This window comes from Eretmochelys imbricata, chromosome 11 (assembly GCF_965152235.1).
Source record: "Eretmochelys imbricata isolate rEreImb1 chromosome 11, rEreImb1.hap1, whole genome shotgun sequence".
In the NCBI taxonomy this organism is placed as follows: domain Eukaryota; kingdom Metazoa; phylum Chordata; order Testudines; family Cheloniidae; genus Eretmochelys; species Eretmochelys imbricata.
In genome coordinates this window covers 80,014,863-80,085,715 of record NC_135582.1, presented here as the reverse complement: position 1 = coordinate 80,085,715, position 70,853 = coordinate 80,014,863, and the positions used below count along the sequence as shown (strand labels likewise).

At 50.4% G+C, this 70,853-nt stretch overlaps 1 protein-coding gene, 1 long non-coding RNA gene and 2 other non-coding genes across 4 annotated transcripts; 1 reads left to right on the top strand and 3 right to left on the bottom strand.

Annotated features, from left to right (window-relative positions):
* Positions 1-3,821: 3,821 nt before the first annotated feature.
* Positions 3,822-3,903, bottom strand: TRNAS-CGA (transfer RNA serine (anticodon CGA)). Its single transcript has one exon. It is a non-coding gene; the product is annotated as a tRNA-Ser (tRNA).
* An 8,556-nt stretch (positions 3,904-12,459) lies between these two features.
* On the top strand, positions 12,460-22,885 carry LOC144271884 (zinc finger protein RFP-like). Its single transcript, XM_077829488.1, is given in 7 exon segments — positions 12,460-12,879; positions 15,679-15,909; positions 17,515-17,610; positions 20,424-20,654; positions 20,964-20,986; positions 21,896-21,980; positions 21,982-22,885. Coding segments are annotated over 7 exon segments (1,197 nt in total). The 3' UTR covers positions 22,093-22,885.
* A 3,474-nt stretch (positions 22,886-26,359) lies between these two features.
* Positions 26,360-31,867, bottom strand: LOC144272254 (uncharacterized). The gene is made up of 2 exons (XR_013347522.1): positions 31,666-31,867; positions 26,360-26,767 (listed from the first exon to the last, which is right to left on the bottom strand). It is a non-coding gene; the product is annotated as an uncharacterized LOC144272254 (long non-coding RNA).
* An 18,427-nt stretch (positions 31,868-50,294) lies between these two features.
* Positions 50,295-50,376, bottom strand: TRNAS-CGA (transfer RNA serine (anticodon CGA)). The gene has a single exon. It is a non-coding gene; the product is annotated as a tRNA-Ser (tRNA).
* Between the last annotated feature and the right edge of the window lie 20,477 nt (positions 50,377-70,853).

Genomic DNA, 70,853 nt, shown 5'->3' with positions numbered 1-70,853 from the left:
AGAGGGGTTTATTGAGCATCTGAACACAGCACAGGAAACTCTCAGGGCCTCAGGCCTAACCTCCCTCTGCACAGTCCATCTAGGTCTCTCCTGCACCCGTGTGGGCTCTGGCTGTTTTCTCTCCCCAGTCCAGAAGCCCGCTCCTTCCAGCTAAGCGTCCGATATCACCTTCCCACAAGCCTGTGTCCTTTGTCTTCTGTCCCAGGTGAACAGGCTGCCTGGGTCTCCTCTATCTCAGCCTCTCCTCTCCTCCCTCTTTTCTTTCCCCCTGGCTGAAAGCAGTCACCGGGTCTTCTCTCCTCAGCCCATTGTCCTACTACTGGCCCGACCTGGCTGTGACTTCAAAGCTGGGCCTCCCGCTCACCAGTCGCTGGGGTATCCATTCTCCAGGCCTTTGCCTGAGGGCCCAACTGACAGGAGAGATCACCGCTGGTCCTCTGTAACAATAAAACTACCTCTCCCACCTCGTTAAACAAACAGCACCCAGGGAAACTGAGGCATGCAAACCATTGAAAAACCAAGAAAATCCCCCCGTCATCACCGATGGCTTTGGCCCTGTTCCCCACAGCATCGCAAGGGGAGCGGATGTTGAGCGGCTTGCCCGGTATGACACCTAAATCCTTGACAGAGTCACGGCTTCCCGGAGTACAGTTCCCCCTCGGTGGCCTGCCTGCTCTGTCCTGCTGCCCCCTCCCACTGCGCCAAGAGGGGACCTGGTGACTGGAGCTGCTGTGGTTGTGTGAGAGCGCCGGGCTGAGAGACCAAAGGGCACCTCCGTTCTGGAACAGAGGGGTCTGGCCGGTAGGCGCAGTCGCCCCCGGTTTGGGGCACAGAAGGGGCTGTGGCTGGCAGCAGCTTGAAGCCCGTCATAGAATCATAGAATCATAAAATATCAGGGTTGGAAGGGACCCCAGAAGGTCATCTAGTCCAACCCCCTGCTCGAAGCAGGACCAATTCCCAGTTAAATCATCCCAGCCAGGGCTTTGTCAAGCCTGACCTTAAAAACCTCTAAGGAAGGAGATTCTACCACCTCCCTAGGTAACGCATTCCAGTGTTTCACCACCCTCTTAGTGAAAAAGTTTTTCCTAATATCCAATCTAAACCTCCCCCACTGCAACTTGAGACCATTACTCCTCGTTCTGTCATCTGCTACCATTGAGAACAGTCTAGAGCCATCCTCTTTGGAACCCCCTTTCAGGTAGTTGAAAGCAGCTATCAAATCCCCCCTCATTCTTCTCTTCTGCAGGCTAAACAATCCCAGCTCCCTCAGCCTCTCCTCATAAGTCATGTGTTCTAGACCCCTAATCATTTTTGTTGCCCTTCGCTGGACTCTCTCCAATTTATCCACATCCTTCTTGTAGTGTGGGGCCCAAAACTGGACACAGTACTCCAGATGAGGCCTCACCAATGTCGAATTGAGGGGAACGATCACGTCCCTCGATCTGCTGGCTATGCCCCTACTTATACATCCCAAAATGCCATTGGCCTTCTTGGCAACAAGGGCACACTGCTGACTCATATCCAGCTTCTCGTCCACTGTCACCCCTAGGTCCTTTTCCGCAGAACTGCTGCCTAGCCATTCGGTCCCTAGTCTGTAGCGGTGCATTGGATTCTTCCATCCTAAGTGCAGGACCCTGCACTTATCCTTATTGAACCTCATCAGATTTCTTTTGGCCCAATCCTCCAATTTGTCTAGGTCCTTCTAGTCCTAGCTGCGCTAGGCACTGTTTGAATGAGTGCAACGTCCGTGTTACATACGGGCTCCTGGGGCTCGGTCGGAAGCACTGAACTGCCTCAGAGTTCTCTGTTTGCAAGGTCGGTGCCAGGAGATTAGAGAGACAAGGCAGGGAGGGGATCTCTTTCATTCTCCAACTTCTGCTGGGGAGAGTCAAGCCTTCGAGCTCCACAGAGCTCGTCCTCAGGCTCTGGTCTCTCTCCCCAACAAAAGCGGGTCCAATAAACCATATGACTTCCCCGGCCTGGTCTCTCGGTGTTTTCTACTCCCACGGGCGTGGCTGGGAAGGGCCACAGGGCTCAGCAGGCTCAGGGAGAAACCTCAGCCCCACTGGAGACAGGAGGGGAGCAAACCTCACAATCCGTGTGGTCCCTGCAGGTCTGTGCAACTGCCCCCCACTCACTCAGTGGCAGTCTGTGGGGGAGGTCTAGGGTGGCCAGGTGTCCCGATTTTAGAGAGACAGTCCCGATTTTTGGGTCTTTTTCTTATATAGGCTCTGATTACCTCCCACCCCCGTCCCGATTTTTCACACTTGCTGTCTGGTCACCCGAGGGAGGTCTGGCAGCCCCCTCCCCAGCCACAGTCCGTGCGTGCCCAGCAGTCTGTGTGTGTCTCAGCAGCCCCCTGCTCACTCCCACGTGGAGCCCAGATCGGGGTGGGCTGGGCCTTGGTTTGTTTGATCCCTGAAGGGTTTTCTGGACACTAACTGGCACCCCAAGTTTGTCCTAATTTGAGGAAATCGCTGTGAAAACTCACCTTTTCCGGGTGTCTGTTTCACACCCTCTGCCAGAGACGTTCCCCATTCTTTCTCCAGTTCAGCTGGCAGCAGGTCTCGTGCGAGGGGCGGGGGAGAGCTGAGATTTCAGGCTGCCGTCTTATGGCGGGTTTGCTGCGATTAACTGGCTGAACGTGCTAATTCTGAGGACGAAACGGGGAAAGGGGCAGAGATCGAGAGTCAGGGAGTGAAATGGAGAAAATAGAGGAAGCATTTCGAGCAAGGGCGAAGTGCAATGACCTGAATCCAGAATATTCTCTGCACCCCTTGTCTAACTCTGGGCCTGATTCTCTTCCGCATTGACTGCCCTGTCCCTGTCTCCGGCCGTGTCTGGAGGGCTTTATGCCCCTGTGCAGCCCCTTCACACTGCCAGGAAGGGAGAGCTGTTATGGAATCTTAGCCCAAAGAGGAACCAGGCCCTGTGTCACCTTCATCCTGGGTTTCAGATGACCCCGAGAAGTGGGGGGCCACCGGGGCCTAGAGCATGGCCCTGCCACAGAGGCCCCGCCCCCGGTCATCCTCTTCCCCCGAGGCCCCGCCCACCCACTGTTCACTCCTCTGGCCCCCGAGGTCCCCCTACCTGCCCCTCGCTCCTCTCCGCCTCTTCCCCCAAGACTCCACTACCCCCTGCTTGCTCCTCTCTGCCCCTTTCCCCGAAGGGGGGCTACCGGGGGGCCATGGGGCCAGGCACCCGTCCCTTTTCTCTGTCTTCGGTGAGCGGGGGGCAGTGGGGTCCTTGGGGAAGGAGGTGGAGCAGGACAGGAAGAGGCACGAGAAGACGGGGCCGCGGGGGAAAAGGCCGAGGGGGGGTGGGGAGCAGGTTTTGGGGGAAGAGGCGGAGGGGGGATGGGAAGAGGCAGAGCAAGAGCAGGGCATCGGGCTAAGAGGCAGAGGGGAGCGGGGTGTAGGTGGGGCCCCCACTTCTCTGGAGCTTCGCTTCCAGCGCTTGAAAGATGACCACGGGCCCACGGGCCTCCGGAGGGGAGACCCGCCCCACATCCCCAGCGTTTCCCCCCCGCATGGGGGAGGCTCAGGCTCCCCTGGCCTCTTGTACGGGCTGCCCGTGCTCAGCTCCTTCCACGCTCTGGAGAGGAGCAGCACCCAGGGGTGGGGCTGAGCCGGGGGGCGCTGGGTGAGGGGCAGAGGCCTCGGGAGCTGAGACCGCAGGGACACAGCGTGAGGCACCATCCCAGGCATCCCCATGAAAGGAGCAGAACAGGGTTTACCTGGGGTGGGGAGTGTATGGAGAGCGTCTCAGGGTCGGTGGAGATGTATTGCCCTGGTGAGCAAGTATGGCTAAAACACAGGCCTTGCTGTGAGCAGGATTTGAACCTGCGCAGGGAAACCCGAATGGATTTCGAGTCCAGCGCCTTAACCGCTCGGCCATCACAGCTGTGAGTGAGGTGACCCCCTAAGGCCTGAGAAACTGGTAAATAATCACAGTGCCCAGGCCTGAAGTCCTCTGAAACACAGAATTCAAACAGGAGACCTGGCTCCCAAAGCACAGGGGGATTTGGGGTTCTCATTGCTTAGCCATGTGGTTAAACATCAAACCAACCCCCTCCTGTGGGGCCTGTAATTGTTGCTATCCCCACTGTAAAGGGAGACAGGGAGAGGTTCACTGACCTGGCCAAGGCCACGCAGGGAGTTAGAGCCCAGCTCTGCCCCTCCCTGCTTTATCCTCCCCTGTCCTGACTGTCTCGCTCGATTCACCTGTTTTTATTGTCTCTTGTCTCTCTTTATAAACAGGACTAAGCCATGACTGGACTGTCAGCCGGGAGAATGGGACACGGCTCCCTTCACCTGGACCCTGGATTTCTCATTACTTCAGAGAAACTTCTCAGTGGAAAAATGAATCACATTCAAATGACTACAGATTATGAATCGTTTGCTATTTTTGTTGCCTTGGAACACTGCTCCCCCCGCCCCGCCCCCCAGTCCTCCGCCCCAGCCTCTTCCCCTGAGTCAGGAATTATGTTTTATTGGTTCACTCTGATTTGTTTCATTTTTATGTTCGCATCTCTTGCAACTAATTGGTCAGAACCTGTCACTTCCGAAAGTCCCAGACGCGTGTCTCAGTTTCCCCTCCTAGCTCCCTTCTCGGTACCTTTGATTTTCCTCAGAGTCTCCTTCAGATCACTGGTTTGTTGGCACCAATAACCAGGTCTGATTTCCAGGTCAGGAGACGTGTCTTCCAGCTGCTGGAACTTTCCTTTTTCACATCAAGAAAGAAACAGGTTTTTTCCCAATAATCATGTTTTATTTTATTTTTTTATTTTACTGTGAATTTCTTGCCACTGAAAAATGCTGAATTGAGGGGCCTGGAGAATGACTCTCTGTGTAGCCAGCCACAGAATAGCTACAGCCCCAGCAATGGCTGGGCAAGCTTCCCCGAGGTGTCCCATCAATGTGCTTCAGCCCTGATTGACTGAGACCAGCTCTGGGGACAGGACGGGAGTTCAGTCCCCGTGGGCAATTCACTCCTCAGCCTCCATCCTTCAGTGACCAATAGATTCCAATGTTCCTGCTGGTCTTTGTTCTGTGGACGTCTGCCCACCTGCAACTGGACCGAGATGAACTCCCCTCAAACCAGCTCATTCCTCACCGGTTTCTGAATGGTCATCACGTCCTACAGACGTTTGCTCACTCCTGCCCTGGGCAGAAGAGAACCCCAGTGCCCTGGAGGTGACAGGCCCGGACTGTGTCCCCGGAGTCCCGGGGCATCGTCCCTGCCCTACGGCTGTGGCTGCACTGGGGAGTTTACGGTGGCAGTCTCGAGTGGAGCGGCTGGAAGCCGACGGGAGGGAGCTCTCCACCCTCAACGAGCAGCCGTAGCCATGTTGGCAGGAGAAGCTCTCCCAGCACCATAGCACTGTCCACACCGGCGCTTAGGTCCGTGTAACTTGTGTCACTCAGGGGGTGGCTTATTCACACCCCTGAGCCACATACGTTCTTCCGACACAAAGGGGAGTGTAGACGCAGCCTTAGCAGAGACGCGATTAAGAAAACCGCTTTAGTTTTGTAGGAAATGCAGGAACCCCAGGTTTGTAATAAACCAAAGGAGATTCCGACCAAACGAGTCACCTTCCCCACTTTGCAGTTGTGCCCTGGGATAGTTGTTTTGTCTCAGCCTGTGGCCAGAATAATGAGGTGTGAAGGGGAAGGAGCCAGGCACCTGCCTATGGTGCTTCTGACATCCTAGAGGGGAGAAAGGAGAAAAGACACTCAGTCCCCCATGCCACTCACACAGGGGGTGGGAACTTTGGTGGTAATTTAAAGAGAATCAAGGGGCTCAAAGAGAGACAAAGGTGTTAACGTGACCCTGTCACTGTCCAACATTACACAGGTGAAACAAGGCTTGCAGTTTGGGCTGCTGTACAGAACAAGCATTCAGGCTGAAAAGTGACATCGTTTCTTGCAATTTCAGGAAAACCCCAAATCAAACAAACCCCCACAACAACAGGCACCTGAAAAAGTACTGCCCCTGACTTCACCTTTCCAAGGTCTTCTCAGCACTCTCTCCCGCCCCAAGGGAGAATCCTACACCTTGACAAACAAACCAAATTCAGGCCCTAATGCAGCTCTCCCTCTGCAGGATGTTGGAGAAAACACAGGTGAAAAAAACTTCCAAGGTAAGCTGCAAACACACTTGCATCGTAAAGGAGACTCATGCCCGAGTCCAACAAATCCTTTGGGAACTCGAAGGAAGCCGCATTCCAGAGGAGTTTCCAAAGACAAACCACCAGCCACACACCCAGGCAGAAGAAGCTTGGACACGGGAAGGGGCAGCAGCAAACACACCCTGGGGGAGGACTTGTCCGGGAGCTGCAGCCAGGCCTCTTGGCACCCAAAGTGAGAATCAGACCCTTACAACAACAAGCCACATTTGGCCATTGCTGAAATTGTCAGGCCTCAAAATTTTGGGCCAGAAACCAAAAGCCAAATCTAGCTTTAAAACTCAACCACTTGGAAATGGCACTTCTAGCGTGGCACCAGACCGTAGGCGACCGTCTGTGTGCGTGTGGTTGGCTGCCAATAGGTAGAATCCAGGGCCTGCATCTTCGCTTCCCACAGCAGGAGATTTTGAGACCCTGACAATTAGGGGAAGAACAGGCAGGCCGTGGCTACACTTGCAGATGTACGGTGCTGTGAGTCAAACCTGCCTTCCTACAGCCGAGCAGGGGAAGCGCTGCAGCCTGTCCACACTGGCAGCTGCCAGCCATCCCAGCATTCACGTGGCTGCAACGTGCTTTTCCAACGGGGGGTGGGGGTGGAGTGTGACAGGGAGTGTGGGGGGAGAGAGAGTGGGTTTTGGGGGGCTGACAGCGTGCTGTCTTGTAAGTACAGACCTCCCTCCCTCCCTCCCCCGCCTGTCTCTCACTCACTGAAAGCAAACGGCCGTTCTTTCTTTTTTTCTCATAGACGAGATAAGCAGCCGCTCGCTGAAATGGACCCCAACCCCGCCTCGCTCTGCAAGCAAACAGGAGCGGCTGGCGCTCCAAACGGAGCCCCCCGCCTGCCTCTCACTCATTCAAAGCCAACAGGAGCGGTGTGTGTTTGTTTGATAAGCAGCCCTGAAACGGAGCTTTGAAATGGCACGGCCACGTCCGGAGTTCACAACCAAACAAGAGAGGACGTGTCAGTTAAAAGGATTATGGAGAGTTTCCGGAGGTCAATCAGTGCCTAATAACCTTACTCCCCGTTTACACTGGAGCTGGAGCGTCTCAGCCGATGTGCAACAGCTGTTAATCCTCTCGGGGAGGTGGAGTACCAGGAGCGCTCCAGCCAGGGAGTCAGAGCGCTCTGCATGCCTTGCCAGCGTGGACGGGGAGTAAGGCGGAGCGCTCTGGGAGGCTTTATTGCGGTGTAACATGCAAGTGTAGCCAAAGCCGTAGATAAAAACCCAAAGAAAGTATCAAGAGTTCTCCTTCCTGGCTGAGCTGGGTGCGCTGTCCAGGTCACCGATGGTCATTCGGGGAGGGATGTGGGGCTGATTCAGTTTGGGGGGGTTGTTCTGGGGAAGGATGTGGGTCTCAGATATCTGGAGGATTGGCCCAGAGCCCAGTCTTTTGGGGGCACAGCTGGTGGTCCTGATCCTAGTCTGTCTGCCTCTCTTCTGGCAGAGAAGGCCAAGCCAGGCGAGTACGAATAATGATGCTGTAAATAAAATGGAATAAAGTTGTGGATGTTTTTATTTTTAAAATATTTTTCACACTTTTCAATCTGCCCCAATTTCATCAGGCCCTGGTAGTTCCTATGAGAAATGTGAAGGATGAGATATTTGTAACTGTTCCCTCTTAGTGGGAGCAACAGCTGGCTGGGGTTTTGGCGGCTCAGGCTTTTGTTCCCTGGTTTTACCCACTGTGGTTTCTTTTGCATGTTTTCTTTCATAACGTATCAGATGTACCTGTGTGTAACTTTTTGCCCTAGGGCTGCCATTGCTGGGAGCCCCCTCCATTTAAACTTGTAAATATTGTAAATAAAACCGGTACAGCTGTGTGCTGTGTCAAACACAACTCCTGTGTCAATCTGCTGGCCCAAGGGGGCCCACAAATGTGTTGGGAACCAGGTCCACAAAAGGTTAATCTGGCCCTGTGTGGGGGAGCCTGTGTGTGTCAGCACACTGTCTCTTTAAGCCAAGCACTCCTGAGCCTGAAGACTTGCAGCTCCCACTCCTGAGTCAAAGGCCTCAGCGCAGACAGGCTCCTGCCCCGTGCTCCCCAGCTCAGCGGAGACCCACCTGGGCACGGCCACCTCTCGTAGCGGGCGGAATCCCCCAGTGCCCGGCCAGCCGTGCATCAGCTTCCCAGCGAAAGGGAGACTTACGTGTAAACACGGGGCTTGCAGCCTCTGCAGTGCCGGCTGCCGCGGAGCCGGTGTAGAGCTTGGCCCAGGCTAGCATCAGCAGGGGAGCTGACTGTGCAGATCTCTGGGGCCGCAGGCACTGACTTATTTTTCCTGGGGATGCCACCTCCGCCACTTCCCCCAGGTCCCACCCTGGCTCCTTCCCCTCCCCATAGGTCCCTGCCTGCCCGCCCACCACTCCCCCCTCCCCGAAGCCCCTTCCCCAGCTGCCAGACAGCTCAAACAGCTGATCAGCAGGGGCCAGCCCAAGAGCTGTGGCTGGTGGGTGCCGAGCACCCGCTATGTTTTCCTGTGGGGGCTCTGGGTCTGGAGCACCCTCTGCGTCGGCACCTGGGGCTACAAATCGGTCAGGCCCCACCTGAGTGCAAAGGGACTGAATGGAAGAAGGATGCAATTTCCTCCAGTCTAGGCAGGTGTCTAAAGCCTCCTCTCGGCAGATCAGGTGTGTGTGTGGGGGGGGAGCTTGTGTGGGACACTGTCCCAGCCACGTGCCAGTCCGCTTCCCCTAGCTGCTGCTGTTTGTGGCAGGAGTGTGCAGAAGGGGAAGTGAGAGCCCGTGAACCTGGGGAAGGAGAAGTGAGTGTTTCTGCTGGGGGGAGCCTGGCCCGCAGCCGCCGCTCTCTGCTCTGCCTTCAGAAAGGGGCAGCCAGAGAGCAGTGGCTCTCAGCCGAGTGCCCGGATCTGAAGGCAGTGCTACCAGCAGTTGGGAGGGATGGCTACGGGGGAGGGGCTAAGGCAAATTTTGGGATTGCTGTGGACCCTGCAAGCTCCCCCTAGAGCCGCCCCTACCCCTGCCCCACAGGGTCCCTCTGCTCCTCCTGCAGCTGCAGGTCTCCTTCGTCCCTCTCATCCCTGATGCTGCTGAGAAGGGTGCAGAGGAGCTTCCAGGGGCTATACAGGTGATGAGCCATGGTGCTGGATAGATGGGAGTCCTCCAGGATCAGAGAGACTGGGCTAACTGCAGCGAGAGAAGCCTGTATTTTTCATGCTCACCGGACTCCCTGTTGTCTCAGCGACACAATCCGAGCCTGGGCGATCAGAGTCATCCTGGACTAGAGAGGACTGTGACCAAAAAACTGCAAAATTCCTGAAGCAAGGAGATGGGCTTCTCCGCCTTGATCGCTCCCTTGCTTTAACAGAAGAACGGCCAGACGGGGTCAGGCCAAAGGTCCATCTAGCCCAGTGTCCGACAGGGGCCAGTGCCAAGTGCCCCGGCTTTCGATGGTTTTGCAGACCCAACAGAGTAAGGAGCACAAGTCCCATTGACTGGGAGCAAGACCTGTGCACCGAACTCTGTTTGCAGTTTTGAAAATACAACCCTAAGTATTTAACCACAGACCAAACAATGGATAATTTGGCGTGAGGACTGTGGCTATGCTTCTGATTTGCTTATGTTTATTTTATATAGGTGAAGGAAGAAGTGAGAAAGCCAGAACATTCCAATTGACTTGGGTGTCCAAATAGGGTGACCAGATGTCCCGATTTTATAGGGACAGTCCAGATATTCGGGGCTTTTTCTTATATAGGCGCCAGTTACCCCTCACCCCATCCCGATTTTTCACACTTTCTATCTGGTCACCTTGTGTCCAAATATCTTAGGACAGGAGGCTTTGCAAATTTCAGTTTGCCACATAGACCAGAGAAGAGTGACAAACCGTCGGTGGATCACCATTAGAACATGATGGCCCCTTGTGAATTATGAAAGGAGCTGAAAGTGCTTGGCAGGACTAGCTAATCTATGGAAGAGCTCATGGGATGTTCCTATGATTAAGGCTGCTTGAAAATTTTGTTGGTTTTGATGAAAAACTGCGGTTTTGATTTAAAAAAGTTTTCACAAAAAACGTCTGCCATCCGTTAATGGTTTTGATATTTTTCATGCAAAAAAACCAATAAAAATAAAAGCTCCAAAGCTGAACTATTTCACCAAGAAACCAAACAGATCGATTTGGGCATGCCACTACTATGTCCCATGGGAGATGTCGTGGGGTTGCTTGATGTCTCCTTTTTATTGTGCAGGCTAGGTTCCCCAGATGGACTTCATCTCCCATGATGCATCATGGTTATTGGACTCCCCTAATTCAATGACTCATGCAAAGGAGAGACCGTGGTGCATTGTGGGAGAGTCCTATCAGGGAGCCCCGTCGATGGTGGATGGATGCAGGAGGAACGCAAATTACAACTCCCATGCAGTGACATTTCCAAATTGAAATACTTTGGGGTTTGGACAAAATAGTTCGGTATTCAGTTTTTCATTGAAAAGTTGAAACTTTCAGGAGGGAAGGGAAGGAGTGGGTACAGGTTCTTGAAGGAATGTATAGTGAGCTATGTAGTTACTGGCTGTCTCACTGAAGGAAGTGCAAAGGAGTGAGTGATATGGGTGAGAAAGTTCCATCACAGGCCTTTTGATGTTGCTGTCTATGTGGTTAGTGTGCTGGATATGATGTCTGGTAACATAGAATATCAGGGTTGGAAGGGACCTCAGGAGGTCATCTAGTCCAACCCCCTGCTCAAAGCAGGACCAATCCCCAAGTAAATCATCCCAGCCAGGGCTTTGTCAAGCCTGACCTTAAAAACTTCTAAGGAAGGAGATTCTACCACCTCCCTAGAGAACGCATTCCAGTGTTTCACCACCCTCCTAGTGAAAAAGTTTTTCTTAATATCCAACCTAAACCTCCCCCACTGCAACTTGAGACCATTACTCCTTGTCCTGTCCTCTTCTACCACTGAGAATAGTCTAGAACCATCCTCTCTGGAACCACCTCTCAGGTAGTTGAAAGCAGCTATCAAATCCCCCTTCATTCTTCTCTTCTGCAGGCTAAACATTCCCAGCTCCCTCAGCCTCTCCTCATAAGTCATGTGTTCCAGACCCCTAATCATTTTTGTTGCCCTTCGCTGGACTCTCTCCAATTTATCCACATCCTTCTTGTAGTGTGGGGCCCAAAACTGGACACAGTACTCCAGATGAGGCCTCACCAATGTCGAATAGAGGGGGATGATCACGTCCCTCGATCTACTGGCTATGCCCCTACTTATACATCCCAAAATGCCATTGGCCTTCTTGGCAACAAGGGCACACTGCTGACTCTATCCAGCTTCTCGTCCACTGTCACCCCTAGGTCCTTTTCCGCAGAACTGCTGCCGAGCCATTCGGTCCCTAGTCTGTAGCAGTGCATGGGATTCTTCCGTCCTAAGTGCAGGACTCTGTACTTGTCCTTGTTGAACCTCATCAGATTTCTTTTGGCCCAGTCCTCCAATTTGTCTAGGTCCCTCTGTATCCTATCCCTGCCCTCCAGCGTATCTACCACTCCTCCCAGTTTAGTATCATCCGCAAATTTGCAGAGAGTGCAATCTACACCATCCTCCAGATCATTTATGAAGATGTAGAAGGAGTTGGTGCTTTTCATTAGAGCTTTGCAGGAACCAGAAATTCCCTTTGGGAGAAATTCCATTTTTATTCTGAATCCAAAAGAAAAAAGAAGAAGAAAAGAGAAACTTCCTGCAAAACCAAACAAAGGTTAATAATTTGGGATCAATTTAAATATTTATTTTCGATACATTGTAATGTTATATTCTGATTTTGACTATTTCATTTTATAATTGATAATGCAATATACAACAAGCATTTTTATTAAACAAAGTTGCTTCAAACTGAAAAACAAAAAGGGAACAATTTAACTTCACTGAAATGCTTCACAAAAAAAGAAAATCAAAGTTGGCACATTCCCATGCAAAGTTTTGATTTAATCAAAATAACATTTTCCAACAGAAAAATTGTTCCATTAGAATTTTTTTTTTTTGACCAGCTCTAATTTGCATACATGAGTGAGTAAAGGACAAGGGAAATCGCAGGGCAATGGGGTATCTACGCTATGGATTTCTGGGTTAACAAAGGGAGGAGTTAGTCTCAGTTTGGACTCATCACACTTAGTTCAAAGCTACTCTGCAATCCGCAAAAACCAAAGAATACGAGACTGTGCCCAGAAAGGAAATGCCCAATGACTAAGCCAAGTTCAGTCAGCCCATTTCTGAGAACACGGGAAGTGAAACTCAACTCCTCTCATGTCTCTTTCCTGCACTAGAAGTCATGGCTGCTGCAAATCCAGCAAAAACTCTCCAGGATGAACTGACCTGTCCCATCTGTCTGGAGTATTTTCAAGATCCAGTATCTCTAGACTGTGATCACAATTTCTGCAGAGCCTGCATCACCCAGTGCTGGGAGAGCTTGGATACAGATGTCTCCTGCCCTCAGTGCAGAGAGGCCTTTCCCCAGAGGAACCTCAGACTTAACAAGAAGCTCAGGAATGTTGCAGAAGCAGTCAGAGAATTGAGGTTGCAGTCAGTGAAGGAACCAGAAGCAGAGACATTGTGTGAGAAACACAAGGAGCCTCTGAAACTGTTCTACAAGAAGGATAAAATCCTCATCTGCGTCGTGTGTGACAAATCCAAGGAGCACAGAGATCACTCTGTGATTCCTGCAGAGGAGGTTGCTGCTGAAGAATTCGAGGTAGGAATTTACTGACTAACCACCATTTTTATAGCTAGAGCCTTGGGAAACTCACCTGCTCTGCCCCTCCCACCACATCCCAGAGACACAAACTCCCTTTCATTGCTTCTCCCCTCTTGGGGCCAAGGAAGCAGTAGGATGCTGCTGAGGCTGTCCTCTGGGCACACATCCCCATCACGCTTTCCCTGCAGAACTGCTCACGCAGGCAGGAAGGGAGCCCCACCCTCATGAGACTTAGCGGGGGCACTGAAGTGGTGCTCCCATCCTACAGACCCTAGCAAGTCTGTTTGATAAAATCAGGGGTGGGATTGCAGGAAGCAGGGACTGGGTGGGAGGGAGCAGCACAGCAATAGGGCACTGTAGCAGGGTCACCGCCTCCAGCGTGCCCCCTCATGGCCCAGGGTGGCTCTGCAGAGGCCCTGCCTCAGTTTCCCTCTGAGGTTCCCAGAAACAATCCACAAAGGGTTGTGGTCAATAACACCCCTGCTCTCCCAGCAGGGACTCCCAGGACTTTTTGTCTGGAGTTTGGCCTTATCACCCTGAAGAAGGTCCAAGGCCTCCTCTGCCTTTTACACAGACCTCCTCCCTCTGGCCCTCCATAGGCCTCTGTTTTGGCTACCCCAGGCCTGATTGGAGCACATAACCCACCTGTGATGGGTTCAGTCACAGAGACCCCCTCGTGACGATCACTCGATGTGCTGGGGATACCACTGAGAACAACCCCCCTGCCAGAAAAGGTACCCCTTCTCTCCTGTCTTGCTGAGTTAAGACACTCCAGTCAGCTCCAGCACAGACCAAGGGGTTGGGCCACACCCCCCTGCAGTTTACTGAGAGGGAGATTCCCTCAGCCCAGGGGTTTCTCAGTTAACAGGGACTTTCCCAGCACACAATATTTAGTCTTTCTGGGAGACTAAACCCAAAATAAATCTGTTTTACTCTGTATAATGCTTATACAGGGTAAAATCATAAATTGTTCAACCCCTATAACACTGATAGAGAGAGATGCACAGCTGTTTGCTCCCCCCAGGTATTAATCACTTACTCTGGGTTTATTAATAAACAAAAGTGATTTTATTAAGTATAAAAAGTAGGATTTAAATGGTTTCAAGTAATAACAGACAGAGCAAGGAAGGTCACAAAAGTAAAATAAAACAAATTCACAAGTCTAAGCCTAATACATTAAGAAACTGATTACAGGTAATATCTCACCCTCAAAGATGTTCCAATAAGCATACTTCACAGACCGGATTCTTTCCTAGCCTGGGCCCAATCCTTTTCAGACCAAAGCTGTAGTTTATGGCCTGGGTCCAGCAACCTTGAGCCAGCTGAAGACAAAAGGGAGGGGCTGCAGGGCCTTTTATATTCTCTTTCTTGTGGGCGGAAACTCCTTTGTTCCTTTGCAAAATCACAGCAACAGTATGGAGTTTGTAGCCACATGGGCAAGTCACATGTCCATGAAAGAGTCAGCTTTTTGCAGGCGGACACCATTGTTTACATGTTAATTTGAATGTTCCCAGGAAAGCTCAGGTGTGGACTGGCGTCTCCCAACGCCCATTGTTAATTAAATGTTTGCTGATGGGCCACTCATATCTTATTTCCCTAAATTCAGACATAGAAAAGATACATGCAAACAAATAGGATGAATCTATTCAGTAGATCATAACCTTTGCAAAGATATGTTACATGGCATATTTAGCATAAAGCAAATTCCAGTTATGTCATATTTATAGTCATCAGCATATTTTCATAAAAATATGGAGTGCAATGTCACACCACCCACTCCTGGTCACTGGTCCTTCTTCATTGTCCCCACCTGCGTAGGAGAGCTGTCTATGTCACAGGTAGTGCTGAGACCCATCTCCCTTTCAAGGGCCAGCCACCCTGTGACCAGCATTGTCAACTGTCCACATCTCCTAGGGCCACAGGGAGAGAGTCCCCGTCCTGCGGATATCAGTTTGGGAATTTTGGCCATAGATTTCGATGTGCAAGCCTTGTGCCCATACAATTTTCTGTGTTGACATTCATAACAATATTTAATAGAATGCACTGGTTTCCCGTTGCAGTAGCATCTACGAGTCCCAGTGAGGGATTAGGGGCTTCTTGTGCCAGGCACTGTACAGACAAGTTAACCAAAGGGAGCTCACAGTCTAAAACCAGGACCATGTGCAGCAGGTGGATAAAGAAACAGCCTGGAGTGGGAGTGGGGAACTCGTAGGGATAGCTGAGTATATAAGTGATCTCAATAGTCTGTTTGCTGCCCGTTTCCTCGGTGCAGCGTGTAAGTGCCCATACTTTTCAATCTAGACTGTTTTAGGTGCTGGAATGGCAGCAGGCAGGAGGAGGAGTCCATGGCCCAGTCTCCCCTCCCTGCTGGGGGCTTGGCAGGGAGGTCAGAATTGGGCTGAGGGCGCTGATACCCCCTTGGCACTGGATCCCAAATGGTGGGTTGTGAAACTGCCAGAGGGTCATGGGAAGGTGGTAGATGAGTGGTGGGCTTAGTGCACAGGTGAGACCCTGGGGGGAGAGGGATTGCAGAGCTGAGCCCACCCTACACTCAGCCGCAGTGGTGACTCCTGTCCCACGGGGCTGGGTCCAGCTCTCCACAGAGGGAGTTATGGCCAGAAAGAACCCCGTGGGCAGACTCCAGCATGAAGCTTCTTGTCCCGTCTGTCTGGAGTATTTCAGAGAACCTGTCACTCTGGAGCGGGGGCACAATTTCTGCTGAGCCTGCATCATCCAGTGCTGAGAGAAATCAGGTATAGCCATCACCTACCCTCAGTGTAGACAAACTGTGAGCAGAGAAATCCCAGGCCGAAGAGGCAGCTGGCAGCTGTCATAGAAATAACCAAACAACTGAGTTTACAGGTAATAAAGGATGCAGGAGGGGAGAGGGTGTGTGGGGAACACCAGGAGCCTCTCAAGCTGTTCTGCGAAGAGGATCAAACTCCCATTTGCCTAGCGTGTGACAGATCCCGGGCTCACCGAGATCACACAGTCGTTCCCATAGAGGAGGCTGCAGAGGAGTACAAGGTAAGGAATTGCTGTCAAGTTTAATGAGTTATAGCTTTGGGTTTAATTACCAGTTAATTTAATCACATGTTGACAGTCACAGGTATAACGGCATCATTCTGCTTTGTAAAGCCTTCATTGTATGAGAGATGCTGTAAAGGGTAAATGATGGGGCAGTGTGGCAAGCCGGGCAAGAGATGAAGACTTTACATACAGATGTTTGATGTGGGATCTTTCATCTGAAATCCCGAATCCTTTTCGAAACTGCCTCCCACTGGTGAAATAAGGCAATTTTCTGCAGAACTGAAGCTGCTAAATGAGGAGTGAGGTTTAAATCACAAGAGCTGCAGGCCAGTCTGTGTGAGAGTGCTGCCTTCAGACTGGAGAAGGGGGAGTTACAAGCTGTGGTTATTGCTATTTGTATCATAGTATTTATTATTATTTACTTACATACAGACCTCAGACAAGATCCGACCTCTACTGTGCTGGGCCCTGCACAAAACCCAGTGAGGGACAATCCCTGGCCTGTTTATAGTCTAAGTAGATAAGACAGACAGAGGGTGGGAGAGGAATCTGAGGCACAACAAGGGGATGGGACTTGTCCAAGGTTACCGAGCAGCTCAGTGGCAGAGCTGGGAATAGACCCCAGGTCTCCCAGCGCCCAGTCCAGTACCCTAATCTCTAGGTCATGCTGCCTCCACAGCAGTGATGAAGTGTGGCCATTAGGAGGGAACAACACCTTGATAAAGGTCCTAGGCCCAGCAAGGAGATGAAGTTTCTCTTTGGGATTCTGAATTCCCACGTTGCTGGTCTGCACTAGAGGAGCTCGCTGGGCTGAACACGGGGTGGCCCCTGAGCACCTTGAGCTCCTGCACAAGAGGGCTCCAGGCAGTGCCGGTTCCTGTCAGATCTCTTTGGGATTGAACGTGATTGCAGCAAAGCTAACCCCTGGGTGGGGCTGCCCCGCGTCAGTCTGAGGGACCAACCACAGTGGCTCCATTGGTCCTCACGCTGCTCTCCCCCGGTGAGAGCCAGAACCCGCTGCTGCTGGCAGCTTTGCTGGGAGCTGTGGAATAGCTGCCCAGGCGGCATTGCCATGGGAAGGGCTCAGGACAGCTCGGACCAAGCCCAACCGTTCTCAACAAAAGCCAGAACGTCTAATGGGGTTTGCCCTACTACGACCAGTCCCGTCCAGCCAGTCCCATCCACAAGGCTTGAGAGCTTACAGTCAGTGGGAGTTGGGCTCCGCTGAGAATCCCAGCCCAGATTTCTCACCCGGCAGGCTTCTGGGATTGCTGTCACTTTGTCAGTTAAACCTTCTCCAAAACAGGTTGTTTCATACCGTGAAAGAAAATCCAAGGATGTGACCCCAGTTTCATGTTGGTGTAAATCAGGGGAGACATGAGGTCAAATATAAAACATTCCCAGGCTCCATGAATATTAATATGACTTAAAGTCCTTGGTCTCGCTGATGTCATAACCCTGCTTGGTTGTCCTGTCATCAATACAGTCAGTTGTTTGTTTATTTGTTTGTTTTTGATAAGGGTTGAAAAGGTTCCCCCCCCACACACACTCTGATCTATCAAAATAAAAATCAAACCACCCAAAACATTTCCATTTGTTCAGGAAAAGATCCAGGCCCATTTGCAGACTCTGAGGGAGGAGAGAGAAAAGTTTCTGGGATTTAAAGTGACTGGAGAGAAGAGGAGCCAGGAGTATCTGGTAGGTGCCCGTCATTTTTCACCTGCATTTGTAATGAGCTGGATGGAGGCCGTTCAGTCCTGGGTAAAGCAGAATTCAGTTAAGTGGGGAATAATCACAAGTAAATCAAAATGAGTTGTTTTAGCAGGAACTATTACTTAGGCTTACACCTTAAACTATTGTTCTTATCTACTGTGTATTAACGACTGTTAGTTTAATTAAACTCACTTTATAGGGAACAATTTACATTGATGAACTAACAGAATTTTGAATTAGAAAATCCAATGCACTAGAACATAAGCCCCAGGGACACGTGTTCACTTCTCAGTTTTCAGCCTCTCTAAGCCCAGAGTTTGGAGGAAAAGTTCTTTGTTTACTGTTTTGTGTTGCAGCCTAAATAGAAACAGGTATTCCTTGGTGCCGTGTGTTGGTTTCTTAATTGAACAATTATCCCTCTGCTCCTCTCTGGTTTACAGTCCCTTTGTGCTCATTTCCCTATTCCTGTCATTCGCCTTGTACACCTTAGGCCACGGTAAGGATTTCTTGTTTTACAGTCCTAGCTATTTTCTTATTTTCACTACAGCTCACTTCCTCCTTATTTCTTAAGTCTGTTTCTCTTTAATTACACTTTATCCTTTATTACACCATATTTCCTTCATATTTCCTTCTTACGTTACTTTTCTCATAGTTTTTCAAACAATGCTTTTTGAATAATTTCTTATATTGCAAAGGCCTTGTCCACACTACATAGCTTTCAGTGACATGGCCACGTCAACACAGCTGTGTCGCTAAAAGTCGGGGAGCGTAGCCGCTGTTTGTTGGCTCTTTTGCCGACAAAATACTCCCACCCCCAATGAGCGGCGTTCACGTTTTTGACAGGAGAGCGCTCCTGCCGACAACGTGCTGTTCACACTGGCACTTGCTGCAACAAAACGTTTGTCTTTCGGGGGAGAGGGTTTAGCACCTCTGAAAGACAAAAGATTTAGTCATTCAATTGCCAGTGTAGACATAGCCTTAGAAACTCCAGCTATTTTTCCTCTTGTTTAACTGTACTGTTCTTCCTTTTACTTTCCCTCTTTTCCCCACCTGCCATTCTTTCCTCTTACTGTCCCTTTGGTGGCTCCCCTACTGTTCCTATTACCCTCGTCTTTCCTGTTCCTCCTGAACTGGGCTTCAGCTCTGTTCCTGGCACCCCCGCGACGATGCATCTCAGCCACTGTGGTCCCTATCCACGGGCTCCCCACTTACTGCGTCCCTTCTTTTCTGGTGCCAGTCGCTGCCTGGCTCACTGCTGGCCTCTCTCTCTCTCCCAGCACTGGGAAGCCTCCCGCCAGACTCCACCAGCTGTTTCTGCTGCTCACAGCAGCACTCCACGGGGAGTGGCCACCTCCCCCCACCCCCGCTGTTTTTTTCCCTTTTATTTCCCCCCAAAAAACATAGGTGCTGGAACTAGGGGTTCTGGGGGTGCTGCCCCTGGGCTTGAAGGAGTGGTAACAACACAAATACATGGCTTCCGCCTTCAGCACCCCCCTATAAAGAGCATTTCAGCACCACTGCCCAAAAACTGTCCCCAGGCTTGAGCTCACCCCACCTCAGTGGTCCTGGAATACTTGGCGTTCTCGAGACTTCTCCCGGAGCAGCTGGTTTGGGCTCCCCTTAAAAAAAAAAAATTCTAAATCCCATGAGGCTGCCTCTGAGCCACAACCTGGCAGTGCTGCGTCCATTGCCCAGCAGCCTCCGGTACTGGTGGGGCCTTTACACACTGACGTGAGGCGTGAGGTGTGTCTGTAGGTAGAGTCCTTTGTGGCCTTGGGGAAAGTGAGCGTTTGTCAGTTGATCCCTGATCCTGGGACACTGTGTGGGTGTGTGTACGTGTAGATGCCTATGGGGGGGGCCTGTAAAACCCTCTCCCTAGAGAAGGGTAACGTCTTCCTCTTCACAGTCTATCATTTCATTTCAATCAATGAATCGATTTCCAGCTTTTGTGGCTTCGATGAAAATCTTCCCAAGGTGAACTGAACGTATCCAGTGCAGCGCTCGATGCCTGAGTCTGTACGTTTTTATTGAATTGTTTCCTTCTTTTCTTCTCTGTCAAGGTAATTCTGTGGAGATCTGGGAACCTAACAGAACTTTCCATTGTCTGGATTTTTTTAAACGGGGGGCGGGGAATTGGGTAGAACCAAAAATGAACCTTTAAAAAATTTTGAGCAGATAAAAAAAATAATATTTTTTCTTGGACAAATGACATCTTTCACTTTGATAAACTCAAAATGTTTTGTTTCGATCTGGACCATTTTTTAAAATGATATAATTATATTAAATATAAGGAAATTTTAATAAATTTATTTCAAATAAAAAAAATCAAGCTATTTTCTTAAGAAATAGTTGAAATAAATGTCTTGATTTTTTCAAGATTTTTATTTATTTTTTACCAAACAGCAAATTTACATGAACTCATGAAACATTTCAGAGGTGACAAAACTGCATTTTCCCTGAAGAAAAGTTTAGTGCAAAAAAATTTCGCCTAGATCTAGTGCTGAGTCCTGAATCCCACTGCCTTGGGGTCTCTTATCTCTGAGGTCCCTGATAACACACTATCCTGACCAGGTCGCACATGGAAATATCTCCGTAAGAGAGATAGAGGCCAAATGGGAAGGTGTGAGAAAATCCTCTCCCTCGTGGGATACAGGGCATAGTCTCCCACAAGGTATAGTCAAGTGTTTGATGTCTTAGAGTTTGAAAAGAAAGTCTCCCTCCTGCACACTCAGCACTCCATGCAAGGACCCCAGGCTCCGTCCATGTCCCTGACCAGCCCTTTCCCTACTGCTTTACAGAAACAGACCCAGGCCGAGAGGCAGAAGATTGCATGTCAATTTCAGCAACTGCGGCAGTTCCTGGAGGAACAAGAGCGACTCCTGCTGGCCCAGCTGGACCAGTTGGACAAGGAGATTGTGAACATACAGAATGAATATTTCACTAAACTTTCTAAGAAGATTTCCCATCTCAGTGAGCTGATCAGTGAGATGGAGGAGAAGGGTCAGGAGTCAGCGAGTGAATTCCTGCAGGTGAGACCAAGTCAGAGAAACATCCCAGATCCCAAACAAAAGGACAGCTCCTGAATCCTGGACACTGGGGTCAAGCGGTCAGAGAGGACAGCATAACTCAGTGTGTGCATTGCACAAATGTGAGTTACAATTGTTCTTTCAAGAGATAGAGACACTTTTATATTAGAAATGGAAAAGCCTCATTAGCTCAGTGTATCCATGACCCTTGTCCTTTTTACCCTATATCTGCAAAATCCCTTCCCTGAGATCCCAAGTGTGTGACTCAGGTAGGACTGAGATTCTCTCTCTCTCTCTCTCTGTCTTTTCTAGGACATTGGAAGCACCTTGAGCAGGTATGTGGCTCTTTCTCACTCCCACACATACTTCTTATGCTGGAAAAAAGCTTGGAAACCATGTTAACACCACATCTCCTCAGGGTCACACAGCAAAATGGGTGGGGCAGGGTCACATTTTGGATACCAATCTCCGATTAACTTAATCCTGAGAGTCTCACCTTTTTATAGAAGAGTCTGGGATTATCTATTGAATTGGATGCTACATCCCTGGGGGACTTGCTGGCTCAGGATTCTGGGGACGGAATAGGAGTGCTGAGGTACTGGTTACCATAGGCACCCATGGGAAAAAATTAGCAGGTTCTCTGCACCCACTGACAACCAAGGTCCCCATGCCCCCCCTGAGTGTGCCACGTTCATGCTCCTCCCCCTCCCTCTCAGCGCTTCCCTGCCACCGGCCCGCCACCAAACAGCTGTTTGGCGGCACTTAGGATGCTCCAGGAGGGAGGGGGAGGAGCAGGGACACGGTATGCTTGGGGGAGGAGGCGGAGAAGAGGTGGGGCAGGGGCGGGGACTTGGGGGAAGGGGGTGGAATGGGGGCGGGGTGGGAAAAGGCAGGGCAGGGACGGGACATGGCCAGGGTGGGGTGGGGGTCCAGCACCACCAGGCAGAGGGGAAGTCAGCACCTATGCTGGTTACAATTTAACCCAGGTCTGCTGCGATAAAGAGAGATCCCACCTGAGGACTGTTTGGAGACCAGTGTGGAATGAGCTGGGTAGGGGGGAGTTGGTGTATCAGTCTAGTTCCTAATGGACAGATTTCTACAGCACTTAGCACTGGAATCTCCTATCCATCAGAAGCATAGAGGCCAGGGAGTGAATTGGCCATGGAGACTCAATTCCCCTTTTAACAAGAAATTATAATGTATCACTAAATGAAATATAAGAATGTGAATTTTTTTCTTTCCAGGTGTGAGAAGGGGAAGCTCCAGAAGTCAGTGGAGATTTCTCCTGAACTGGAAAAGGGGCTCAGCAATTTCTCCCAGAAATATATTTGCTCTTAGGGAGACTCTGAGGATGTTCAAAGGTACTAAGACAGGACCTAGGAAGGGAAAGTGGAATATGCCTCTGAGACTGGGAGGAGATGGGCTCTGGCCAATTAGATGACATATCTATTTAATAAAATGTGGAAAGTAGAGAAATTGAGCAGATGTAGCAGGGGCCCAGGCATCAGGATGTTTCAAATTAATTCATGATTTACCAAAGGTCACAACATTAAGGTCCAAATTTAGCCAAATGGCCTAAATTGTGCCCCTTGAGTTTATCTCTCCCAGTTACAGAGCTGGCAAAGCCTGTCGGGCCCAATGAATTAGGGGTGATTCTCTAGCTGGATCTCAGGACTTCCCCAGCCTGTGCCTGCACTGCCCTCTGAAGCCACTAAATAGGGGAGTCACAGATTGGCCTTCTCTATCCCTTTGCCAGTTCAGGATGAATTTGGCCCATTGAGTTGACCCTCTTCCATCTCAGATTTCCCCACTTATAAAATAATTTTATCATTATTCATATTTCAGTCTATGGAGGGGAAAGGGCCCCATTGCGCTGAGCTCTGCAGAGTGCTGAGTAAATAGACCCAAAAAGTTTACAATTCAGAGCCCTGACTGCAAATTCTTAACATCCCATGAATGTCAAAGAGACCAAAGTGTGCAAAGCTACTTTCGCCCTAAACTTTTTGCAGGATCTGGGTCTAAGTTATGGCACAATGCAACTGGTGAATGAGACAAACCAGCTGGGGTTGGGGGGTGGATGATGAGGGGAAAGGATATCTCTCCTAGAGATTGCATCTCACAGGTGGTTGTGTGGCTTAATGACAGTTGACTCCATTGCTGTGAGACGTCTGAATAAAAGAGGAAAAAGGAGGTTTCAGACTAGTTTATATTGATATTAAAGCCCTAAGTGTGTGTCTGTGCCTCGGTTTGTTTTTTGGTTGTAATTAAAACACAGTTATATTGGTTTAGAATAAGAATGCGGTTACACATACGACAGCATGAAAGCTCATCTTTCTTATCCTTTGCCCCTCCAGCCACTCTGCCATCTGAACTGGAGACAAAAAGAGAGAAATCCCTAGGGTCACGCAGATTGGGTGAGATTTCAGCTGGAGACTATCTTTAAATTATGAGAAAATTCCCACAAAAATATGTTGATAAAATCAACCAAACTGACAGCGGTCATGCCATACACAGCCCTAAAAATAAAAGCATGTAATGCTAAGGAGATCCCAAGCTGAAGTCAGACAAACAATCCTGAAGCCAATTGCCAACCTTAGTGCTGAGTTCGTGCCCATGCCAATGATCAGAAACACTCGCACTGACCAACATCCAAACACCTGAACACTGATCCTGGCATTTTCATAGGCATTCGTTGACCTTTTTAATGTTATATTCAGAGTGATGAACAGAAAAACCTCTCCCCTGAGGGCTGACACATCCCTCTCCTTTGCCCCTTCTCCAATATCCTCCCTTTCCTGTGGGTTCTTCCGTCCTAAGTGCAGGACCCTGCACTTATCCTTATTGAACCTCATCAGATTTCTTTTGGCCCAATCCTCCAATTTGTCTAGGTCCCTCTGTATCCTATCCCTGCCCTCCAGCATATCTACCACTCCTCCCAGTTTAGTATCATCCGCAAATTTCCTGAGAGTGCAATCCACACCATCCTCCAGATCGTTTATGAAGATATTGAACAAAACCGGCCCCAGGACCGACCCCTGGAGCACTCCACTTGACACCGGCTGCCAACTAGACATGGAGCCATTGATCACTACCTGTTGAGCCCGACAATCTAGCCAACTTTCTTCCCACCTTATAGTGCATTCATCCAGCCCATACTTCTTTAACTTGCTGACAAGAATACTGTGGGAGACCGTGTCAAAAGCTTTGCTAAAGTCAAGAAACAATACATCCACTGCTTTCCCTTCATCCACAGAACCAGTAATCTCATCATAGAAGGCGATGAGATTAGTCAGGCATGACCTTCCCGTGGTGAATCCATGCTGACTGCTCCTGATCACTTTCCTCTCATGTAAGTGCTTCAGGATTGATTCTTTGAGGACCTGCTCCATGATTTTTCGGGGACTGAAGTAAGGCTTACTGGCCTGTAGTTCCCAGGATCCTCCTTCTTCCCTTTTTTAAAGATTGGCACTACATTAGCCTTTTTCCAGTCATCCGGGACTTCCCCCGTTCGCCACGAGTTTTCAAAGATAATGGCCAATGGCTCTGCAATCACAGCCGCCAATTCCTTCAGCACTCTCGGATCCAACACGTCCGGCCCCATGGACTTATGCACGTCCAGCTTTTCTAAATAGTCCCTAACCACCTCTTTCTCCACAGAGGGCTGGCCATCTATTCCCCATGTTGTGATGCCCAGCGCAGCTGTCTGGGAGCTGACCTTGTTCGTGAAGACAGAGGCAAAAAAAGCATTGAGTACATTAGCTTTTTCCACATCCTCCGTCACTAGGTTGCCTCCCTCATTCATTAAGGGGCCCACACTTTCCTTGGCTTTCTTCTTGTTGCCAACATACCTGAAGAAACCCTTCTTGTTACTCTTAACATCTCTCGCTAGCTGCAGCTCCAGGTGCGATTTGGCCCTCCTAATTTCATTCCTACATGCCCGAGCAATATTTTTATACTCTTCCCTGGTCATATGTCCAACCTTCCACTTCTTGTAAGCTTCTTTTTTATGCTTAAGATCTGCTAGGATTTCACCGTTAAGCCAAGCTGGTCGCCTGCCATATTTACTATTCTTTCGACACATCGGGATGGTTTGTCCCTGTAACCTCAACAGGGATTCCTTGAAATACAGCCAGCTCTCCTGGACTCCTTTCCCCTTCATCTTAGTCCCCCAGGGGATCCTACCCATCCCAGTTGTGCACGTCTCTCTTTCAGTGATATAGAGGGCGAACATTTTATGAGTTTACCCTGTATAAGCTTTATACAGAGTAAAACGGATTTATTTGGGGTTCAGGCTCCCAGAAAGGCTGAACACTGGGTGCTGGGAAAGTCCCTGTTAACTGAAAAGCCCCACGGCTGAGTGAATCTCAGTTTCTGTGAACTGCAGAGGGGCGTGGCCCAACCTCTGAGTCTGGGCTGGAGCTGAATTGGAGTGTCTGGCTCAGCAAGACAAGAGTGGAGGGGCACCCGTTCTGGCAGGAGGGTTGTTCTCTGTGGTACCCCAGAGCATCAAGTGACAGTCTCAAGGGGGTCTCTGTGACCGAACCCATCACAGATACTATCTATGGAGAGGGTGCAAAATAGACAGAATATTCATGATGTTAATTTGATAGTCCCCAAATATGGCATGTGGTTGCCATATCTGTCACCCAGAGTTCACAGGTGAATGTTATACACTGTCCCTATCATCGCTGAATAGGGCTGAACACTTCTCACAAGCACCTTGGGTATAATGGGTAATGGGGAGGGGGGGCTGGTTCTCTGACACACCAAGGACTTTTCATGCTGCTCCAGTGCAGTGCCCTCCCTGACTGCTGTAAGGATGGTGTAAGGGCCAGCAGGATATGAAAAGAGATCATTGCCATTGTGCAGGTAAAGTCAGAAGTCAGATAATGAAGAGGGAGAAGGAGGCAGATAGAAAAGTGCAGGGGGCAGAGAACCAGCCATTGTGGAACTGAACAGAAAGGGGGGGTCTCTGGGCAGAGACTCAGCATCCAGAGCAACAAAGAGAGCTGGTTAAATTAGCAGAATGGAAATCACAGCAGGAGGGAATCAAAATGTCTGTGTAGCTGTGGGGACAACCCCGGGGGTGCCATGGGATACGATAAGACTTTCACTGAGGACACAGAATGAAGAAGGTCTCACTTCTCACCCCTAGACGGCTGTGCCTAGTGCAGTGTGAATGACTTGTGGGTTTTAATTTCATAACTGGAGAGTTGGGAAGTCATGATTTGTTTGTGGCTGAAGAGTCTGATCTGTGACTTACATGGTCCAGCGGTGTAGTGTAGCGGAATTGTGTAGTGTCCTTTTAAATAGTTTGTGAGCCCAGTAACGGCGCTCACCATGTTCTATGTCTTAGAAGCCTCCAGTCAGAGCAGCAGCGTGTGTATAGATAAACACCATCACTAGGACCCAGCTGTGCTCTGCGGTTTATGGTCGTTGTGTAAAGAGCAAAAGACCAGGGCTGGATTTAGGGGCAGGCGACCCTGCCAACCACCTGGAGTGCCAGGATTGGTGGGCGCCAGGCTTGGGGGGTGCCAGGCTTGGGGTCCTGTGTCTGTTAGTGACAAAAGGGAAAACAGAATGTTTGAAGTGAAATGTTTCAAGTATAGATGTTAGTACATTCCAGTTATTCCTACAATTAAAAATTTTCTTTGAGGAAACTTTTTTTTTTTTGCTTATATAGGCATGAATAGATACAGATGTACAGATCCTAGCATGCACATTTATTGTCTTATATGACAGGGATAAATCATGCATGCAAATCGTGCATCAAAGCCATGAAATGGGCTACAAATACAATAAAAGAAAAGTATTCAAAAATTTAACAAATGGAAGGGGGGGGCAACAAAGAAACGCTCCTCGCCGAGGGCACCATTTGGTCTAGGGCTGGCGCTGCAAAAAGCAGACGTGGTTTACGAGACAAGGCAGTGAAGCGAGGTGGATGGTGATGACCAGCAACAGAACATCAGCAAACCCAGCGAGGAGCCGAGAGCTCCTACCTGACACCAGACTGTGAACCTGTAGAGCGAGGCAGAGAGCGACGTAGCCGGGCAGAGCGGAGCTCACTGTGGAGCTGGGAGAGAACAAGGGAACCTTCCCCATCATCGTAGCTGGGTCTGGGGAACAGGAGAAATAACAAACCAGATGGTGAGTGAGCGGGACGCGGTGACAGCGACACAGGGCAGTGGGGAGGAGGTAACAAGCACCAGAAGGGAAGGGATTTCCCCCACAGGTCTCGCCTGCCTGGCTCTGAGCAGGGTCAGATGTCACTGGGCCAGCAGCCGGTCCATACCACACTCACACCATGGCTGCACCTGTGGAGATGTCTGGTGTAATTTAGATTGCCATAGGACATCTACACTGAACACATCACCGGCCACCGACAGTGCCAGGAGGCATGAGCTGGAGCGACATGGTGCATCAACGATGAGAGAGGGACCGAGAGACTTTGTCCGTTGGACCATATGAACTGGAGCCATAAACTCACTGAACGTTAAATCTCTCCAAATGAGGGTCAATCCATCCTCATCATCGCATTCACTCACTGTACTCCACACCTGAACATAGCCATTATATGAACAACATACCCTCATACCTCAATGTCTGTCCTTTGACCCGTTAACCTTTTACCCCCAATCGGGGATATTGCAGATTATGTATTCCTTAGCCACCCGATCTTAAACCGAACTTCGCACCCCTTGATAATCTGTACGTTATTCCCTGATAACCTGAAACGTTTGTGCTTAAATTCTGTACCGTTCACTTTTTTAAAAAACATCATCTTAATAAAAATTTTAAATCTGTAAACTCTCCAGGGCAAGGATGGCTCCTCACTAGTGGTGTGTCCAGGGCACAGCACAATGGGGCCCGCATCTTGGTTGGGCCATTTAGGTGTTACTGTAATATAAATAAATAAATAAATAAGAAAGGAGGTATTAAGGAGAGCAAGTGAGTGCAAGCAATGCCTCTGAGCATGGTAGGAATGGCCCCTTATTGCTGTAGGAGAAAGCAGCGCCATCTCCCAGCCACACCTGTCTTGGGTGAGGGCATGGGCAGTAGGTATCACAGGCCAGGGAGGCTCAGCCTCCCCAAACAGCCCAGCCTGCCCAGCCCAGCCCATGCTCTGCCCCCAGCCCCCACCTGCCTGCTTCCAGTTCCCTCTTTTCCGCTGGGACTTGGGCAGGGGCAGCCAGCATGTGGCTGGGACTTGGGGCAGCTGGGGCCGGTACAAGCACCAGCCTATGGCCAGGACTCAGGGTGGTGCTCCGGGGCTGGGGGTGGCTGGGGTGGCCTGGGACTGGGGGGGCAGTGGCTATGGTGGGGGTGCACCGGCAGGGAGGGGGGCGGGGACTTGGGCAGAATGGGAGAGGCCCAGGGCTAGGGTCCTGCAACGGGCAGGTCACGTGCTGCCCATAGGTGAGGGCTCTCTGAGGAGCTCCCTAAGAGCAAATCAGCCCCCGGCCCCAGTGATTTTACATGTCAGTGACCCACCCAACATCTCCAGGGTTGGTGCAATGTCAGGGTTGAATTATGATCAAGGTCACCACATCTCTGTGGCCCCTCAGTGCCGCAACATTTAAACAATTCTAAAGTGAGATTCCCAGAGGCGGTACGGTCTGTGGTCCTGTCTCTGACAGCCGGGAACACGTAGCCTGTAGGGTCCTTAGGCTTCCTAGGTGTGTCTGCAATCTGCGGGTACCGGGTGTAGGAGTGCCCAAGTGACTGCATACGCTGGGCATCACCTCTGGCTGGCTGGGGGCTCACTGGAGGGCTCGTGGGTCTCTTTTTGGAGTCTTTTTCCTACGTTCACCCTCTGGAGGGAGAAGGCTGCGGCGCTGGCATGCATGGCCAAGGAGACTTGGGACCAGGTCAGTCGCCTCTTGGATGGCTTCCTCCGTACGGAGAAGTTTTGATTTTAGTTCCTGGTATTTTTCAGGATCTGTGTGAAGGGGTGTACCGGCCCCTCGTTAGGCCACCAGGGACAGACCAGTCGCTGCAGGCCTCAGAAGGCCACGTCCCCTCAGCCTTGCTGCACCCGCTCCCAGTGGAAGCGACAGATAAAAGGAGGCGGCCCAGCCCAGTCTGGGCCGGCTGAGGAGGAGGAAGGACGTGTGTTGCAAGCTCCTGCAGAGAGGCCGGAGGCTCCCCAAGCAGTGGGAACCTGAGACCCGGACTACACTGTGAGCAGCCAGGCAAGCGCAGAGGTTGACAGGGATGCTGAGCTGCGGCGAGCCGGGAGGTGTATGAGAAGCGCCCTGGGGTAGGAAGTGACCCAGAGAACGTAGTAGGAGCTGATGGTTCATCCCTTAACGTGGAATTCCCTGGCTTCATCGGGCCCTGGGTCGGAACCCGGTGGAGCTGGATGGGCCCGGGTGACCCTGCCGCTCCCCCACTTCCCGCTAGGTTTGGCTACTGTTTGTTCTGCCCGGCCCAGAAGGTCAGGAACCCGAACTGTTACTGTCAGCCACAGGCAAGAGGCTCGGAGGCTACAGACTGCTTGTTCTACCCTGCCTGTGGGTTGATATTTGCTCAGCCCTGCCAGGGATCCTGAGACCCCACTGTTGCAATTATTTGATCCCACAGGGAGTCCAGACACGTGTGTGACGGCATGGGCGGCGGGTGAAACCTGGGCTTGGGGAAGCTAGCCCCTGGCCTGGCCCATCCCTTCTGCCTGAGGCTCTTCCCCTCCCACCAGAGCCCAGAGCCCCACCCTGCACGGCCACCACCGACTCCCCCCACCCCCGGGCTGCCTGAGTGCCCCCAGCCCCAGAGTGCCAGGCGGGTGGCGCAGCCCTGCTCCCGCAGCCCCGGAGCACCAGGCAGTTGGGGTGGGTGGTGTGGCCCCCCTACCCCAGTCCCAGAGCACGGGCAGTTGGGCAGGCAACATGGTCCCCCTCCTCCAGCCCTGGAGCACCAGGTGGGCATCTCCCCTTAGCCCCAGAGCACCCCCTCAGCCCCGGAGTGCCGGGTGGGAGGGCAGGCAGCATGCCCCCCCACCAGAGCACAGGCCGGCCCCCAGTGGCCCCAGCCTGGGGCCCTGGCCATGGGGGGGAAGAGCCCCCCACAGCACAGCACCAGGAAGCAGGAAGAGGCCTGGGGGTGGCGCGTCAGTGGGGCCATGCAAGGCTGTTTGGGGAGGCTCAGCCTTTCCCGGCCTTCGATCCCCACTACCTCTGTGTGAGGAAGTGTACGACCTCCACACTGGATCTATGAGCGTGGCCCCCTTTGACAAACAGCCCCCCACCCCCCATCACAATCTGACGTTCAGTTGGTGAGAGAAACCATTAAAACGTGAGTCTACAATTCCCTGGTCCTCTTTGCTCCTAGACTTAGGGCTAGATTCAGAAAGATTTAGGCGCTTTTCGTCAGTAAAACTTTCGTTGGCCCAGGGTGTGTTTTTTTCAAACTCTTGGCCGACCCAGAAGTTGTACTGATAAAAGTGAAGCGTAAACACAACCCTGGAATGTGACTCACAAAAGCCAGCACACTACGCATGGAACTGCCTACGCTAGACACTGGGAGGTGCCAGCCACAGCCAGGAACCCTCTTTGGAGATACCCGCCTCTGCTGGTTTTGCAAGAAGCCAGGGGAAGCGACACTTCCCTCGCACCTTTTTAGCCCCCTGGTTAGAGCGCTCACCTGGGATGTGAGCGACCCAGGCGACAGCCCCCCTCTGCCTGAGGGTGAGAAGGGATTTGGACAGGGATCCGCTCTTTTTAGGAGCGTGCTCTGAGCACTAAGCTATGGGATACTGTGTTGCGAGGCCCCGTCAGTCTGTCCTATTGAAGCTGTTGCCCTCTGGATAAATAATTAAAGCTGAATTGGAGCAGGGGGACTGGACTCTGGTCTCCCACCTTGTGGGTGGGTACGCTAACCACCCTCCGATAGCGTCAGTCTCATGCGTGTGTTTTCTTGTGCTCTCTCCCTCTCCTTCAAAGAGTGATCTGGGCCAGAGCCTGAGAGAGGGAACATAAACTTGAGTAGGACCCGCTTGCCGGGGGGTTACAGCACTGACCAGCGTCCAGGCCTGTGTCCCCAGTGCAGCTTTAACTGGAGAGACAGGGAACGCCTCACATCAGCATAGCCCCATGGTTCGAGCACCCTCCTGAGTCACCAGCTGCCCGGGGGGCTCTTACCATAACCCAGTTGTGGCTCTGAGGCCCCGTCCCCGTCTGGAACCAGGTCGGGGGAAGAGCCGTGCAGACAGCTGTGGGGAGCTGCAGACCCCCCACCTGCCCTGGCCCGGGCGATGGAGGGTGGGGATATGGGCTGGGGGCTGTTCTCAGGCCCACCCAGTCTGGGCACACGGGGGGGGTCTGTGGCTCCCCAACCCTGCTCTGGCTTCCAGCTTGGCTGTGGGGGGAGGACCTTCAGGGAAAGAGGAGGGGCAGGGGCAGGGCCATGGAGGGAGCAGGAGCTCCTGGCCCCCCATTTTTGGGAAGGCTCCGCTCCCCTGTGCTGAAGGCCTTTTCTTCCCCTGGTTTGTGACTTGCTCTGGGGCTCATGCGGGAGATAGGCACCGGGCGCCTACAATATGGCAGCAGGGCACGTGCCCAGAGACAGAAACATAGTCAAAAGCTTAGGTGCTGAGTGAGTTTAGACCCCTGCATTTTCAGCTGGAATTTTGTGCGCCACTGGGGAGCCTAAAACGGGAACTTGGCCTGGTGCCTAAACCCCAGACTTAGCTGCCTGGCTCCTTTTGTGCCTCGGGACCTTAGTAAGGAAGGGAAGGGAAGAGAAACACACACACGCACACGCCATCATAACCTCACCTAAGGAAAATGACATAGGGTCATTACCTGCCCATCGCATCTAACATTAAAGAAAGCAGATGAGAGGAAGGGAGGCCAGCACTGTGGATCTCTGAATTTGCATGGCCACTTCCACAGCCTTGTTTATTTTCAGAGTAAGGAGGTGCCTGTTGACCCCTATGGCCTTTTGGCAGTAACAGCTCATCTAGATTAAGTACTCTAAGGAAATCTCAGCCAGAGCCATTTACCTGGAGCTCCCCTACCTGCTGAATCCCGGAGAGACCTTTTCCAGCTGTTTCTGCCTCTGCAGGGCGCTCCTACCCACAGCCATTTGAGGAAGAGTTGGTCTCACAATTGTCCATTTCCCTTGCTGAGGCTGTCTCATCCATTCCATTCAGGGAGTCCTGGAGCCCAGGGGCTTGAGGCCGGATTCTTCATGCTTTATTGATTCATTTAAGGTATTTTAAACTGTCCTGCTTCCAGATGCTTCCACCTGCTGCAAAAATGAAAGTAAGAAACTGGCTGGAAAATTAGTCATAGACTGCCTGGCACACGTTGATTGCTGCACAGAGATCAAAGTTCTCTTAAAGAGGCATACACCTGCAGTAAGTACCAAGATGGCAGGTCTGGTGCCAGCAATCTCAGTGATCCATGTGAGCCAACCTGGGGTGTGTCAGCCCTGAAACCTGCTTTTCCTCCTCTCCACTGATCACTATAACAACAATAAATTCTGTTTATACCACACCTTCTGCCTCAGCTTTCTGCTCCCGATCTGAGCAGCTACTCAAAGTTTGGGGCCCTGTGGGTTTTTCCAGGTGGGAGAAGAAATTGAAGGTGGAACATGATATCTTTGGGGCAATCTTGTTTATTTACAAGGAATGGACAAAATTGGGTTTTCCTGAACGTGGAAGGAACCAGCAACAGGTTTCTTGCTCACAACACCCAAACCATTCTTCAGCGAGCACCCCAAAACCGCTCTGCAGGCTTTTCCCATGGCTGTGCTGCCAGCTGTTTGGACACGCTGTGGCCTTGTCTACACGGCCACTTACAGCCCTGAGACTTTCCTCGCTCAAGGGTGTGAAAAAACACCCCCTGAGCGATGCAGGTTTCAGCGCTGGAAAGGGGCCGTGTAGACAGTGCACCAGTCCTGGGAGCTACGCCCTTCGTGGCGATGGCTCTTTACAGCGCTGGGAGAGCTCTTGCTCCATCGCACCACTTTAACGTCAGCTGTGTAGACATACCCTCTGTCTGTCTGTCTGGCTGGCTTGTCCCTCACCCACCCTTACTCTAAGACAATACTTCACTCTGGAGCCCTCTGCTGACAGACTCAGAATGGCTGGTTGGCTCACACACACCTTTGTCGCAGGTGGGGCTGTTCAGCTGGAGCGTCCAGCTAGCTCAGACGAAGGGTGGAGGTTACAGCAGTTTAAATGAGCTCTAATCTGACGCTCAGCGGAAAACTAGCCTGTGACCATGTTATTAAAGACTCTGTTGTAATCCGTACACACAAGGGGGCTGGATGAAGGTTTCACAGTCACCAGCAGTACTGGCATTTCCTCACTTATGACCGAGCGCTTGACTTCACAACCTGAACATTCTTTTAACGTTGTTGTTTTGCATGTAATTTCCCAGGTTTTAAAAAATAATAAATGGGGGAAAAAATAGAAATAGTTTCATCGGCACCAGCCACCAGAGCAGTGTGAGCACGGGAGAGAAAGTGTCGCTGCTCTCAGGGCAAGTGCCTGGCACCCCAGGAATCCGGCATCCAGGAGGTGCAATTGTAGGTTACCTCCTGCTCAGCTCCTTCAGTCTTGGGCTGGGCCATGCTCAGGGTTGCTCTGTGTGGATGGGGCATGTGCAGCCCCATCTCTCATAGGAGTGGTGAGAGGCTGGAACATGTTCCGTGCAGATGGGAGCTTTGGAGAATTTAGGTGCATGTGTGAAATGCAATTTTTCAGAGGCTCATAACTGGGCCAGATTGCAAAAGACACAGCCCTGACTCCAGTCTGATTCCCCTGTCAAATTTTAAATCCCAGCTTGAAAGCCTGGAGGCGCAAGGCCTTCTCAGAGAAACAGGTGCAATATTTTTTCCATCAGAGCAAGAGAAGAGAGAATCATAGAAATGCAGGGATGGAAGGGACGACAGGACGTCACCAAGTCTAGCTCCCTGCGCTAAGGCAGGGCCAAGTAACCCGAGCCCATCTCACACAGGTGGTTGCTCAACCTGCTCTTAAAAACGCCCAGCGACGGAGATTCCACAGCATCTCTTGGAACCCTGTTCCCGTGCGTCACTGCGGCTGTCATGAGACACTTTATCCTAGGGCCTGGCTCCACTGACAAGTTCCTGCGCTGAAAAATCACCCCCGCGCGCAGCAAGTTTCAGCACAGGAACTTGCCGTTAGTTTTGTTCAGCTGCTGGGCGAGCTCCCTCCCCGCGCTGGCGTCGCGACCGGCTGCAGGTGCACGCAAAGCCTTAATAGCGAACCCAAGTCTCCCTTGCTGCACAGTAAGCCCCCACTTCTTGTCTCACCCTCAGCGGACACGGAGAACAACTGAGCACCGTCCTCTTCAGATCAGCCCTTAACATCTTTGAAGACTGTGATCGGGTCCCTCCTCTGTCCTTTTTCTTGAGACTAAACACACCCAGTTATTTTAACCTTTGCTCCTAGGCCAGGTTTTCTAACCCTTTTATCATGTCCCCTGTTCTCATTCTCAGACATGTCGGAGCCATTTTTGCTGAAATTTTCCAAAACTGCTCAGCCTGAGGCAGGCACCCAACATGGAAAATTTGTAGCCCTAACTGTTTAAATTGATTTAGTTGGGGCTTGGTCCTGCTCTGGGCAGGGGTGGGACTAGGTGACCTCCTGGGGTCCCTTCCAACCCAGATCTTCTAGGATTGGGGATCGGTCCTACTTTGAGCAGGGGTGGGACTAGGTGACCTCCTGGGGTCCCTTCCAACCCAGATCTTCTAGGATTGGGGATTGGTCCTGCTCTGGGCAGGGGTGGGACTAGGTGATCTCCTGGGGTCCCTTCCAACCCAGATCTTCTAGGATTGGGGATCGGTCCTGCTTTGAGCAGGGGTGGGACTAGGTGACCTCCTGGGGTCCCTTCCAACCCGGATCTTCTATGATTGGGGATTGGTCCTGCTTTGAGCAGGGGTGGGACTAGGTGACCTCCTGGGGTCCCTTCCAACTCGGATCTTCTATGATTGGGGATTGGTCCTGCTCTGGGCAGGGGTGGGACTAGGTGACCTCCTGGGGTCCCTGCCAACCCTGATCTTCTAGGATTCTACGATAAATTTGTCAAAGTTATCAGAAATTGAAAATAGGGTCTTATGGGAACTGCCAGGCCACCTTAATTACAGGTTTCAGAGCAGCAGCCGTGGTAGTCTGTATTCACAAAAAGAACAGGAGGACTTGTGGCACCTTAGAGACGAACCAATTTATTTGAGCACGAGCTTGCGTGAGCTACAGCTCGCTTCATCGGATGCATCACTAGCAGCTGGGCCTGCAATACTCGTTCGTTAGCGTTGGTATTCAGGCTTTTCAGGTGAAAATTCTAAAGTGCTTTCACAGATGGAGGAACATTATAATCCCCACTTTTCAGATGGGGAAACCGAGGCACAGAGACAGTAATGACCTGCCCAAGCTCTTCAGTGCTCCCTGTCCTGGATTTTAGAGAAGAAAGCCTAGCCTGAATCCATGGCTGTTGAAAGAATCTCCACCCCTTTTCAAGGCTCCAAGCCTGACAGGGCTGCAGGCCGGATGCTGTGTGTTTTATAGTAAATGTGAGAGCTGCCTACCTAAATAAGTGCTATGATCTCCAGGGTACTGAGCAAATACAGAGGTTCTCAAACGGGGAGGATGCACCCCTCGGGGGGGCACAGAGTGTATTCAAGATGGGCCATAAGAAACTTTAGGAGGGCCATACCAACCTACCTTCTGGGCTGCTCCTGGCGGGGGCACTGCTTTCAGACCTGGGTGCCCAGCCAGCAGCTGCCGCTCCTTGCTCTGTCTTCAGCGTTGGATGGTGGCAGATGTACGTGTGTGGTGGGAGTGGTGTGAGGGAAGGGGCGTAAACGACTAAAGATACCAAGGAGAGGGAGCATGATGACATCCGTTTGAGAACCACTCGTATATGTTAAGCCTGAGACCTGCCTACCTAAATACGTGCCCGATTTTCAGGGTACTGAGCAACTACTGATCCAGCTAACTAAAATGGTAGGTACACGCGCTCAGCACCATTGAAAGCCAGACCACTTATTTAGGTACCTAAATAAGAATGTTGGTAACTCAGTTCAGACCCCAGCTTTGAAAACATGGTTTCAAATAATCCTTTGTAAATTATTGTTCCTCAAATCCTGGAACCACAAGTTTGTGTTGAAAGTCTCTGTCCCTCCCATCTCTGGAAGCAGGAGTTGTTCTAAACTTCAGACTTGGTAGCAATACATTAAAACCCCCTCTCCTTAACTAATGTTTTCCCCGCACACGGTCCCTGCAGGTCAGAACAGATGTTGAGAGTCGTGCGGAATTAACATCAACCTCTGTGTAAGGTGGCAGTAAAGAGAAAGTTCCCTGCGGTCCATCTCTAAGCACGAAAACATGCTGCGCAGGTGTCTAAATCTGGCACTGATGCTGCAATCCAGGCAGTCAGAAACCCATTGACCTCAGTGGAAACACACAGGTGAGCGGTAGACAACACTGATCTGATCCATGTAACGTAATCTCTGTACACTCACGCACATCACACATCATTTGAAGGCCTGTTAGGTCTACTTCAAGATGAGCTATGAGATGGAGCTGTCCAACGTCACTGTTACCGTACAAATGGAGATAAACAATGACACCATCAACACTTTAAAATGACCACTTCGAAATATTTGCATTTTTTCTGTTAGTGTAATGACTTCATGTATTAGTTCAAGACATAAGATTGGAGTTCTTTGTGACCTTAAAGCCCCAACAACTAAAGGGTAAAACAAAATTGAATAATAAATTTGCATGGATATCACGGAAATGTAATAGCGCGGGTGACATTTCTATTCACCGTCAACATCATCTTATTCACCATTACAGGCTCTGTGGAGAGTGCGTGGGTAACCCCAGTCTTCACTGCCTTGACACATACGCAGTTCCATGCAGGAAAGAGTTTTCTGACAACAATGCCACTTCTGCCCTTTGAGTCTGTGATGACAGTTTTCTCTGTTCCCATATCGCTCCGAGTTCCATTGACAGAACCAGGAGTCTGACACACAGCAAATTCCCCAGAGTCAAATGTACTGTGTACTTCTTCAGGGAGATTTAACATACCAAGGATGGTAGCCATCTGGCCTAGTTTGGCCTGTCTGCTGTAAAGAAGTATGGAAACATGGCACACTGTCCATGTAAGTGGAGTTTCCAATCGCCCTCTCACTCTGCACAGACATTTAACAGTAGTAGCCCCATAACTTGGAGAAAATGATCCCAAACTTGAAACTAGGAGACGGGGCATTCACCCATGTCTGAAATTCCTCCCATAGTGGTAGCCTGTGCTGAGTTACAGCGTCATCAAACTCTTTAACGACATGTAATAAGGACTCAGTGTCTTCAAACTCCAACACCTTTTGATTGACAAGGTGGGGGAGGTAATATCTTTTATTGGAGCAACTTCTGTTCCTGAGAGAGTCAAGCTTTTGAGCTTACAGTGTCAGCCACCACTCGGGAGACAAAAGCTGGAACTAGATGAGGTGTACCTCCTCCCTGCTCACACCATTTAACAAATGAAGAGAGTTTCAGAGCACTTGGCCTCAAATGCTGGAGTCAAGCCATGCCCAGCATGGTTGAATTGCATACCAGCAGGCATTTGATCTGTGGTACAAGGTGCATACACATCAGAATCAACAAGAAGTCTCGCAATCCTTTGCCTCCCTCACATTTCCTAATACATGCAACACAGGAGCACAGGGTGCGAAAACCACCCAGGTGAATCACACTGGTACCCTATTCATTTGGGAACATTTATTTCACTTGCTGAGCAACAGCATATCGCTGCTGATCCATGGGCTGAACGGCAGGCTGCTGTCCTAGAGCTGCTGCCCTTTCCTTTCATTTCAGGATTGTAGCATAGACTGTGGCCAGGTCAGCTCGTTTGGCATCCACAGGAGGTGCTTATGCAAGTTTTGTGTAGGTGCTCTTCTATGTTGCAAACTTGTGGTTGAAACCCCTCCATAAATGGAGTCATTTGAGTGTGAACAACATCTTCCTTTGGTAGTGGTAAGACATCCGGAGATAGTCGTCTTAATAGACATCAGGAGAAATCTTGGACAGCGTTCATTTGTAGGAGACAGTTTCCTTTTCAGTCCAACCCCGACAAATTTCTTAACAAATATTTAGAATTGCCAGAGGACCAAAACCTCCATTCTCCTCCCAGCTCCAACGCTATGGGGACCCAGCATGTGCAGCTTTCCCTGGGGTGGCAGCATGTTTTCTTGCAGTTCCCACTCCAGCCTCCTTTGCTATTTATTTAGTAGTATTTTATGTGGCTAGGGTGGGTTAATCCCCATTGCTGATTTGGCCCCTTGGGCAGATATTGTTTCTGACTCAGGGACTCAGAACTGTCGGGCCAGAAGCAGGTGTATGTGGCTCAGCAGATGTGCCAAGGGGTTGCAGGTATTTTCCAGGATGTACTGGATCCAATCACATATTCTTTGGGATTGTCCAGCATTCCCAGATACCAAAGCCATCAGCTCTTGCCAGACATGTTCTAAAGGCAGAATCAGAAAGTCCCAGCCCTTGAGCTGAGGATCAGGAGTTCCCTCCCCTGGTCCAGACCCCATTTCCAATGCACAAGTAAAGTGACATGAATCCCTGTTCCTGAGGTGTGTGTTGGGAATGTTGGCCAGTGACGGATCTCTGAGTGGAATTCCAGAGCGGATTTCTGGGTGTAATTTCTGGTGTCGTGTTTGGTTTGGTGTGTATAATCCCTTCTCTAGACAAGCAGGGTGGGTTGTAAGGCCAGATTTTCAGAGGCATTTAGGAGCCTAAAGAGGCAGATAGGTACCTTATGGGAGTTTCAAAAGGGCTTACACTGTTAGGTACCTAACTCCCACTGGTTTCAGTAGCCCTTAGGCAGATAACTTGCCCAGGTGCATTTGTGAACCCCACTAGGCGTCTGTCTGCCTCTGTAGGCACTGACATATCTTTGTCACTCTGGACCATAGTGAAATTCCATGGGCCGTACTGGTCGGGACATCTGCCTCCGTTAGACCTGGACTCCTCAGTGCTTCCTGTGCTCAGATTTGTGAGAGCACAGGCCCTTCCTTCTGGGCAGCCAGGGGCAACCAGGGACCTCACCCCTCTATGAGCACTCTATCTGTGAGCACATCCTGTTGTCAGCTACCCCGGGACCTCCTGTGCCTATGCCCATTCTCTGCTGGCATCACAGATGTAGCCCTAGGAAAAGCCAGACTGGGAAGAAAGCTGGGGCTGGAGTTCATGTTGCATTAGTTTGAGTTACTTTGTGAATAAAGCAAAGTCCCAGGCAGGGGTGAGTTTGACCCCACACAACACGTGCAGACTCTGTTTGGAGCAGGGTGCGAATGTCGCTTGTTTACTGCATCACGTCAGCAGGAGTTTATAGCTCCTTGGCCAGTTTCTAGCCCCCTGTCCAGTGAGAGAAGGAGATTGTCCATCAGTGCCCCTAAAGCAGTTGCAGTTCCATGGCCTGGCCTCAGTTCCAAGCGAGCCGTGTCTAGAGTGTGAGCTTCAGCCAGATGAGCTTGTGGTGGGCCGTTTGCTAGCTCCCCTCCTCTCAGCTCGCTCACGGATAGGAGGTCTGACAGCGGGTGATAGTTGGTTAGACCTGAAGCCTCCAGGGTGGGTTTGCTCAGTGTTGGTCAGACTATTGCATGTTGGGAAGATTCCTTCTCAGACTGAGGCCAGGGCTGTTTAGGTGAGGGGTGGCTCGCCCCATTCCTGTCTCCTGTTAACAGAAGATAAAGCACGGCCGCCTGCCCCAGCAACGCTGTGAATTCTGTGACAGACATGCTGAATTCCGTGGCATCGCGATCCCGCCCAGCTGTGAGGAATGGTGATGTCCCCAGGTCTTAGTGGAATCGTCTCAGGCTGTCACATTCAGGCAGGTGTCACTGTATCAATTACACTCAGTTCATTTTTAAGGTTATCTCTGCAACCACAAGGGCTAGAAACAGGGTGTGAGACTGTGCTGGGCCTCTGGGACTTACTTGCAGCCCAGAACTCACAGCTCTGGGGGACAGATGGCAAAGGTCACTTGACACCACTTCTGCACCCTTGGAATTCCAGGCCGCTCTGGGGGAGGAGGGTAGCAGAACATCCCCCCGTGTAATTTAAAGTAGCCCGGGGAGCTACCCTAAGTCACAGGAGCCCAGTGTGGGCCACCTAGGGGAGACTGGACTGTGACAATTGCCCCAGTGCTAACAATATGGACCCAAACCCTTTGCCCGCAGCACATTCCCTCCCAGCCCCATTAGCACCCAGCTGCACTCCCAGCACATCCCTTATGGTGGGGTTTCCAAGGGGCCCTGTGATGCAGAGCCTGTGGTTGTGTTGCACAGCGTCTGTATGGGCGAAATTCTTCCCCAGCCAGATACAGATTTTAACGGCACCTGTACAGTGCCACAGTGGGCCAGACTAAGAGCTTAGATTCTGGATGCCGGTGGCATTGCCAGGGTGCCTTTCTGCAGAACGCCACTGCGAGTTTGGAATGTGAAACTATTTGATGGGTTACCAAAGAATTGTGGTGTCAGAGGCAGGACACAGAGATGGCGAGTGACCTTTGGAATGGCTTCCCTGAGTGTCGCAAAGAGGACACACCTGTTTCTCTGTTTGTGTTTCGGTCTGTTTATTTTCTGTGCACTTGCAGTCTACAGGGGGGCGTCCATGGGTAGAAAAAGTTTCTAAAAACAGAATTTCCGTGTTGTTAATTAATTGACTGCTCCAGGTATGGTAATAATGCTAAATACTTATGAGTGACGCATTTTGGAGCTGTGGAGTCTTAAAGGAAATATTTATTTTTATGAACTTTTCCTCACCTCTTTATAATTCTTCCGCAAACCACTCAGACCGGTTCTCTGGGCTGTGAGTCAGACATTGACAGTGCCTTGTTGGTTACAGTCAGGAACCTTTAAGTAGATATCTGAAGAGAGCTGCAGCTTTCTGATTTATGGCCTATAGTGTAAATAGCTCCAAGTGACCTGAAATGCTCAGATTTCCCTGCTCTCCTGCACCCCCACTCACTGTAGTCTGGAGTTGGTGGAGTCTAGAGTTCTGGCAGGTTCCTCTCCAGCCCCTAAGGGAAGTGTTGCCTGGTCTGCTCTGGAGGGCTCTACCACCTATCCCAGCACAGTGATTACAGCTTTTATTGATTGCTGGGTTCCATGGAGTTCCCAGAAATTATGCAGCTTCTTTAAAAGTCACCACTGTGTCATTACCCTCCTCTGCACCATCTGCTGCCTCTTGTTTGCAAAAACTGCCCATTCATCACCCTTTTTCAAAGCTCATCAAAAAAAGACTAGGGGCAGATAAAACCCTGAACATTGCATTGCATTGCATTGCATTGCATTGCACACCAAGAATACACTCCCCCAACACTTAAAAACCTCTTCCTGCTCTTCAGATTTGTCCAGGCTGCAATACCCAACCATGCCAGTTTAATGTATTGGTCAGGGTGTCCCTTGCCGTATGAACTGTTGGTGGAGGTCTCTTGTCCTTTCTTTACCCAACAGGGATAACAACATATTATTACCCCCAAAACTAAAATTTTACTGAATGTTTACAGAAATGTCCAAAACTGTCACAGAACTGAAATGCAAATGAGGCCTGACCCAGTCAGTCGTTTTCCAGCTCACCAGCAGATGCCAGCAGAGCGCTCCTTCTCCCATGGAGCCCATCTACCCCTGGAGCTCTGCAGCAGCTCCTGATTGTAGTGGTTCCTTGGTTAAAGAGCCCTTTAGGACCTGCAGTTTTCTCCCTGTAAAGGGACTTGAATACTGATTAAGTCACCTCTCAATCTTCTTTTTAGTAAACTAAATAGGTTGAGCTCTTTAAGTCTCTCACTGTCAGTCATTTTCTCCAGGTATTGAAACATTTCTGTGGCTCTCTTTTGCATTTTCTCCAGTTTTTAAACATCCTTTTTAAAATGGAAACCCCAGGACTACATACAGGACTCCAATACTGGTCCCACCAACACCATATTCAGAGATAAAATCACCTGCCTGCCCTGCTCACTTCTCCCCTGTTTGTACAGATGAGGATCACATGAGCCCTTTTATCCACAGCATCACTCTGGGAGCTGAGTTGTTTTCACACTGTGAGCCCTAAATCCCTTTTAGAATCCAGTCACTGCTTTCCAGGATACAGCCTCTCTCTATTTTGTTGGTATGGCCCACACCCCTTGTTCCTAGGTGTGGCACTTTCCAATTGTCTGTATTAAAACACCTTTTTCGTTGGTTGGTGGCAGAGTGCCCTTCTGAGGGAGTGTGAGCCCCCTCTCCTCTATGCATGTGTCAGGATCTGGAGGCCCTTAACCCTCTGGTGCCTATGAGCTTTTCCCTCTGCCTCCCATAAGTTTACTGGGATGTGGGGGGGCCTGCACCTCTAGGTGGTGTTTGAACCCCTCTCCCTGCCACACCCCATGTAAGACAAGAAGTGAGGGGGGTAAGTCCCTCCTGTGGATGTCTGCAGCCAGGTCTATACTAGGAAGTCAAATCAGTATAACTATGTTGCTCAGGGGTATGAAAAATCCATATTCTTGAGCAATGCAGTTATACCGACCTAACTCCGTGTGTGCACAGCGTTGCAGTGATGGGAGAGCTTCTCCCACTGATATAGCTACCACCTCTCAGGGAGGCAGATTAACTATGCCACTAGGAGAAGCCTTCCCATCAGTGTAGGTAGCATCTTCAATAAGCACTCTAGCTGCACAGCTGCATCTCTGCAGCGTTTCAAGTGTAGACCTGCCGTAAGCCTCTCTCCATGTTCCCTTTCATGTGAGCTATGATCTGGGGGTAAGGGTTGGGGTAGTGCCCCTCTGCAGGGATCAGAGCCCCTCACTCTGCCCACCATATGAGCCGGGTCTGGGGAATCCCTACATCTTTTGGTGTGGTGCTCAGAGGCATATTAGGAGTATGCACCAAGAACACACTGCTGAAGAGTGGGATGAGGAGTTGAGAGCAGGAATACATACCATGGATTTTCCAGCACCAGTGAGGAGCAAGATAACACCCATTGAGATGAATGGAGTAATTTACTCCTCTCAGAGCTATTGTTTCATGCTGTGTCATCTATACTACCTATTCTTTCCATTCTCCCTTTGTCCTTCCTAAAAAGTTCCCCTTGTAGCATTAGCCTGTGCTGAGGATCTGGGTATAGCACAGAAATTGCTGATGACTGATTTAATAAATATTATAGGGCATGCCAGCTCTGCTACAGATCTTTCCGTGTAAAGGATAATTATTTTATGTGCTTTAATATATGCATGCTTGTCCAGATTGTTTTGAAATGTTCAGTGCATTATGGGAGTGTGGAATACCATTGGTAAGCCCAATGTGGGGTTATTGAGCACAGGATTCACAAAATACAGCTTCCCCCAAGAAACAGCATTTCATAAAGTTCACAGATTCTTCAAATATTTTTATGCACACCTGGCTTCTCAAATGGTAATAGGCTTAATGGGATGGGAAGGGGAGGGTAAGCTGGAAATAGCGGTGGGAGGGGCTACATGTTGCAAGGGATTGTGGGGGATAGAGAAGGAGAGAGACACAACAGTCTCCTTTCACATGATTAAAGTTACTGTAACCACCTTGTCCTAAAAGAATCAGGTAGGTTATTGGGACACAGACCATGTCTGAGATTTCTTTCACCAGCCCTGTTAAAAACTGTGTACTACAAATATGTCCAAGCATGGCCATTATCCCTATTCAATTACAACAAAGTGTATTGGGGAAGACAGGGCAGTTAGGCATCAGAAGGCAACATTGTGGCCTTGTGGAGAAAACAGAAGACTGGGACTGAGAAGTTCTAGGCTTTATTCCTGGTTTTGCCACTGGCTTTCTGCAGGTGACTTTGGCCAAATCATTTTTATCTCTCTGGCCTTCACTTTCCCATTTGCACAATTGGAAGGATGATGTTTCTCTCTCAGACGTACCAATGAAAAAAGCTAAGTATAATCATCATTTCCTGGCCTTTGCACTGTACTGACGACAAGTTATCTACCTGCCCTATACTCAGACGCTTCACCTGCTTCACAGAATGAACACCACTTCTACTGCATTTTATAGCCTCTTCAGCTCTTTATACAGCTCTTCACTCTCATGCACATACTATCCAACACTGCATTTTCACTTTCCCTCATTAAACTCATAGGCCACTCCCACCTCACTGCTGACAGTCCCCATGGCAAGAAGAACCCTCTACCCCCCAGTGACACTACCAACAGAACACAGCACTGAAATGAGGTACATTGGATCTCCCAAAGCATACAGGCACCTCTTTTGTTTGATCATACACAAGTGGGGGTCAGGGAGAAGGGCCCATGTGAACCCCAGAAGGCCATGGCCCCTCGTACCTCTTTATAGCACAATCACAGCTCTTCCACACAGCTCCATCTAATGCTCCATACACTGTTTTGATGAAGGTATTTTAGTGCTTGTAGGCCCAGAATGTATTCAGCTGATTTTTAGAGCTTGTTAGACTTTTGGAACGTTTTTCAAAAGCATCTGTTTACAATAATGTAGGTCTGGGATCAGGCACCTGACGATGCAGATGGGGGCCTAGTGGGTTGTTCAAAACAGGTTAGGCACCAGGGGCTAGCTCCACAAAAATACAGAGGTGGGCTTGGCTGCTACTTTCGCTTTAGATACCTAAATCTGACACTTAGATGCTGCCGATCCTCAAACCCCCACACAGCTACGGCCTAAAGCCCCTCCACACCTAAATTTCTGAGGTTGAAATCTTCCAGGGGCCTAAAAATCTGCTCCTGGGCACGCTCACACCTGCCTCAGACAAGGCACCCAGCTCCCTAGTTCCGACCGAAGCCCCAGCACGCTCCTCACACGACGTGTTCCCTGGCCTGTCTCGCAGGTGGGCCCAGTTCGACAGACCATTGAGCTTTGGTTGCTGCGGGCTCAGCAGAAATTGTCTGCAGTCTGCACTCAGCAGGATTTAAATAACTCCATAGAGACGGGACAATGAGCTTCGTCCTGCAGACTCTCCGTTGGCTTGGCAGCAGCCATGACTCCTTCTGGGGAGAGGAGCTGCCTCTAGATTTCCTCCTCAGCCTCAGCCTGGAGCAAGAGTTGAACGGTCCCCTCCCGGGCACAGACTGGAGCTTGCTGACCTGGAGCGAGACCCTAGGCAGTGCTGCAGCTCCTGGAGGCTGGGGTGAAACTCACCCACTCCAGCTACAGCGTAAAAGAACTACGACCTGGATCCACAAAGGACCCTCACAGCACCAAACTTTTAGGCAGCTAAAAGTCACTAGAATCCAGAAAGCCCAAGTTAGACGCCCAGGCTCCCTGTACAATCAATGGGAAGAAGGAGGTGCCTGAAAGTAGGACCCACAAAACCCAGCGTGCGAGGCACCTCCACACCAACGCTAACCAACGGGAAAGACCGATGGGAGGGGTGTGTCCTAAGCCCCACCCCTCCTTGGATCTCAGGTTACGAGGTCTGGCTTGGAGAGAGGTACCTTTGTCTGCTTGGGAGCCCCTCAGCTGGAGTTAGGTGCTCAGGTCATTCTGTGCAAAATAATCCAGCAGAGGAGGAAGAGGTCATGGTGCTGCTGGCTCCCTTGCGGCATTTAAAGTACTCGACCAGGATGTGGGAATTCAGGGTTAAAATCCCCTCCACAAAGATCCCTGTAAGCTGTGCGGACGTGCAGTTCCATCTTTAGCCACCCTGGTCCTGCGCTGGGACCTGGAGCCGGCAGCAGCATTGCCATACCCTGTCCATGTGCAGATTGAATTTTGTGATGTGTCCCACCTCCCCTCCATCCTGGTGCACACAACAAAATTCACTCCGCACACGGACATCAAACATGAGAGGAAACACTGTTCCTGACTCTCAACCTCTCTGTCACATCTTGAATTTCATACACTGTTGGATCAGAATAACGTGCTCTCAGGTGAGCTACAGACCAACAGTTGTTCATAGGAATTATTCAGCAGGTATTTTACAAGACCGAGAACATGAGAGGAAATCATGACCTGCTAAGAGACAATTAACGGAGAGAAGCAGTAAAATTAATCCCATACATTGGATTGGTTGTGACTTATTTGCTTGATTTGAAAAGAGACCAAAAGGACCTGAGTCTCCTTGCTGTCGATAGCCCCCTGCTTGGCCAATCAGCATGGAGATGCTGAGGGGTGGGAGGCTGAGAGGTCTCACCAGATGTCCCACAGGATGGCCCAGGTCACCATCAGAGGGGATCACTCTCAGATCGAGACCCCCCTTTTTTGAGGACCCCCACAATGAGAGCAACCCCCCCTCCCTCGCTCACACTTCACACACACCCCTCCTTGGTAGAGGGAAGGAAGCAGGGAAAAAAGAAGCAAGAGAAGAGGAGAAATGAAGGAGGAAAGAGGAAAAGGGAAACCAAAAAGGATAAAACCCAGTGCCCCCAGTGATTCCAAGCGTCAAAGCGCTCGGTAGGAAATCACATTCTACCCCCTTAAGCCAGTGTTTTCTGTGCCGAGAATTCTGCCTGCAGCAGGTGCATCAGACCCAACAGGTTCCAAACCTCTCGCAGCCTCCGACCTTATCAAAGGAAAGTTCGTTTTCTGGCACAATCAGTGGTGGAAAAGGAGAAAACTCCACAGAGGCTCCTCCTCATGCTACGAGGTGAATCCTAATTCTCTCCCCGTCCTCGAGGGGAGACCGGGAGAAGGAGACGTGCGGCAGCAAAGCCGGGGGGGTCTCAGCGACTGCCCTGGCCCTGCACCTCGGCCCTGCCCCGCTGATGTCGGGGTCTCTCTGTGAGGTCACCCCCTCCCCACCACCTTTGCCCAATGGGCTGAGGTCCTGCAAAAGGCCTTGGTGATGTCACCGCCCCCCCACCCCTCCCCTCCCAGCTGATGTCCTGCCCCTGCCCAGCCTCTTGGAGCTTGGAGTTGTTGCCCCCGGATCTCCGCACTCAGTGACTGGTGAGTCGGGGGATAGAGCCGGCTATACAATAAACCACCAGTTTTTCATAAATTAGTCGACTTAAGGCCAGAAGGGACCATTGGAGCATCTAAGATGACGCCCTGCATCTCCCAGCCCTCCTGTGTATCACAAGAGCTGCTTTTGCACTAAAGCACCTTCCTGAAAGGCATCTAGTCTTCACTGGAAGACATCAAGAGATGGAGAATCCATCACTTCTCTTGGCAGTTTGTTCCAGTGATGAGTCGCCCTCCCTCTTACAAATCTCTGCCTTGTTCTACGGAGAATTTTTCTGATTTCTGCTTCCAGCCATTGGTTCTTGTTCTGCCTTTCTTTGCAAGACTAAAGAGCCCTTTAAATACTTGGTGTTTTCTCTCAGCGAAGGCACTGCAGGCTGCCATCAGCTCACCTCTCCATCTTTTTAAAAACTAAACAGACTGAGTTTTTCAATCCCTCCTTATAAGTCTTCTCCAGCCCTCAAATATGGCTCTTTTCTGCACCCTCTCCAGTTTTTTTTAACGTTATTTTTGAAATGTGGACACCAGAATGGGATGCAGTATTCCAGTGTCAGTCTCCCCATTGCTGAATCAGCTCCCTTTCCATCCTCTCTTTATCTATCCATGGATGGCGTCACGGACTCACAGGACTTGTGCTCTCTCTCAGCCTCGTACAGTCCTTGGGAGGAACCCCCTTCCGTGTGACAGCCCTTCTCGGAGATCCACTCTCTCGAGGGTTAAGCCGTAGGCCCTTCCGCCTCCTGCAACCACTCTTCTCTGAGCCTTGAGCATGCCTGTCTGCCGTGGGCCCCCTCAGGGAGTCCCCTCACTCTGGACCCCTGGGGCCTCTACTCCCAGAGGGAAGAAAGCAACCCCGATCTCGAGACTGCCGTGACTCTCAGACAGCGTAAAAGAGAGGGGTTTATTGAGCGTCTGAACACAGCACAGGAAACTCTCAGGGCCTCAGGCCTAATCTCCCTCTGCACAGTCCATCTAGGTCTCTCCTGCACCCGTGTAGGCTCTGGCTGTTTTCTCTCCCCAGTCCAGAAGCCCCCTCCTTCCAGCTAAGCGTCCGATATCACCTTCCCACAAGCCTGTGTCCTTTGTCTTCTGTCCCAGGTGAACAGGCTGCCTGGATCTCCTCTATCTCAGCCTCTCCTCTCCTCCCTCTTTTCTTTCCCCCTGGCTGGAAGCAGTCACTGGGTCTTCTCTCCTCAGCCCATTGTTCTACTACTGGCCCGACCTGGCTGTGACTTCCAAGCTGGGCCTCCCGCTCACCAGTCGCTGGGGTATCCGTTCTCCAGGCCTTTCCCTGAGGGCCCAACTGACAGGAGAGATCACCGCTGGTCCTCTGTAACAACAAACTACCTCTCCCACCAGTCCCACCTCGTTAAACAAACAGCACCCAGGGAAACTGAGGCATGCAAACCATTGAAAAACCAAGAAAATCCCCCCGTCATCACTGATGGCTTTGGCCCTGTTCCCCACAGCATCGCACCAGGAGCGGATGTTGAGTGGCTTGCCCGGTATGACACCTAAATCCTTGACAGAGTCACGGCTTCCCAGAGTACAGTTCCCCCTCGGTGGCCTGCCTGCTCTGTCCTGCTGCCCCCTCCCACTGCGCCAAGAGGGGACCTGGTGACTGGAGCTGCTGTGGTTGTGTGAGAGCGCCGGGCTGAGAGACCGAAGGGCACCTCTGTTCTGGAACAGAGGGGTCTGGCCGGTAGGCGCAGTCACCCCCGGTTTGGGGCACAGAAGGGGCTGTGGCTGGCAGCAGCTTGAAGCCCGTCCCCCAGCTGTGCTAGGCACTGTTCGAATGAGTGCAACGTCCCTGGTCTCTCTCCCCAACAGAAGCGGGTCCAATAAACCATATGACCTCCCCGGCCTGGTCTCTCGGTGTTTTCTGCTCCCACGGGCGTGGCTGGGGAGGGCCACAGGGCTCAGCAGGCTCAGGGAGAAACCTCAGCCCCACTGGAGACAGGAGGGGAGCAAACCTCACAATCTGTGTGGTCACTGCAGGTCTGTGCAACTACCCCCCACTGACTCAGTGGCAGTCTGTGGGGGAGGTCTAGAGTGGCCAGGTGTCCTGATTTTAGAGGGACAGTCCCGATTTTTGGGTCTTTTTCTTATATAGGCTCCGATTACCTCCCACCCCCGTCCCGATTTTTCACACTTGCTGTCTGGTCACCCGAGGGAGGTCTGGCAGCCCCCTCCCCAGCCACAGTCCGTGCGTGCCCAGCAGTCTGTGTGTGTCTCAGCAGCCCCCTGCTCACTCCCACGTGGAGCCCAGATCGGGCTGAGCTGGGCCTCTGGTTTGTTTGATCCCTGAAGGGTTTTCTGGGCACTAACTGGGACCCCAAGTTTCTCCTACTTTGAGGAAATCCCTGTGAAAACTCACCTTTTCCGGGTGTCTGTTTCACACCCTCTGCCAGAGACGTTCCCCATTCTTTCTCCAGTTCAGCTGGCAGCAGGTCTCGTGCGAGGGGCGGGGGAGAGCTGAGATTTCAGGCTGCCGTCTTATGGCGGGATTGCTGCGATTAACTGGCTGAACGTGCTAATTCTGAGGACGAAACGGGGAAAGGGGCAGAGACCGAGAGTCAGGGAGTGAAATGGAGAAAATACAGGAAGCATTTCGAGCAAGGGCGAAGTGGAATGACCAGAATCCAGAATATTCTCTGCACCCCTTGTCTAACTCTGGGCCTGATTGTCTTCCGCATTGACGGCCCTGTCCCTGTCTCCGGCCGTGTCTGGAGGGCTTTATGCCCCTGTCCAGCCCCTTCACACTGCCAGGAAGGGAGAGCTGTTATGGAATCTTAGCCCAAAGAGGAACCAGGCCTGTGTCACCTTCATCCTGGGTTTCAGATGACCCCGAGAAGTTGGGGGGCCACCGGCGCCTAGAGGATGGCCCTGCCACAGAGGCCCCGCCCCCGGTCATCCTCTTCCCCCGAGGCCCCACCCACCCACTGTTCACTCCTCTGGCCCCCGAGGTCCCCCTACCTGCCCCTCGCTCCTCTCCGCCTCTTCCCCCAGGACTCCACTCACCCCCTGCTTGCTCCTCTCTGCCCCTTTCCCCAAAGGGGGGCTACCGGGGGGCCATGGGGCCAGGCACCCGTCCCTTTTCTCTGTCTTCGGTGAGCGGGGGGCAGGGGGGTCCTTGGGGAAGGAGGTGGAGCAGGACAGGAAGAGGCACGAGAAGACGGGACCGTGGGGGAAAAGGCCGAGGGGGGGTGGGGAGCAGGTTTTGGGGGAAGAGGCGGAGGGGGGATGGGAAGAGGCAGAGCAAGAGCAGGGCATCGGGTTAAGAGGCAGAGGGGAGCGGGGTGTAGGTGGGGCCCCCACTTCTCTGGAGCTTCGCTTCCAGAGCTCGAAAGATGACCACGGGCCCAATGGCCTCCGGAGGGGAGACCCGCCCCACATCCCCAGCATTTCCCCCCCTCATGGATGGCCTTTTGGGGGAGGCTCAGCCTCCCCTGGCCTCTTGTACGGGCTGCCCGTGCTCAGCTCCTGCCACGCTCTGGAGAGGAGCAGCACCCAGGGGTGGGGCTGAGCCGGGGGGTGCTGGGTGAGGGGCAGAGGCCTCGGGAGCTGAGACTGCAGGGACACAGCATGAGGCACCATCCCAGGCATCCCCATGAAAGGAGCAGAAGAGGGTTTACCTGGGGTGGGGAGTGTATGGAGAGCGTCTCAGGGTCGGTGGAGATGTATTGCCCTGGTGAGCAAGCGTGGCTAAAACACAGGCCTCGCTGTGAGCAGGATTTGAACCTGCGCAGGGAAACCCGAATGGATTTCGAGTCCAACGCCTTAACCGCTCGGCCCTCACAGCTGTGAGTGACGTGGCCCCCAGCGGCAGTCTCTACTGGAGCGGCTGGAAGCCGACGGGAGGGAGCTCTCCACCCTCAACGAGCAGCCGTAGCCATGTTGGCAGGAGAAGCTCTCCCAGCACCATAGCACTCTCCACACCGGCGCTTAGGTCCGTGTAACTTGTGTCACTTGGGGGGTGGCTTATTCACTCCCCGAGCCACATACGTTCTACCGACACAAGGGGGAGTGTAGACGCAGCCTTAGCAGAGACGCGATTAAGATCCACTTCCTGGACACTACAGTGCTAATAAGCAATGGTCACATAAACACCACCCTATACCGGAAACCTACTGACCACTATTCCTACCTAAATGCTTCCAGCTTTCACCCTGACCACACCACACGATCCATCGTCTACAGCCAAGCTCTGCGATACAACCGCATTTCCTCCAACCCCTCTGACAAACACCTACAAGATCTCTACCAAGCCTTCTTACAACTACAATACCCACCTGCGAAGTGAAGAAACAGATTGACAGAGCCAGAAGAGTACCCAAAAGTCTCCTACTACAGGACAGGCCCAACAAAGAAAATAACAGAACGCCACTAGCCGTCACCTTCAGCCCCCAACTAAAACCCCTCCAATGCATTATTAAGGATCTACAACCTATCCTGAAGGATGACCCAACACTCTCACAAATCTTGGGAGACAGGCCAGTCCTTGCCTACAGACAGCCCCCCAACCTGAAGCAAATACTCACCAACAACCACACACCACACAACAGAACCACTAACCCAGGAACCTATCCTTGCAACAAAGCCCGTTGCCACTGTGCCCACATATCTATTCAGGGGACACCATCACAGGGCCTAATCACATCAGCCACGCTATCAGAGGCTGGTTCACCTGCACATCTACCAATGTGATATATGCCATCATGTGCCAGCAATGCCCCTCTGCCATGTACATTGGCCAAACTGGACAGTCTCTACGTAAAAGAATATATGGACACAAATCAGATGTCAAGAATTATAACATTCATAAACCAGTCGGAGAACACTTCAATCTCTCTGGTCACGCGATTACAGACATGAAAGTTGCGATATTACAACAAAAAAACTTCAAATCCAGACTCCAGCGAGAGACTGTTGAACTGGAATTCATTTGCAAATTGGATACAATTAACTTAGGCTTGAATAGAGACTGGGAGTGGCTAAGTCATTCTGCAAGGTAACCTATTTCCCCTTCTTTTTTCCTACCTCCCCCCCTTCCTCAGACTTTCTTGTTAAACCCTGGATTTGTGCTGGAAATGGCCCACCTTGATTATCATACACATTGTAAGGAGAGTGATCACTTTAGATAAGCTATTACCAGCAGGAGAGTGGGGTGGGGGGAGAGAAAACCTTTTGTAGTGGTAAACACCCATTTTTTCATGCTTTGTGCGTATGAAAAGATCTTGTGTACTTTCCACAGTATGCATCCGATGAAGTGAGCTGTAGCTCACGAAAGCTTATGCTCAAATAAATTGGTTAGTCTCTAAGGTGCCACAAGTCCTCCTTTTCTTTTTACTGATAAAGTTTGTGGATGATACCAGGATGGGAGTTGTTGCAAGTGCTCTGGAGGATAGGATTAAAATTCAAAATGATCTGGACAAACTGGAGAAATGGTCTGAAGTTCACAGGCTGAAATTCAATAAGGACAAATGCAAAGTACTCCCCTTAGGACAGAACAATCAGCTGCACACATACAGAGCAGGACGTGACAGCCTAGGAAGGAGTACTGCGGAAGGGGATCTGGGGGTCATAGTGGACCACAAGCTAAATATGAGTCAACAGTGTAACACTTGCAAAAAAAACAAACCTGATCCTGGGCAGGATTAGCAGGAGTGTTGTAAGCAAGATACAAGACGTAATTCTTCTGCTCTACTCCATGCTGATGTGGCCTTAGCTAAAGTATTGTGTCTAAGTCGGGGCACCACATTTCGGGAAGGATGTGGACAAATTGGAGAAGGTCCAGAGGAGAGTAACAAAAATGATTAAAGGTCTAGAACAGGGGTTCTCAACCTTTTTCTTTCTGAGGCCACCCACAACATGCCATTAAAATCTCCAGGGCCCAGTGTGGGAGGGGGAGACTCTGGGCTGGGGAAAGGGGGGAAAACAAGGGCATAGGTATAGTTTGACTTCTGTTTTGGGTGGGCAGGGGCCAGTGAGGCTCAAGCCAGCTCCGATGGTGGGGTCTGGGGGGGGGTATGCTACATCCACCCCCTGACTCACCTCAGCAGGCCACCCGCCTGTCTGGACTTGGGGGGCCTACAACCAAAAATTATAACTCAAAGGTGGGGGGGCTCAGCTCAAAAAGTTTGAGGTGCAGGGAGAGGGATAGCTAGGGGCTGTGTGCAGGGGGGTAGCTCAGGGAGCAGGGAGGGAGGTAGCTAGGGCTGTGTGTGGGCAGAGGGTAGCTCAGGGTGCAGGGACGAGGTAGCTAGGGGCTGTGTGCTCTCAGGGCTCCCCTGCGCTCCCTGTACCCTGAGGGCTCTGCCAGCCACAAAGCAGCCGGGTCCCCCCGCCCAGGCAGCTCTTACCAGCTGCATGAGCAAAGGGGAGCAGCTTCAACCCCCTGCAGCAGCAGGAGACGAGGCAACGCTGCGGCTGCCTGCTCCATGGCACCAGTCAGAGCAGCAGCTGTCCCACGCTGCCGGACTCTGGCTTCCCACCTCCGACCTAGCCGGGGTGGAGAGAGGAGGTGGTGGAGGGGGGGTGCGGAGCTACCCCAGGACTGCCCTGCTCTTGCACTGTAGTTTGGGGGGGGGGGTGTAACACCCCTGTGTTCCCCCAACTCTGCCCATGGGCTCAGGGCTTCTGTCCCTTGGGGAGCACCGGGGCTCGGGGCTCCAGAATTCAGCCCTGCTGCTCCCGGCTTCAGCCCTGCGGGAGGTGCTGGGGTTCGGGCTTTGGATTTTAGCCACGGGGCCCTGCGGCCCCCCTGAAACGGTTCATGGACCCCCAGTAGGCCACGAACCCCCTGTTGAGAACCGCTGGTCTAGAAAACATGATCTATGAGAAAAGGTTGAAAGAACTGGGTTTGTTTAGTCTGGAGAAGAGAAGACTGAGAGGGGACATGAGAACAGTTTTCAAGTACATAAAAGGTTGTTACAAGGAGGAGGGAGAAAAATTGGTCTTGTGAATCTCTGAGGACAGGACAAGAAGCAATGGGCTGAAATTGCTGCGAGGGAGGTTTAGGTTGGACGTTAGGAAAAACTTCCTGCCAGCATAGTTAAGCACTGGAACAAATTACCTAGGGAGGTTGTGGAATCTCTGTCATTGTAGGTTCTTAGCAGGATCGACAGTCACCGCTCAGGGATGGTCTAGATGAGGGGTAGTCAATTATTTTTTGTCAAGGTCCAAATTCTTCATCAATGTACAGTCGGGGCCAGACTGCAGAGAAAATCATTTAAAAAAAAAATAATAACGATAATATGTAAATAAAAAGTTTGTGGGGTCTGTTCAAAAGCGTCTGGCAACCCGGATTTGGCCCGTGGTTCGCCTGTTGACAGCCCCTGGTCTAGATAATACAGGAGAATTACGGAGACCTCGGGAATGGAGGTTGTTGGTAACTTTGCCCAAGCCGTTATGGGCTGCTCCTCAGGGCGGAGTGCTGGGAACGGGGGCTCACACTCTGCAGCGGCTGCCCGGCAAGTTTCTGATTCTCGCCCCCTGACGGCAAGGGTGATGCGTGAGGCACCCGGGGGTGCTTTGGCACCAGTGGGTGCGCAGTGCAGGCCGGGGCCCTTTCAAACGCAGCCGCTCCTCCAGAGCGCGGCAGGCGGGCAGGAGTTCGGGCTCCAGCAGCTGACGCTCTCGGCCAGGTTCCAGCAGCAGCTCAGGGAGCTTCTTTCCTGGACTGAGACTAAGGTTGCAGGCTTGTCCCCCTCCCAGCCAGAGGCGGGAAACAGCCCCTGTGGCTAGTGCAGACCCCAGCACTCCTTCTCGGGAGCTCACAGCTGTGCCTGTGAACCTCAGCGTCTTCACCTGTACGTGGCTGGCCTTCCGCGTGGCAAGTAGTGGGTGGGGGTGGGGACAGGCAGCCCCGATGTGCCTAACTGGACGATGCCATGCCGGCCAGCACAGTATTTGTTGGGTTTTTTTGTTTTTTGTCTCCGCTGCTGCCTGACTGCGTACTTCTGGGGCCACATGGTGTCTGGCTGACGGGTCCGTCTGTAACTCTGGTGTTCGTATTTTTGAGGTTCTACTGTACTTAGTCCTGCCTTGAGTGCAGGGGACGGGACTAGGACGGTCCTTCCAGTTCTGTGATTCCATGGACAGGACTAATGTGAGTTTTTTAATCTGACATCCTACATTACACCAACAATATGATTTTACCCAGTAATTCCCGCAGTGGAGGGAATATTCATCCCTACTATTTAAGAGAACACAAAGAATCCACTGATCAAGTTCCAGATCTCCGCTGTATAGTGGTGTGCAGTGAGCCCCGTGCAGCTGAGCTCCTTGGCAGTAGGAAGTATGCATCCCCTGTCAGTGCTCCTGAAATGCTGCCCCACACCTTTGCAGTCCAAGACTAGGTCTTTTCAGAAAGAATGCTCTACAGCCACCAAGAAGGGGCCAGGCTTCACCTGAGAGCTAGGTTCATACCGAACCCTGCCTCTGTCAGACATCTTTTACTTCCAAAATCTCCTCCTGGACGATTTAGGCATATAAGCATCACTCCTGATCCCTTCCCAGAACCCCACCCCTGAATGCTACATGCACGTAAAGCAAATGTTGACAGATTATCTGTTTTGGTCATGAGCCAGAAACAGAGCTAATACTCTGACTCTGCAGCTCTCTCCAGAAAACCATGGCAAGAGAGTTTATTTGTAAATGGGAAGAAATAATCTGCATTTTTAAAGGTCTTTGGGACAGTGATAAAAGTCATTTTAGACATGCAAAGTACTATGAACTTGGCCCTCTCACACTTCGATGCTTCTGTAGGCTGTACTCATTGCACACACTGAGGGCTCCTGGCTGCCCTCCATTCCCCTCCGCCCCATGTGCCACCCTCCCATCCTCTCTGTTTCACAGATTCCCTGCATCTGCTCACCCCTCTTTCATGTCACAGGCTCTGTCCCATGTTTCTTCATCTCCCCCAGGCTGGGGCTCTGTGTGCCCTCCGACCTTCCCCTACCACACAGAACTTCTGTATGCCTCCTCTCCCCAGACCAGGGTCCCCTTTTCTCCCCACCATTCTTTCTTTTCTTTCTGTCTGACAGATAAGTCATTGGGGGTGTCACCATTTTAAAATTATTTTGGGAAGATGATTGTTCAGCTTTGTAGTTGAGATTCCTCCAACATGGGAGTGACTGTTGAGTGTAGGACCTCTCTTCGTTCAGCCAGTTATTACTAGACAATGTTGCCTCCCCTAATTATCAAAGCTTTACTACTGAGTCACCTGTCTTTATTGGCAGTAACATTCTAATTAATATTTACTCCATTTAACTGTATGGTGATTGCCCAACCACTCTCTAACTCTTGCTTTGGTATAACTCGATTAAAGGGATGATAAACAATTTATTTCTGAATACTCCCTTGAGCCTGATCATGCAGTCCTTTTGGGAGAGGGATGCAGAGATCCAGCTTTATAAACCTGACTTCTCTATCTTTTATTCCTGTAACACTAGAAATAATTTTGTTTTTTAAACAGGAGAATAAACCATCCCTCATTCAGACTGGTCCAGAAGCAACCCTGCAGACCCACCTCCTTGTATTTGAGGCCGAGAAATCCAGAAAAGAAAACCGAGTTGTGTGTTTAGAAATGAGAAAGGAACTCTTCCCGAAGCCTACATACAAATGAACTTTTAAATTTGAGGAGACAGAATAAAAACTGGTCCCAGTTACAAGGGAAATCATGTCTTGTTTATACTAATCTGGAATATATATGGGGATGGGCACTACATAAAATCAAATTTTGCATACTACAAATCTGTAAAATGCAAAAGGTGTGTTTAATAGAATTTTCTATATCGTTTCATTAATTGTTTTAGATAAAGAAAAAATATTAAAAATCATCAGTATTTTTTTCTGTCTTGGTTTCCTTTAAAGGACACGAAGCTTATTCTTACAGCAGCGCTTCACTTAACCCTTAAGTACACTCTGACCTGAGAAACCAGCAGTTAGGAGGTACAATGGCAAAGGTTTTGACAGCATGGAAGTGAGTTTAACTTAGCATTTCTCGCATGCGGCCACCAGGGGCTTTTTGTGCAGGCCTAACAGCCTCCTGGGCAGTGGTGGAGAGGCCAAAGCATCAGCCTCTCCCCTTCCCTCCCTGGTGCTCCTGCATGAGCCACCATGCACCGCCTCTGGAGACAGGTGGGGCACAATGCTGCAGGAGCCAGGTGAGTTCTTGACTCACCTGTGGGGTGGGCAGGGCACGTTGGGGCTTGGGCTTCAGCCCTGGGTGAGAACCTGGCCGCAGGGCTTCAGCTGCACGGCTCGAGCCCCGGGCTCTGACCCAGGCTCCGGCCACGTGACCTTGGCCCTGGGCGCTAACCCCGGCTGTGCAGCAGCAAGTGCTGGCTCCGGGCTCTGGCACCGACCCCCAGCCCTCACCCCGCTCCCTAACCCCAGCCCCAGCCCCAGGGTGGTGGGTGTTGATCCACAGCTCCAGCTGCTCAGCAGCAGCCGCCACCAACCCTGGGCTCCAGCCGCTCGCTCTGGACCCTGGGGGTGCTGCCTCCCAGCTCCCGCCATGTGGCAGCAGGGCTCACCGTTCTCCCCGACGCCTCCCCGAACCCCCATTTATCGCCCCCAGCCCTCACTGCCTTCCCTGGTTCCACCTCTATCCCCCCCATTGCCCCAGACCCCTGCTGCCTCCCTCTCCAAACCTGGGGCTTGCTGAGAAAAGCGAAACAAAGAAACATGCAAGTATCACTTTTCACAGCACACTGACTAGCTACCTGGGAGGCTGTGAAAAGTGATACTTGTATGTTTGTTAATATCACTTTTCACAAACTCCCAGCTAGCTACTGAGTGTGCTGCGAAAAGCAATATTCAACATACAAATATAATTTTTCATATTATTTGTGAGTCTGAAAAAACCCTACATAAATAAATTACAAGGATTTGGACACGCGTATGTGCATATTTATTTGTTTTTCCTACAGTTACGTATTTTAGGGAAAAGTGTCAGTGCGGCCACCAGCAAGAATTGGTGGTCACAGTCCGAGGCCACCAAAAAATATGTTCCGAGAACCCCTGGTTTAAATGTACTAATAGGCAAAATCCAAACCAGCCATGTCTGCCTGAACCTTTTCAGGCAGGACTTCAGGTATCACCCAAAAGATCTTATTTTTCTTTGGTTCCATGTATACATTTGCTCAGATTTTACTTCTCCATTAAAAACGTAACCAATTCCCAGTTGCCTGGCAAATGAGAGCTGGCTGAGTTTCCATGGTTCTCCCCGCACCCTTATGGGTGTGCTGCCAAGGGAGCAACACACAGGCCTGCAATGAATCTCAAGTGCCTCTAACTTGCCTAGCTCTTCTCAGCCATTTCTCTTGCTGTGAGCTGCCCTCCTTTTGAGCCCCATCAACTTCCTCACATGCAGGAACAGCAGCAGATTGCCATCTTGGAGCAACAGCTGAGGAAGGCGACTTTTCTGTCAGCACTAGAGTGGTCTATTGTATTGTGCTCTTCTTAAATAAGCAGGATACTGTGATCGTCCAGTGAGCGTGTCTCAGCTTTGTTACGTCAAGTGCTTTAAAAGGGGTGATGCGCTGCACTGTGTGGGCTGAGAAAGATCTCATGTGCTCCCCATCATCAATTCTGAGATTTGCACTGATTGGCATTAAGGCTTTTGGGGTGATGGTTCTATGACTCAAACTCAGTGGCTTTGTTTGGTCTACCAGAGTCTAAGGTTGGTGATCTTCGGGGATGGTACAAGCCTCACCTGAGACATTTAAGCGAGTTAGAATGTGGATGGAAGACGATAGAATGAATGATGTGCGAGTTCCTCCCAGTAACAGGGATAGCCGTCTGCCTCTGAACATAGCTCAATTCTTATTGTGCTTAACACGCTGGAATATGAATGGCTGCTATGGGTGGCTGATAATCTATGAACATCATGTAGTAATTCCTGGATTTTTAAATTATTGTTTTAGCGGGATGCATGTATAATGTTTGATCAAATACTGTTCAGGGAGAAAGGTATAAAACCATCCAAGTATTTGCTATGTTTAGAGTGGTCATGTTCTGTGGGATACCTTCTGGAAGAACAGTAGTGTGGTTAAGTAATTCGTGTCACATTCTGTGCTGCACCCCTGCACCGAAAAAAGGATTTTCTGCTGCTTACACTATTTGCAGCTTCATTGGGTGAAAATAAAGAAGCAACAGTGGCCAGGTCTGAGTGTCCCTGTAAAATTAAAAACCAACTGTGGCTTGTCTTAAGTAATGGTAAGGTGACGTTTAGAAGGAAGCCTCCAGGTGCATCCTCACCTGTTCATTGATCCAGCACAACTTCCTATACATTAGACTCTTACGACAGTCAGTAACGCTCTCTCTACCTCCACAATAGAGCTATTTAGAAAACGGGAGTTTGTATTCAGTTTGTATGAATGCTGTAATCTGGAAGGCCAGATCCACAAAGATATTTTCGTTCTTGACTTCCATTGGATTTCAGTGGAATTTAGGAGCCTAAATTTTACCTTGGTGGATCTGGGCCTAAGTAATTGCAGTTTGACAAACATGAAAGATTAATAATTTGTGAAAAATAAGAAGTAATTAACAAATGAGGACAATCAGAATCCTTGTCTGAGGACTCCTAAAGCTTCAAAATACTTTAATGTTCTTATGAAATAATTCACATCCACTATTATTTCTTTGTCTGTAGTAAATATATTGTCCTTTTTAGTTGGCACACTGTTCTGATCATTGTCTGTACAGTAATCTTTTGAGTAATTCAGTTCAGTTAGATGTTATCAGTCACCTGGAGTTTCTTCCTCAGAAGCTGTTATGGCTTTCAAGGCTCTTCTCTTCCTTAATCTTTCTGCATTTGTGATTGTCATAGGATGCAATGGGAAAAATCCAGAAAGACCTGAAAGAAAGATGATTTATGTTTATAGCTGGAGTTGCAATATGACTGTTCTAGATGCACAGATTCAAAGGCTAGAAGGGAGCGCTGTGATTATCTCGTCTGACATCCTATATAACACATGTTATAGAACTTCCCCAAAATAATTCTTAGCATATATATTTCAGAAAAACATCCAATCTCAAGTTAAATTGTCAGTGATGGAGAATTCACGACAACCCTGGATCAACTGTTCCAATAGTTAATGAGACTTTTAAGAAGTGAGAGTAATTGTCTCTCTCACCAACCCTCTAGTGGCTTGAAGTGCCTTTTACTGCTGTCTCGGCCAGCTCAGTGTCTCCATAAATGAGACCCGTTCCCATTTCCTCAAAAAGAACAGGAGTACTTGTGACACCTTAGAGACTAACAAATTATAGCTCATCTTAATTAGCCTCTTACAGTTTGTATGGCAACTCCCACCTTTTCATGATTCTCTGTATGTGTAAATAGATCTTCTTACTATATGTTCCATTCTATTCATCTGATGAAGTGAGCTGTAGCCCACGAAAGCTTATGCTCAAATGAATTTGTTAGTCTCTAAGGTGCCACAAGTCCTCCCGTTCTTTTTCCGGATACAGACTAACAAGGCTGCAACTCTGAAACATCCCATTTCCTGTGGCCAAAAGAAGGGTGATTGCATATATACATATTCTCAAGGATTCATGCAAAGAAATGAAGAAAGAGTCTTTGGTACTCCAAGTATGCGGGGGATCACCAAGGAAAACCTATTGTCTTTGAAGAGAAATAAGCCAATAGTTGAGATTGGAAAACACACTGAGTTACCTAGAAGTTTTTCAACCGGTTTTGTAACATGTGCTCAAGAAAACTGCTGTAACCTTCCCTTACGCAGCAACAATAGATTATTCTTCATGATGGAATCGAAGTCTGTACCTTGCCAGGAGATTGAGGTCTTAAAGCAATTTATTTACAATAAAGATGACAGATTTGCTCTACCAACCCTTAAGAGAGTTCAGCGGTGAAGGCTGCACATTCTCCACTAACTGTGATTGATTTAGAGGGATGCAGAAACTGGGGTCTGTCAGTACAACATGATGTGCACGCAACCCTTAACAAGCCCTGTCTGCACTTACCAACGTGCACCATGATGACCCCTGAAAGCACTTGAAAGAGGAAAAAGACCATGAAGGAATCCCCTGCCACTCCCAAACACAGAACAAGGGGCTAGCCCACTGCAGCTGTGCCGCTGTAAATGCTATAAGGTAGACATAGCCTGAGTTGACAGAGACGAGAACCTGAAAGTTATACACCGGACCCTCGCTAGAACTCGTGTCTATATAACACAAATTCTGACAGAACGTGGTTGCGGATCCCCAATTTAGTAACCGTCATTAACTTTCATTGTAACGTGGTCCCCACTGTAAGGCAGTACCCACTAGAATGCGGGATTTGGCATGGATCCCAAATCCCACATTCTAGTGAGGGTCCAGTGTAGTTTGAAAATCCTGAGGGAAACATGGGAGTTTAGTTGCAAGCCCTGCCCTGGCCCCTGTAGACTCTGTCTCTCATGACCCATGTGCCATGGCGATCCTGGGAATGGAAGTTTCAAAGCACCTGCCCCCACTCCCACTTTTATGCTTTGGGGTTTAGGTAACTTTCAACCTCTTAGGAGTACAGGCAAAATGAAAAGATTTTTTTCCCCCCCGGTAGCCCTGCTAGGCATCAGCCTCACTGCCGCACCCTGCCTGCTTTTCTGTTTCAATAGCTTTGTTGCTAGGGCAATGCCAACAAGTGCCACATGAGTACATAAAATCACTTGTCATTTTAAGGTAAGAATTACTTTCCCCATTATATTGGTGTTCTGAGGATTTGGTATTATTTTATATATGTACGTTAAGGCTGTCAATCACAGTTATCTCACACGATTAACTCAAAAAAATCAATCGCGATTAATCACACTTATAACAATAGAATACCAACTGCAATTTATTATATATATTTTTGATACATTTTCAATACTGATTTCAATTACAACACAGAACACAAAGTGCAGAGTGCTCACTTTATATTATTATTTTTTTATTACAAATATATGCTCTGTAAAAATGATACAACAAAAAAAATAGTATTTTTCAATTCACCCCATACAAGTATTGAAGTGCAAACTCTTTATTGTGAAAGTGTAACAAATGCAGTTGGGTTTTTTCTGATTGCATAACTGCACTCAAAACAAAACAGTTGAAAACTTTAGCGCCTACAAGTCCACTCAGTCCTACTTCTTATTCTGCCAATCGCTAAGACAAAAGTTTGTTTACAACTGACAGGAGATACTGTTGCCTGCTTCTTATTTACAATGTCACCTGAAAGTGAGAACAGGCGTTCCCATGGCATTTTTGTAGCCGGCGTTGCAAGATATGCCAGATATGCTAAACATTCCTATGCCCCTTCATGCTTCGGCGACCATTCCAGAGGACATATTTCCATGCTGATGATGCTCGTTAAAAAAATAATACATCAATTAAATTTGTGACTGTATTCCTTGGGGGGAGAATTGGAGGTTTCCTGCTCTATTTTACCTGCATTCTGCATATGTTTCATGTTACTGCAGTCTTGGAAGATGACCCAGCACATATTCGTTTTAAGAACACTTTCACAGCAGATTTGACAAAACGCAAAGAAGGTACCAATGTGAGATTTCTAAAAACAGCAACAGCGCTCTGCCCAAGGTTTAAGAATCTTTACAATTTTTTTGTTTTTTTACAGAGCAAATATTTGTAATCAAAAATAAATATAAATTGAGGACTGTACACTACGTATTGTGTTGTAATTAAAATTAATATATTTGAAAATGTAAGCATGCCAAATATTTAAAGTAAATGGTATTCTATTGTTGAACAACCGCACAGTTAATCGTGATTTTTTTTAATCGCTTGACAGCCCCAATATATATATATATATGTGTGTGTGTCTATATGTACACACACTATGAAAATTACTTGATTGGGTTCTAGTAATTGTTATTCTTGGATATTAACTAGTTCAGGGACTCCTCAAATCTTGCTGCTAATTGCCCGCGGTTTAAGAAATAGCCGAGAACTCCGGATTCACAGGACGTGTGTGCGGGTCTCTGTGTGTGTGTGGGGGTGTCTCTGTCTCTGGGTCTCTGTGTGTGGGGGTGTGTGTGTGGGGGGGTCTCTGTCTCTGGGTCTCTGTGTGTGGGGGGGGTCTCTGTCTCTGGGTCTCTGTGTGTGGGGGGGTCTCTGGGTCTGTGCGGGGTGTGTGTGGGGGGGGTCTCTGTCTCTGGGTCTCTGGGTCTGTGTGGGGTGTGTGTGGGGGGGTCTCGGTCTCTGGGTCTGTGTGTCGGGGGTGTGGGGGGGTCTCTGGGTCTGTGTGGGGGGTGTCTCTGTCTCTGGGTCTCTGTGTGTGTGGGGGGGTGTCTCTGTCTCTGTGTGGGGTGTGTGGGGGGGTGTCTCTGTATCTGGGTCTGTGCGGGGGGTGTGTGTGGGGGGTCTCTGGGTCTGTGCGGGAGGGGTGTGTGGGGGGGGGGTCTCTGTCTCTGGGTCTCTGTGTGGGGGGGGTCTCTGGGTCTGTGTGGGGGGTGTGTGTGGGGGGTCTCTGTCTCAGGGTCTCTGTGTGTGGGGGGGTCTCTGGGTCTGTGTGTCGGGGGTGTGGGGGGGGTCTCTGTCTCAGGGTCTCTGTGGGTGGTGGGGTCTCTGGGTCTGTGTGGGGGGGTGTGGGGGGGTCTCTCTGTGGGTCTCTGGGTGGGGGGGGGTCGGGAATTCAAAGCCGCTGGTTTTATGCTGCGGCCCCCCCCGTGGCTGGCCCCGCTCCCGCCGCCGGCTCAGGGCGGCCTCGACCCCGGCCCCCTCTCGCGGCCGGCGCGCGGCTACCTGGCGGAGGGGCGGCGCTGCCAGGCCCGGCCGGGCTCCTCCCCCCGCTCCCGCGCACGCCGGCTGAACCCCCCGGATCCGGGCCTCACGGGCCGCCGTAGCGCGTCAGCGGGTCGAGTCCCGCCGGCGCTGTCGGGACCGAGCCGTAGCGCGCCTGCGCCGTGCGCGCCCGTGTCTCGCGGCCGCTTTTCCCATCGGCCCCCGCGGGAAGTCGCTGCGTGGGGACTACTCCCGTCAGCCACCGCGCGGCCCCGGGCACGCTGGGAGACGCAGCGTGCACACGAACGTCACCCCGCAGGCTCCGCTCCCGCCCCATCGCTGTCGCGCCGAGATGATGTCACAACGCGCGACGCTCCCCCCACCTTCGGAACGGGCCGCGCGGCCGGGGCGGGGGGCGAAGCCGGGCCCCGCGGGTGACCCTCCATTTCCCATCAGGCATCGCGGTGCACACGCCGTGGCCGCGGCCCGACCCGGCCGTCCCGCTCTCCGGGCGAGGCCGGCTCGGTGCTGGGCTCCCGGGGCTCCGCGCCCCCAGCAGCGCTCCCCGCCGAGCGCCCCGGGGCCCAGCTGCCGGCCGCGGAACGGACTCGTCCGGCTGGCCGCAGCGCCACGGGGCGCCGGGGGGACAGCTCCCGTCCCGGTGCCCGGGGCCCCTTCGAGCGCCCAGGGGCTGAGTTCCCCCCCTGCGCCCGGGGGCGCTGCGCACGCTCCCCGCCTGGCCCCCGGACCCGGGGCGGCCGCTGGGGGCGGGGAGCCCGTTACTTCTTAGTCAGGTCCAGATGCCTTGGTCGAGGCATCGTCAAGGTCCAGACTTCAGAGAAAACAATAAAAACTAGTAACAATCCTGATCTAATAAAACAATCAAAAGATTTCAGGATCTGCTGGAAAGCAGCGGGTGGCCCAGCTTTGGCCCGGGGTCTGCCTGTTGGCTGCCCCTGTAATAACCCCCCTGCTTTTACAATGCTGGTTGAGAGTCACTCCGGGGGAAGGAAGTGGGTCCCTGGGGGCCTACAAGTCGCCCTTGGGTGTCCAGCTCAGGTGGACTTGCTGACGTGAAGCAGGGGTGCTGAAGGCTCTGAGACGCAGAGTCAGGAGGCGGTGAAGCCAGGTGACTTTCCTCCCTGGAAAAAGAAAAGGAGTACTTGTGGCACCTTAGAGACTAACCAATTTATTTCAGCATGAGCTTTCGTGAGCTACAGCTCACTTCATCGGATGCATACCGTGGAAACTGCAGCAGACTTTATGTACACAGAGAGAATATGAAACAATACCTCCTCCCACCCCACTGTTCTGCTGGTAATAGCTTATCTAAAGTGATCATCAAGTTGGGCCATTTCCAGCAGAAATCCAGGTTCTCTCACCCCCTCACCCCCCTCCCAAAAACCACACACACAAACTCACTATCCTGCTGGTAATAGCTCATCCAAAGTGACCACTCTCCCTACAATGTGCATGATAATCAAGGTGGGCCATTTCCAGCACAAATCCAGGTTTTCTCACCCCCCCCACCCGCATACACACACAAACTCACTCTCCTGCTGGTAATAGCTCATCCAAACTGACCACTCTCCAAGTTTAAATCCAAGTTAAACCAGAACATCTGGAGGGGGGTGGGTAGGAAAAAACAAGGGGAAATAGGCTACCTTGCATGATGACTTAGCCACTCCCTGCCTCTATTTAAGCCTAAATTAATAGTATCCAATTTGCAAATGAATTCCAATTCAGCAGTTTCTCGCTGGAGTCTGGATTTGAAGTTTTTTGTTTTAAGATAGCGACCTTCATGTCTGTGATTGCGTGACCAGAGAGATTGAAGTGTTCTCCGACTGGTTTATGAATGTTATAATTCTTGACATCTGATTTGTGTCCATTTCACAGAATCACAGAATATCAGGGTTGGAAGGGACCTCAGGAGGTCATCTAGTCCAACCCCCTGCTCAAAGCAGGGCCAATCCCCAAGTAAATCATCCCAGCCAGGGCTTTGTCAAGCCTGACCTTGAAAACCTCTAAGGAAGGAGATTCCACCACCTCCCTCAGTGACCCATTCCAGTGCTTCACCACCCTCCTAGTGAAATAGTTTTTCTTAACATTGTCATACAGATAAAACTGCACAGGATCATTTCAGGGGACAAGACAAGATGTCACATTTACTATAACAACACAATTTGATTTAAGACTAATATCTAATACCTATGTACACACACACACACACACACACCAAATGTTCTGCAGCTGCTGATCGCCATATTTGGGGAAAGGAAGGAATTTTCCTCCAGGGCAGATTGGCAGAAGCCCTGGAGGTTTTTCGCCTTCCTCTGTAGCATGGGGCACGGGTCACTTGCTGGAGGATTCTCTGCTCCTTGAAGTCTTTAAACCACGATTTGAGGACTTCAATAGCTCAGACATAGGTGAGAGGTTTTTCGTAGGCGTGGGTGGGTGAGGTTCTGTGGCCTGCGTTGTGCAGGAGGTCGGACTAGATGATCATAATGGTCCCTTCTGACCTTAATATCTATGAATCTATAGGTACCAGTCCTGAATGTAGTTTGAGTTCGTGGCTCGGGTTCGTACCTCGTGGAGGCTAACTGGCCAGGAAAGCCAAGCACAAGGAAGGGCTGGGTCTCTGTTGGGCATGCACCGATGCCCTTCCATGTTGGCAACAGAACATTACCCTCTAAAGTCTGCCATCTCACCTATCCTTTTCATAGGCTTTAGTTTGAATCCAGAGTCTACAGGTCTTGCTGTGTCACGCTGCCTCTGGGTCCGGTGTGATTGATCACCCGTCAATTGCAGACATGACTTTCAGCCTAGGACCTGGCTTTGATGTTTCTTCAATTGTACTTTTGTTCTTTTCTTTTTAGGGTGGACTCTTCTTGCTTTGTCAGGGCTGTTGTCTGCATCTTCAGCTGTTGGTGTTCACTCTGCACTTGTCCTTGTTGAACCTCATCAGATTTCTTTTCACCCAATCCTCCAATTTGTCTAGGGCCCTCTGTATCCTATCCCTGCCCTCCAGTGTATCTACCACTCCTCCCAGTTTAGGGTTACCTGCAAACTTGCTGAGGATGCAATCCAGGCCATCCTCCAGATCATTAATGAAGATATTGAACAAAACCGGCCCCAGGACCGACCCTTGGGGCACTCCGCTAGATACCGGCTGCCAACTAGACATGGAGCCATTGATCACTACCTGTTGAGCCCGACAATCTAGCCAGCTTTCTATCCACCTTATAGTCCATTCATCCAGCCCATACTTCTTTAACTTGCTGGCAAGAATACTGTGGGAGACCGTGTCAAAAGCTTTGCTAAAGTCAAGGAATAACAAGTCCACGGCTTTTCCCTCATCCACAGAGCCAGTTATCTCATCATAGAAGGCAATTAGATTAGTCAGGCATGACTTGCCCTTAGTGAATCCATGCTGACTGTTCCTGACCACTTTCCTCTCCTCTAAGCGCTTCAGAATTGATTCCCTGAGGACATGCTCCATGATTTTTCCAGGGACTGAGGTGAGGCTGACTGGCCTGTAGTTCCCTGGATCCTCCTCCTTCCCTTTTTTAAAGATGGGCACTACATTAGCCTTTTTCCAGTCGTCCGGGACCTCCCCCGATCGCCATGAGTTTTCAAAGATAATGGCGGATGTGATTGCAGAGCCATCGGCCAACTCCTTTAGCACTCTTGGATGCAGCGCATCCAGCCCCATGGACTTGTGCTCATCCAGCTTTTTTAAATAGTCCCAAACCACTTCTTTCTCCACAGAGGGCTGGTCACCTCTTCCCCATGCTGTGCTGCCCAGTGCAGTAGTCGGGGAGCTGACCTTGTTCATTTATTCTTTTACGTAGAGGCTGTCCAGTTTGACCAATGTAAATGGCAGAGGGGCATTGCTGGCACATGATGGCATACATCACATTGGTGGATGTGCAGGTGAACGAGCCTCTGATAGTGTGGCTGATGTGATTAGGCCCTGGGATGGTGTCCCCTGAATAGATATGTGGGCACAGTTGGCAACGGGCTTTGTTGCAAGGATAGGTTCCTGGGTTAGTGTTTCTGTTGTGTGGTATGTGGTTGTTGGTGAGTATTTGCTTCAGGTTGCGGGGCTGTCTGTAGGCAAGGACTGGCCTGTCTCCCAAGATTTGTGAGAGTGTTGGGTCATCCTTTAGGATAGGTTGTAGATCCTTAATAATGCGTTGGAGGGGTTTTAGTTGGGGGCTGAAGGTGACGGCTAGTGGCGTTCTGTTATTTTCTTTGTTAGGCCTGTCTTGTAGTAGGTAACTTCTGGGAACTCTTCTGGCTCTATCAATCTGTTTCTTTACTTCCGCAGGTGGGTATTGTAGTTGTAAGAAGGCTTGATAGAGATCTTGTAGGTGTTTGTCTCTGTCTGAGGGGTTGGAGCAAATGCGGTTGTATCGCAGAGCTTGGCTGTAGACGATGGATCGTGTGGTGTGGTCAGGGTGAAAGCTGGAGGCATGCAGGTAGGAATAGCGGTCAGTAGGTTTCCGGTATAGGGTGCTGTTTATGTGATCATTGTTTATGAGCACTGTCGTGTCCAGGAAGTGGATCTCTTGTGTGGACTGGACCAGGCTGAGGTTGATGGTGGGATGGAAATTGTTGAAATCATGGTGGAATTCCTCAAGGGCTTCTTTTCCATGGGTCCAGATGATGAAGATGTCATCAATATAGCACAAGTAGAGTAGGGGCTTTAGGGGACGAGAGCTGAGGAAGCATTGTTCTAAATCAGCCATAAAAATGTTGGCATACTGTGGGGCCATGCGGGTACCCATAGCAGTGCCGCTGATCTGAAGGTATACATTGTCCCGAAATGTAAAATAGTTATGGTTAAGGACAAAGTCACAAAGTTCAGCCACCAGGTTTGCCATGACATTATCGGGGATAGTGTTCTTGACGGCTTGTAGTCCATCTTTGTGTGGAATGTTGGTGTAGAGGGCTTCTACATCCATAGTGGCCAGGATGGTTTTTTTCAGGAAGATCACCGATGGATTGAAGTTTCCTCAGGAAGTCAGTGATGTCTCGAAGGTAGCTGGGAGTGCTGGTAGCGTAGGGCCTGAGGAGGGAGTCTACATAGCCAGACAATCCTGCTGTCAGGGTGCCAATGCCTGAGATGATGGGGCGCCCAGGATTTCCAGGTTTATGGATCTTGGGTAGTAGATAGAATATCCCAGGTCGGGGTTCCAGGGGTGTGTCTGTGCGGATTTGATCTTGTGCTTTTTCAGGAAGTTTCTTGAGCAAATGCTGTAGTTGCTTTTGGTAACTCTCAGTGGGATCATAGGGTAATGGCTTGTAGAAACTCGTGTTGGAGAGCTGCCGAGCAGCCTCTTGTTCATATTCCGACCTATTCATGATGACGACAGCACCTCCTTTGTCAGCCTTTTTGATTATGATGTCAGAGTTGTTTCTGAGGCTGTGGATGGCATTGTGTTCCGCATGGCTGAGGTTATGGGGCAAGTGATGCTGCTTTTCCACAATTTCAGCCCGTGCACGTCGGCGGAAGCACTCTATGTAGAAGTCCAGTCTGCTGTTTCGACTTTCAGGAGGAGTCCACCTAGAATCCCTCTTTCTGTAGTGTTGGTAGGGAGACCTCTGTGGATTAGTATGTTGTTCAGAGGTATTTTGGAAATATTCCTTGAGTCAGAGACGTCGAAAATAGTATTCTAGGTCACCACCGAACTGTATCATGTTCGTGGGGGTGGAGGGGCAGAAGGAGAGGCCCCGAGACAGGACAGCTGCTTCTGCTGGGCTGAGAGTATAGTTGGATAGATTAACAATATTGCTAGGTGGGTTGAGGGAACCATTGCTGTGGCCCCTTGTGGCATGTAGTAGTTTAGAAAGTTTAGTGTCCTTTTTCTTTTGTAGAGAAGCAAAGTGTGCGCTGTAAATGGCTTGTCTAGTTTTAGTAAAATCCAGCCACGAGGAAGTTTGTGTGGAAGGTTGTTTTTTTATGAGAGTATCCATTTTTGAGAGCTCATTCTTAATCTTTCCCTGTTTGCTGTAGAGGATGTTGATCAGGTGATTCCGCAGTTTCTTTGAGAGCGTGTGGCACAAGCTGTCAGCATAGTCTGTGTGGTATGTAGATTGTAATGGATTTTTTACCTTCAGTCCTTTTGGTACGATGTCCATCTGTTTGCATTTGGAAAGGAAGATGATGTCTGTCTGTATCTGTACAAGTTTTTTCATGCAGTTGATAGATTTCCACTCCATACGGCTAAATGCAGTGCCTTGCATAATGACAGGTTTCAGAGTAACAGCCGAGTTAGTCTGTATTTGCAAAAAGAAAAGGAGGACTTGTGGCACCTTAGAGACTAACCAATTTATTTGAGCATGAGCTTTCGTGAGCTACAGCTCACTTCATCGGATGCATACCGTGGAAACTGCAGCAGACTTTATATACACACAGAGAATATGAAACAATACCTCCTCCCACCCCACTGTCCTGTTGGTAATAGCTTATCTAAAGTGATCATCAAGTTGGGCCATTTCCAGCACAAATCCAGGTTTTCTCACCCTCCACCCCCCCACACAAATTCACTCTCCTGCTGGTGATAGCCCATCCAAAGTGACAACTCTCTACACAATCTGCATGATAATCAAGGTGGGCCATTTCCAGCACAAATCTGGGGAGACAGGCCAGTCCTTGCCTACAGACAGCCCCCCAACCTGAAGCAAATACTCACCAACAACCACATACCACACAACAGAAACACTAACCCAGGAACCTATCCTTGCAACAAAGCCCGTTGCCAACTGTGCCCACATATCTATTCAAGGGACACCATCACAGGGCCTAATCACATCAGCCACACTATCAGAGGCTCGTTCACCTGCACATCCACCAATGTGATATATGCCATCATGTGCCAGCAATGCCCCTCTGCCATGTACATTGGTCAAACTGGACAGTCTCTACGTAAAAGAATAAATGGACACAAATCAGATGTCAAGAATTATAACATTCATAAACCAGTCGGAGAACACTTCAATCTCTCTGGTCACGCAATCACAGACATGAAGGTCGCTATCTTAAAACAAAAAAACTTCAAATCCAGACTCCAGCGAGAAACTGCTGAATTGGAATTCATTTGCAAATTGGATACTATTAATTTAGGCTTAAATAGAGGCTGGGAGTGGCTAAGTCATTATGCAAGGTAGCCTATTTCCCCTAGTTTTTTCCTATCCCCCTCCCCCCCAGATGTTCTGGTTTAACTTGGATTTAAACTTGGAGAGTGGTCAGTTTGGATGAGCTATTACCAGCAGGAGAGTGAGTTTGTGTGTGTATGGGGGTGGGAGGGATGTGAGAAAACCTGGATTTGTGCTGGAAATGGCCCACCTTGATTATCATGCACATTGTAGGGAGAGTGGTCACTTTGGATGAGCTATTACCAGCAGGATAGTGAGTTTGTGTGTGTGGTTTTTGGGAGGGGGGTGAGGGGGTGAGAGAACCTGGATTTGTGCTGGAAATGGCCCAACTTGATGATCACTTTAGATAAGCTATTACCAGCAGGACAGTGGGGTGGGAGGAGGTATTGT